This window comes from Eumetopias jubatus, unplaced genomic scaffold (assembly GCF_037043125.1).
Source record: "Eumetopias jubatus isolate StellerSeaLion01/CBP00866 unplaced genomic scaffold, mEumJub1_p1.0 scaffold_5, whole genome shotgun sequence".
NCBI lineage: Eukaryota > Metazoa > Chordata > Mammalia > Carnivora > Otariidae > Eumetopias > Eumetopias jubatus.
Window position 1 is genome coordinate 107,154,356 of NW_028274811.1, and position 72,089 is coordinate 107,226,444.

The window sequence follows — 72,089 nt, forward strand, 5'->3', positions numbered from 1 at the left end:
ACATGAATTATATGCTGACTAAATAATAGCTTCCCTACTCTTAATTATTAAAAAGCATATTTCTTAGAGTTCTAATACTTTTTTAGATAATTTCCCTTACTATACTACCAGTATTCTTAGACACGATTCAGACACTTTGTACACCAAAATGCTGTGCTTCAAGATAACCATTTTGGGTTCCTTTGATGTTATTTCAAGAATGAAGATGGGTTTATTAATGAGCAGGGAAACACATGCCCAATGGAAATCAACAGGAAATAATCACTTCACAGTACATTGTGTTAAACTACTAGAGAAACAAATTGTATTTCTGTGCTGTTCTTACAGAACCACCCAACTGTCAACCCACTCAAGAATACTTCCGGCTTAGAAACTTACCTGCTTAGCCACTTTGATAAAGCTTTGGCAGCAGGTTTAGGTTGTACTGATAACTGGTAGAACTGAAACCCAAATTAAAAGAGGCACAAGACAAAAGGGAATCATGACATTAGCATTTCGAAGTAGGAAAGCAAACAGAAAGACTCATAAAGGAAGACTATAAGAAATACCTTAAGACAGAATTCCTTTGAAGTTTCTTAGTCCCCCAAATAACAGAATGGTTATCTAATGCTACCCATTATGTCCTACTAATTACCTTATAAAATTTACATTGGAAACATGTAGAACATAGTCACGAAAAATAAAAGTTGCCAATAAACTATGTGAGACTACAGAGTGCCTCACAGAAAGAACATAACAGAACTCGCTTACATTTTTTAAGCATTTATGATAAGCTATTCTCTGAACTAGACATTCTAAATAATTTAATTTTCATTACATTTATTCAACTAATATTTATCAAGTGCTTACAATGCATCAGGCACTGTACTTAGAGCAAGAAAGACCTAATCCCTGCCCACACAAAGCATGCAGTCCAGCAAGGGGAAAAACCTGCAGATAGAGGACGGAATTCCCATATATACCCTACCCTGCTTCCCCTAAGACGGGCATCTTCCATAACCATGGTGTCCACATGAAAACCGAGAAATCAACACTGGCATACTTTTCACTACACTACAAACTTCATGTAGATTTCATTCATTTTCCACTAACACTCTTTTTTGTTCCAGGGCCCAATACATGTCATGTCATTGCATTTAGTTGTCATATCTCAGTCTCCTCCAATCAAAGAGGGTTTCTCCATCTTTCCTTATTTCTCATGACCTTGACCCTTAACACATTAAAGAATTTTGTAATGTTTACTGCCTATCTTAGGGTGACCAACACATCCTGGTTTGCCCAGGACTTGGCTGGTTTTAGCACCGAAATTTTTGCATCCCCCAAATACTCCCTCAGATGTGGGCAAAGGGGAACAGTTGGTCACCTAGCAAAGTGACAGAGGATGTAACTAAATACAGTAAGCACTATTATTAAAAAGTTCAGCATTAAAAAAAAAAGTTCAGAGTTATACAAACTATGTATGATTAGCCCTCTTTGACAGATGAAGAAACCAAGCTTTAATAAAGTTAACACGCCCACGTCTGTATTTGGTAAAGTAGGGATCTGAAACCCAGATGTTCTGACTCCAAATTACATGACCTGATGCCATGTAAGAGACAATGCAATTTTTTTTGGTAGTTTATACTTAAGGGTACCAGTCTAGACTTGTACTAATTGATGAAATGCTTCCAAAAGGTTTGGGGGAGGGAATGTTCATCAGAACAAGGAAAGAAAGAGTTTAGAGCAAACCCTTTGGGTCTGGATTATGCATACATTTCTATCCCTGCTGGAAATGCGTGAAAAAAGAAACACCTGCATATTCTCTGCCATCCCCATCTTTCAGCTGTGGGTCGCTCATGGACAAACAAAAGAAAGCATTTTTCAGCCTGACTGCAGTCTTTTGTGAGAAACAAATTATGTTTCTTCAAGTGTGAGCAGTTGGGTAGGAGAAAAGGACTGTTAAAAATTGGTAGGGCATACCTAAATACCTTTGGGCGGTGGATGAAAAATGCCCCAGAAGGGGGTGTTTCGGCAGACTACCACCAGCTCGTTTTGGTGAGAAAGATGCAGCTTTCCCTTGGTGGAAATTCAGTGAGGAAAAGATCATGTCTAGCATTGAGCAGCTTTATTTAGCTGGCATCCTTGATACGAGATAGGAAACCAAGCTGTCTTGAAAACTGGCAATATTTGCCAATAAAAAAGAGACTGGGTTAGCAATACCCCTCCCCCCACCCCCCATCATATCAGCTCCAATGCTGGAAGGGTCTTTGGTCTGTTTTGGTCACTGCTGTATTCGCCTTACACAGGATAGTGCCTTGCACATACTAGACAGTCATTAATATTTACTGGGTGGTGGATGGATGGATGGATGGATGGATGGATGGATGGATGGACAGACAGATGGATGGATAGATGGCAGGCAAGATAACAGTTCTTGTTCTAACTTGTGAATGTAGGAAAGCTACTTAACATCCCTGGGCCTTAGCTTTCTCATCTATTAAATGGGAGAATTCAAATGCATGACTTTTATCCCTTCCAAAAAAATTCAGAGTTCTTTGTTCCAAGGTGTACACTTCAGGCTAAGAATCCATTCATAGAATGAGTCTCAGTGTCAGAACAGATTTCCAGATGCCTATCTAGTGAAAACAGCTAAATAAATTATGGCATAAAAAATAAATTGTCATTAACATTGACATTATAGGAGTATATTTATTGACAAAGAAATTGCTCAGGGTGCTGCTAATTTTTAAGAGTTATAAAACAGCATACACAGTATAGTGTCATCCATACATGTATAAATATGCAGGCTTAGAGAGAGATCTGAAAAGATATACACTAACATGTTAGCAGGGCCTATTACTGGGTAGTAGATTTATGGATGAATTTATTATTATTATTATTATTATTATTCCTATTATAATATCATCTAATTTTCCTCTGTGACTATGTATTATCATATAATACAAATAGATATAATGACCCAGCATCTATTAGGCACCTAGCTCTTCACTAATGAGGTGCCATAATGTATGGGTTAGTACATGGACTCTGGAATCAGATAGCCTGGTCCAAATCCTGGTTGAGCCCCTTATTTCTTCTGTGACCTCAGGTAAGTTACTCAACTTGTCTTAGCTTCAGGTTCCTCCTATATAAAACAAAGAGCAATTCCCAACTGATTGATTGGTGGTAAAGTTTAAAATAGGAAATCTATGCAAAGTGTCTGACATACATTATATATTTGATAAAAGTTATTATTATACCCAATATAAAGGGTTGTTTTTATGTGTGTGTTTGTGCATGTGTGTGTGTGCGTGTGTGTGTGTGTGTGTGTGTGTTTTATAAACCTGCCAAAATGACAGAGTCATTATCCTCAGGAAGCTTTTAATTTGGTGAGAATAATAAAACTAACACACAAGAAACAAAAAGCATTAAAATAACTTCCCAGAGTCAAGGATTTAGAACAACGATTGCCTTCTGTCTCCTTGAACCTTTATATTCAATGAGATGCCTCAGACCCACCTGCTAGAAATCTCTTGCCTCATCTTCATGCCTACTGACACTCCTCCAGCTCATGTTTATCTTTTGTCTGCTCATTACATTGAGGTCCAAAGGGCTTCTTGGCCTCATGTCTCTTCAAATTCCCATTTCTCTATACCAGTGGTCCTCAAAGGGTGGTTCCTGGACTGGTAGTATCAAGATTACCTGAGAACTTGTTAGAAATGCAAATGTTTGGGCCCAGCCCAGAGCTGCTGGATCAGAAACTCTAAGGATGGAGCCCTATAATCTGTGTTACAACAAGTTCTCCAGGGGTCATGATGCACACTCAAGCTTTACTGTCAGATCTGTCTTCCCAAAGCATACATACATCTGTCACTCTCTGCTCTATAATTCTCTCTAGCTACTAAGTAAATAGTGATACATCTTCATATACTGCCCCTGATGCTCTTCCCTCTGTGGTCTAAGCTCAGTCTCCTTTGCCAGGTTCATCAGCCACTACCTCCACTACTCACAAAATGCTCTAACAAAACTAAAAGAACCTAATTCTCTCTGAATGCAATCCATGTTATGATTCTATTAATATGTTTCTATGCCTTTACTCCTACTAATTCCTACAAGTGTAATATAATTTCAACTTTTTCCTATCTTAGATGTTCACACCCTACTGAACCTCAAGATCCAGGGCCCACCCATGAAACGTCACTCAATATACCACCAACCTCCTACAGAGATGATTGCTTTCTCCTCTGAATATCCAAAGCATTAAAGTAGCCCATTTTTCCCTCATGTCCTTCCTTGGTATCACCATGGTGTATATTAGTGACTATTAGTTTCCTAAGGTTGCCATAACAAACTACCACAAACTGAGTGGCTTAAAACCACACACCTTTAGTCCCTCACAGTTCTATAGACGAGATGTCTGAAATCAAGGTGTTGTCAGGGCCATATTTTTTCTCTTAGTATCTGGTGTTGCCAGCAAGTCTTGGCATTCCACCACATCACTCCAATCTTTGTCTCCATAGTAACATGGCATTTCCTTAATGTTTCTGCAACCAATTCTCCTTTTCTAAGAACACCAGTCATATATGATTGGGCCCACTCTAATCCAATACAACCTCATCTCAACTTGTTTACATCTGCAAAGACCCTATTTAAAAATAAGGTCACATTCTTTTATAGTAAAGGTTGGAACTTCAACCTATCTTTTGGGGGAACACAATTCAACCCATAGTAATTTACATATATGATATATGGCCCCTAATCAGTAGCAAGCTCCTTGTAGACAGGTACTCTAGCTCATTTCTATTTTCCTTTCTCTGTGCATCTCGCCTAACGGCCCACCCAATCTCCCCAGAGGACCTAATTAAGAAAAAGAACTCTTTTAGCATATTCTAGTTTAATGAATGGAAAACTAAAAATATGTGGCAGAATGTAATTAAGCACTAGTTACATTAACTAGTAACTAAACATTAAATTGTGTGAATGTTCTATTCAATTGTGGGGCATTGGGAGGTCAAAAGAGAGGTCAATGAGGGTGGGAGTGCTTAGCTATGGCTTCATGGGGGCAGAGGAGCTTCTTAATGAATGGACAGGATTTGGGACAGAAAGAAAACAAAGCGTAACATTCCAGGTAGGGAAACAGTATGAAGAAAAGATTGTGAAAAATGTAATTGTGTGTGTGAGTGTGTGTGTGTGTGTGTGTGTGTAAAATGTAATTAAAAAAAAAAATTCTGTGTTACTAGAACCAGAGCCCTAGCAAATGGATCTGGAATGGAAGGTGGATAGTGGACAGAAATGGGAAATAATCCATCCCTTGTTCTTCTTGTTAGTTCAATGATCATTGTTCTCTTTTCTATTTTTCCCACTTGTTTATTATTCCCTAGCTGGCTTCTAAATTCATTTTTGGGAGAAGATACTTGAGTTGGCAGCTAAATGTGCCCATAGAACCCTGGACTTCATTCTCCTAACACTGATCATCTTCCCGTGCTTGAAGGCAAGCTAGAGAGTAGGATAAAAAACACATCTGCTTTGGTTACTACAGTATCTCCAATGCTTGCCATGCAGAAGAGGCCCAGTGAATACATCTTAAATGGACGAACACATGACAAAGGACAACTATAAGAATGTATGTATGTATGTCTGTATGTATGCATGCATGTATGTGTATATGCTTGTATTTATCAGTGGTTATTCCATTCCATCAACTAGAGCTTCCTGATCACTGGAAAATAACCATTCGACTGGGTCCCTAAATAGTGTTCATTCCTTACTTAACTCGACTTTTTCCTGCATCATCCCCATCTTGTTTATATTAGTTCATTGGACAGGACTTGTGCTTATTTCTGTTTCATATTCATTGTAGCACAGTGCTTTACTTAACCAACACAAAATATACCAGACAATACGAATCTGCTTGTGTTCAAATTCACAGCAGATGATGAGGTTGAAAATGGTGGCCTTAATAAATTCATTCTTAAATTTTGGTATAAATAAACATCAGGACAGCCTAAAAGCTATGTGGAAAATGTGTGATTTTTTTCATAGCTTCCCTCCAAATTCCCTACAGTGTACACATAGTAAAGTAAATCAAACAAGCAGTATACACAGCTTGCGCTTTTGTGCTGAGTGGTGTGTCCTTCTGATGGGTGGCATTAACACGGACAGTCTTTCTTTGACAAGCAAAAGTAGGTTTGGGACAGCATCATGCTTTATTCTCTTCCTTGTGAAGGAGGATTATTAAATTTTTATCCCGTGATTCAGATGAAATATTAAATCTCTTTCAAGGAAAAAAAAATCTCCATAACTTTCTCAGATCTTATAATATGTAGTATGTACATTTTAATGACTCATCTAGTACCAGTGCCTTCATTATGTACAGAAGCTTAAGAAAGTAAAAAATAATATTCTGATTGATAGAACTCACCATCATTATCATCATAGCAAATATTTGTTGGGCAATTACTACATTCTAGGCAGAATTACTACATTCTTAGCGCTCATTAAGGCAAAGCATCAAGTTCTCTAATTTAAACATCATAATAATGTTATGAGCTAAAAATTCTGATTACTATCATTTCACACATGAAAAAACCAGAGATGTTCGAGGAAAAATAACGTGCCCAAGGTCACACAGCCAGCAATTTGAAGAATCAGATTTTAATACAATTGTGGCTGACTCTAGAATGCATGTGCTATTTACTAAGTTATTTTGTACTCATTTTTTTTAACAGAAAAAGGTAAACCATAAAAAATCAGCTAATTTTGGAAAAAGAAAACAATCACAGAGCAATGTTCACGGGCTATTTCTGGGCTGAGTGCACATTCCACACCATATTTCCTACTGTTGTCATGGCCATCAACAATAGTCACTGAACCCAGAAATTACAGCAGATCCAGAAGGAACTGAAGTAAAAATACACTTTCTAGACAGCCAAGTTTATCTGTTATCAAATATATACTTATATGTAGATATATATATAAATGAGTCAGCAAGTACAACTATTCCTTTTCACCTGAATTGCGAATAGTGACTGATATTGACAAAAAAAAAAAAAAAGTAGCACAGCCTTTGCCCTTATCTGTTCATTCTTTCATTTATTAATTTTTAAAATATATATTCAGCATATTGAGTACCTACCATGAGTGAGGCTTTATGGAGAATGCATAGCAATTTGAAATGTGATTCTCCCCATCTAAGAGGAAGCTGAAATAACTATAATCATAGTTATTTGCTATTTAACTGTCATCGGATTCTAGTAAAATAGGTGTCAAACCCATAAAAGCTGTGGGGTAGGAGCCATACTCCTACTGGGAACATTCCATTTCATCTCACCCAGAGTGGACAGGTCTTCAGAGAGCCTTTCCATTCATTCAAGACTCATTCTTAAAGCCTTTCTTCATATCATGGTGTTAAAGCTGAACTATCTTAAAGTATACCTCCCTTTCAGAAAACTTGGGGTCCAGCTTGGATTTGAATACTTAAAAATAGATAATGCATCGGAAGGAGAGTTTGAAACATCGCATGAGAATGAATAAAGATTACTTTTGATGTAAAGCACCCAAATTTTTTCTGATGTTCCTAAAATTGCATTGCATTTGCTGACCTGCTTGAAATACCAAAGGGATGTCACCAAAATACCTTTCTTCATTTCAGGAAAAAAATCCCTGCTGGTTGATAGCAGATAAAATCCTATCTACACGGATCGTGGATTAAGCTACTGGTCTGCAAACTATGACCCATGAGCCAAATCCTGCCTGCCACTTGATTTTATAAATGAAGTTTTATTGGCAGCCATACCAATTCATTTATGTACTGTCTATCACCGTTTTTGCACTACAGTGGCAGAGCTGAGTCATGGCCATGTGACAGGCAAAGTCTAAAATGTTTATTATTTGGCCTTAAAAAAAAAAAAAAAGTTTGCCAACTCTGTTCTAAACCATCAGTCAGATTCTTCCCAAAGAGCCATATTCCACTGTGCATGGACCCTCTTGCAACTGCCCCTTCAGGTAGGTTACCGTGGAAACTCTAATAGAACCCAGGTACTAGGGAGGACATGGTAGCATTATTCTCAGAATTAGCTGTGATTTGGGCTTGATACCATCAAGAGGCCCATGAGTGAACTTAACTGATTTCATTTAGGTCTTTCTAAGGACAAAGTCCTTGAATAGCTTAGGCTCAAAACTCTTTCATATAAAAGGACAGATTTGCATAATTTAAAGTGTATAGTTTCACAAAGTAATAAGTTTAAATTCTGGCCTTGCCACCTCTGAGATTTCTGGCTCCTCCTTATCCTTGGAGCTCAGACTAAATATTGCACTTTAGACTCCATCAGGCTGTTAGGGAATTTCAGACCTTCCTTTCGCCCGGAACATTTATCTCAAGTTATTTTTATACACTCGTGATTATTTGACTAATATGTGTCTCTAAGAAATTGTAACCTTTATGAGAATTACCACCATGTCTATTTCTTGCTCCCTAACATATTCCTAGAGTTGACTACAGTTTGGGGCACAGAGTAGATCCTCAATAAACAGCTGTTGACTGATATTTACTATCCATCTAGCAATAAGTATTCACTGCTGCTTACCACACACAACACTAAGTTATATATTTCTTTGTGCCCTCCTCAGAGCCCAGCGATGGAACTTTGATTTATCAGGAATTCAGCTATTCTTGGATGAATTGAAAGCCCAACCAAATTTGAGCCACCGTCTCCACTATTTACTCTATAGATAATGATGTCACTTAGCAGTTCAAAGAGACTTGGTGACAGCTGTTATTTCACATGAGTGATAATATTTTCATCTCCTATCCTTCTAGAATAAAGGGCCAGTGGGCTGTTAAAACGACATGAACAAAACTACCAGCAGACGGCAATTCTTTCCTTGTCACCCACCCAGTAATCACTTCTGCTATGTTCCATCAGTTTGCTTTGCCTTTCCGAACATGCTTTTGGCAGACATTGAGATTGGGCTAAGAATTTTAGTAGCAAGTAGCACACTTAGAGTAATTTCCATGATAATAAAGCTTTACAAATAAGACTACAAGGGAGATGAGGAGAATTGATGCTCAGAGCAGCAGTGACAAAGGGCCTGTATAAATTATCTATTGCGATGTTGATCAAAGTATGTTCCATGGAAGAACAGTGTTGCAAGGTGTTCCATGAAGGAAGAGTTCTACGTGCAAATGAATTTGGGAAAAACTGCAAAGAATGAACCCATCCTGAAGATGGATAAGGTAGGTTACCATTTCAAAGCTCCAAAAATGAAACAAACCTCCCTGCAGTTATGAAAATATGATACAATTTGACTCAGAAGAGTAGAGATTGATAGCACTCATTCACATGTGGGTTTTCCTACCTTTCCTGGACAAAGAAAGATTCTCAGCCCCTTGCCATGAGGCAAAGTCCTCGAACTGGTTCCAACCAATGAAATTGCCTGGGTGTGCCATCCAAGCTAAGGCAGGGGAAAGCTCTGATGTCACGTTCCAGCTATCTTATTTTCTATGAGGAGATCATGAATACCATGCTATTACAATGTCAGAACCATGAGATGGGAGTGCCATGGACCTCTAAGTCAACACACAGAAGTTAGCTTCCCCAGAAAGCCTCCAGGTACGTCAGACTTTCCATAAGTAAGAAAGAAACATTTTCCAAGTTTAGCTACTGATATGTGGGGATTAACTTGTTACCACTGCATAGCCTATCCTAGCATTTTTTTTCCAAATTCATTTGAACACAGAGTTCCTTATTCTTATAAAAATAATGAATTTCACACAGAAAACTTACAGGGAAACACTTTGGGAATCACTATGCCATCTAACATAGTTTTCCCAGGAACCACGGTTGTAGCATTTTGAGATTCTTTAAATAACAAATATACCTCAATCTGCAAGAAAGATTAAAGGGAGAATCCAGACAGCCAACTCAAAAGTGGAAGAGAGATACTAAAAATCAGCCAAGTAGGTTGGAAACCTCAAATCTCAAGTCTCTTTGCTTCTTTCTCCTCTACTAACTCTCTCAATACCATAGCCCAAATGTCTCTTCCTTCAACAATTCACTTAGCAAACATTTATTGAATGCATCCTGAGGGCACCACATGGCATGAGATGGCAGCTTGTGATTTACACTCTACCCCCTTCTTCCCTGATTGCTCACCCTGGTGGGCTATTTTCTCTACAAGGCATGCACCGCCTGTCTCAGTCTCTTGACATTTAGCTCAAACTACGCTGTGTTGATAGCTATCCATTCACATCTGCAGAAAAAAGCCTGGAAATATCTAGGCTTCCTGTCCCTCCCAATACTCAAGTTGCCATGCTTGGAACCCAGAGCCTCCCACCTCAGCCACAGCTAATTGAATCATGATCACTGGGAAAGCCAAAGTCAGCAGCATCAAACCACAGGGGACCTGTCCTGAGAACCCTTCCTACAGGGATGTTCTACACGGGATTCTAACCCACCAGCCAGCTAGACCTTCTCTTTTGAGAGGCTTCAAAATCAGAAAGATAGCCAGGTAAGTGCTATCAACAAAAGAAGCAATTGCAATCAGAGTGGAAGCTGAGATGAAGACAGAAGACGTGAGTATGGCAAAGCCACCTTGTTAGACAGTTAAAGATACATTGTGCATCCTGAATGACGGTCCAGGTCTCCATGGCCCCTTGCTCTCAGACAGCTGCCTGAACGTTCTCACACTTCCTCTGGGTAACTTGAGTCCATCTCAATCCCTAAAAGAGCCTAGCTAATACCACTCAAACTTGTGTTCCAAGTTGCTTGAGAACAGTGACCGGGTACTAGGCCATTTTATTACATCATCCATAGTGCTAACCACAGAGCCTGATACACAGTAGATGCACAACTCATTGATTTCTGTGGTATTTACTGAGTTACCTACTCAAGTCTCAACTGTAGGCAGCATTTAACAAGGCAGAAAAGTTCTTGGCCTCTTGGAGCTCATATTCTAATTTTAATGGTGATACTTTAATTTTAACTTTAATGTCAATACTTGATTGCTTGGGTAACAGGAATATTAAGCATAATGCTTGGCAACATAGGGACACTATTTTAACAGGGAAGGCAAGACCTAAAACAACTAAAGTACCATTTGTGTCCCGTGGAGTCAAAATCTTCCTTATTTAGTAACAGCCCTTTTGTGAAATCCTATTGTTTGCCAGGCACACGGCTGCTTGCTTCCAGATGCTATCTAATTTAGTTCTTCCAAGAATCCCATGATAGAGACGTCATCATGCCTAATTCACAGGTGAGGAAGTAGAGGCTCAGAGAGCTTAAGCCGCTTGCCCAAAGCCTCACAGTGTGTGGGCAAAGAGTCATAATTCAAATTCTATTTTCCCCTGGCTCTTTCTCAGAAAGGTTTGTGCTCTTCCCACCAGGCTGCACTTAGGGAAAAACAATGAGCTTTTTAGCCACGGAACAAAGAAGTGACAGCTGAGGTGGCAAAGTATACTGTTGTACTATTATTTTTCACTGTGCAATTCATAGTAATCTGACAGCAGAAGCTTATTTTCCAGAGCGAGTTTTTCATATAGCAAGGAAAGAAAAGTAATTACTGTCTGATTCTACCTCTATCATTTTATTTTGGCATGACCAACCCCTCCTCCCAAAATGGAGGAAATTTAAAAAACCTGGCAAGATTACAGTATTATGTTCTAAAACAATTAAAAACATTTACTAGAAGGTAACTTTATTCCACTTATTTCTTCCAATAGGAATAAGTTTCAAATGTTGCCCACAAAAAATTCCCTACAGACTGTCCCTAAAACAAATTTCTATCCATTATTGAGAAAGTAAATCAATACTATGTAAACCCTTGTTCTTTAATTGAAGTTATAAAATGTGTCGTGTTTACATTCTGATAAGACTGCAAATAATTAAGCACTGAAAATGCTTGAGTTATAATTTCTTCAAAGGAGAAAAAATGTATTATCCTATTTTAGAGGTCACAGTTGGCAATTTGCAATAATTCTATTGCATGGTATTTAAATATTTTAAGAATAACAATTAATAACCAGGATATAATTTCACGTTTTGACTGTCTTCAAGGTGAGTTTGTTTTAGGACTTCAGGTCTCTGAGGCATTTTAGAAGCTGCTGAAATCACTATACAACAACAAAGATAAAGCATCACGAACATTTACTCGGCAATAAAATTCAGTAATTATTTGGCAGAAATAAAAAGGGAAGGAGCAGTGCTACAAGCCGTAACATGGGTGGATCCTGAAAACATGAAAACATGATGCTGTGTGAAAGAAGCCAGACACAAAGGTCACATCCTGCATGATTCCATTTATACGAAATGTCCAAAGTTGGCAAAACCATAGAGAAAGAAAGTATATTAGATTAGTGGTGGCAAGGGGATGGGGGAGTGAGTAGGTGGGAATGGGGAATGACAAGCAACGCGTACCGGTTTCCTTCTGGGGTAATGAACGCACTCTGGCATTGACTGAGCTGATGGCTGCACAGCTCTATAAACCATCGAATTGTAAGTTATAAATGGGCAAAACTGTATGATATATGAATTACATGTCAATAAAGCTACTATATTAAAAATCATTGCCTGCAGTGCCCAAAGGCACCCTCTCCTTATACCACTCTTCTCAACCTTAGTACTGAGATCGCACGCCTTCCTCTGGTTCCTGAGATGTGCCCAGACCCCACGCCAGGCCTTTGTACATACGGCTCCTGTTGTTCCCAATGTCCAGCCTCCCCCCCCCACCCTCCACTGCCAGCTCACTCACGTCAGCCAGACCGGGGTCACTCTCAAACCCCTGAACATCAGACTGCCACTCTCGTGTGACCAGAGGAAGTGTCCCCGATGCTCCAGAATGCTCTCTGAAAAGCACTCTTGATCACCTTGTGCATCCACACGTGTATTTAAACTTTTACTTTTTGTTCCAGATGTTTCTATTCCTGCTTGTTCCTCCCGCTGGTAGCACAACACTGGCATATAATAGAAGCTTGGTACCTATTTCAGAAATGAAGGAATGGCTTAGTCAAACTTTTTTTTTTTAATCATAAAAGCCTTCCCTCTCTCTGTTTTTCTATCAAAAAATATAGTTAGAATTGCTCTTAAAAACTTGCAAATAAACTGTTTACACAGAGATATACTCATGGAATCACAGGTATTAACCAAACACAAAACAGATTTTTTTAAGTGATTTCTTCCAGAAGATAAATGCCCTCAAGGAAAATAACCAATACAATTGCTAGAACAGTTTGTGGCTGAAGGCAGAAATGCTTTTTCCTTATATGAACAACGTTTGTTTTCTTTTCTGTGCAAGTCTGCCTTTTGTTCTGTTCTAGGCATAATCACTGATCAAACATGTCACAGTGAGGAGTGCACTGTGGTTCCGAGTGAGTGAGTGAGTTCACCAGCAGCCTCCTGAAGCCAGTCCAGATACAACCTCCTTTTGCAAGTAACTTCACTTCTTGAAGCTTCAGTCTCCTCATCCGTGGAATGAAAATAACAATCGCCAACACCATCGGGTTGTTCTGAGGACTGAATGGCATACATCTATAAAGCAACTCTGCCTAAAGCCTGATCGATAAATGTAGGATGATGACGATTAGCATCATTAGCATGATTCACGCTACAGTCAAGAAGCCAACAGGCCTCTGGGACAGGGGATGGTGGTGAAGAGACACCATCATAAACCATTAATTCAAGATAGAAAATAATCTCACTACCAGGAACTAATCCTACTGATAACCCTTGCAAAAGTTCTCCAATACACACATTTAAGACTATTTACAATAGATGCTATTTTTAATGAATTTTTTGAAAAGACTGCAACTAGGAACAACTAACATATCCATTATGATTGGATCAGTTAATTAAATTATGGCATGCCCATGTGATCTGTTAGAATGTGGCTGTTAAAAATATGAAGTGAGCCCTTTGAAAACTAAGGAACAGTGCAGCCCTCTTCTCAGCTCCTTCAATTTTCTCTAAGGCTTTAGTTTCATCTTTAATTAAGGAGAGAAAAAAGGAATAGCATTCCTCATTTATTCTTGAAAATCATTGAATAAAGATATGCATATTAAAAAATGAGAAAGAGATTTACATGCTCAGTTGATATTTAAATAGTATTAAATGGAAAGAGTAAAGAATAAAGTACTATGTACAACATAAATCCTCATGTCAATGAAATAATATAAAAATAAGCACATAGAGTAGGGCCCATCTAGTCGGAAAAATCAGGGACTATTTTGCAGGGGACTTGGGGGATTGGAGATGGAAAACTTGAGAAGGGAATGAACTGGGGGCTAAGGAGAGAGCAGGCACATGGGCATGGAGGTGGACTGGCAGAAGGAGAGGTAAGAGTTTGCAGGTCCCAGAGGCAAAAAGTCAGAGAAGATGCACGGGTGGCAGGATATGAGATTGCAGACAAGAAACAGGCTGATTGTGTAGGATTGTAAGTGGCAGATCTAGGCATCTGGACTTTGTCTAGTAGGTGTTGGGATGTTATAAAGATCTGGGAAGAAAGGAATGAGAGGATCAGAGATGCACATTAGGGATGGTCATGTGGAGGGGTACGAGGTGAGGAGCGTGGAGGGCGCAAAGCATGAAGTCGGGCAATTAGAATGCTCCAAGTTGCCCAGGCTTTCCCCTGCATTTTACAACTGCCCTGTGGGTACAGCTTCAGCTTTACTCCCTGATAGAATGTTTGTGTTGTTTTCATAAGAAATCAGTCACGTGGGGCACCTGGGTGGCTCAGTCGGTTAAGCGACTGCCTTCGGCTCAGGTCATGATCCTGGAGTCCCGGGATCGAGTCCCGCATCGGGCTCTCTGCTCAGCAGGGAGTCTGCTTCTCCCTCTGACCTTCCCCCCTCTCATGTGCTCTCTCCCTCTCTCATTCTTGCTCTCTCAAATTAATAAATAAATAAAATAGTGTTAAAGAAATTAGTCACGTGAACGGAGTTGGCGATTCCTTTCCCAAATTCCCCAAAGATGTTCCATACATCCCCAAATTACTGATCTCCATTCAATAATCAAATTCTGGGCAGATATCATTTTTCAAAAGAAATGTGATTTTGCCTGTTTAATGAAAGGAAGTGAGATCATTAAAAGAGTTCCCTAAGTAATGCATTTTAAATGAAAGGCTTTTTTTAAGTCTTTGGGAAAAAATATCAAAAGTTAAACTGAAACATCCAGGAAAAGCTCAAATTAGTATGTTAATTCTGTCAACATCCAAGGCTCTGAGTCCAAGCCTGGAAGGAACAGAGCATACGGTGATTTACTGCTCCCGAGCTAAAATTTTAAATATGCTTATTGAAATCACAAAATAAATGTCTCAAGTGAAGTTTTCATCACTCTTTCAACGTGAAATATGCAGGTATTATAACTTCTATGTTTTGTTTTAGAGATTAGTTTATGATACCAGGAGCCATCAGTGATTTTCATTAAATGTGTCAAATGAGAATGAGCTAGGGAAATAGGTGATGGATTAATATCCAGTATTCTGTCTTTACAGTGAAAATTTTAATGTCTCTCTGTGGGCATTATGTATTTCCCGGTCTGACAGATTTTTCTTCCCATAAAAAAGACAATGAACCTTTGAATTATAGGTAAATGAAATTACATGGTTACAACTCGATGAAACTCTTAGAAATATTATGCAGCATCAACTGCTAAGATTTAAGTTTTCTATTTATCTGCCATCAGTGCTTTGGTGACAAAAAAAAAAAAAGCAAATTTCTACATATGAATGCTGAAGTAGGTCCATATAAAGGAAATTTGCTATGAGATGCAAAATTATACATATTCCAGTCTTCCTGAGGTTAAAAAGTTTTAAAATATTTAAATGTTAGCTTTGTGTCCAACATTTACTAGGTGAATGCCAATTAAAACCACAATGAGATACCACCTTACACCTGTCAGAATGGCTAGTATCAAAAAGATAAGAAGTAACAAGTGTCAGAGAGGATGTGGAGGAAAAGTAACTCTCGTGCACTGTTGGTGGGAATGTGAATTGATGCAGCCCCTATGGAAAATATGGAGGTTCCTCAAAAAATCAAAAATAGGAATACTGTAAGATCCAAGAATTCCACTAGTGGGTATTTACCTGAAGGAAACAAAAACATTAATTTGGAAAGATATCTGCACCCCTATGTTTATTGCAGCATTATTTATTGCAGCATTATAGCCAAGATATGGAAACAACCTACATGTACACACATAACACACACACACACACACACACACACACACACACACACACTGGAATATTACTCAACCATAAAAAAATGATGAGATCTTGCCATTTGTGACAACATGGATGGACCTAGAGGGTATAATGCTAAGTGAAATAAGTCAGGCAGAGAAAGACAAATACCATATGATTTCACTTACATGTGGAATCTAAAAAAATGAAACAAATGAACAAACAAAAGGTAGAAACAGACCCATAAACCAGAGAACTGGTTGTACACCTGAACTAATGTAACACTGTGTGTCAATTATACTTCAATAAAAAAAAAAAAAAAAGAGATGGGGCGCCTGGGTGGCTCAGTGGTTAAGTGTCTGCCTTCGGCTCAGGTCATGATGATCCCAGAGTCCTGGGATCGAGCCCCACATCGGGCTCTCTGCTCAGTGGGAAGCCTGCTTCTCCCTCTCCTACTCCCCCTGCTTATGTTCCCTCTCTCGCTGTGTCTCTGTCAAATAAATAAATAAAATCTTTAAAAAAAATAAAAATAAATAAAAAAGATTGGTGCATTTGAGTACACAAAATAAAGTTTTCATGTATCAATTATATCTCAATAAAACTGTGGAAAATTTTTCTCATGCAGAAAAAAAAACATTCTAAGCAAAGTCAGAACACAAATGAAAAATTAGGAGAAAGTATTTGCAATAATACCCCATTACTATTTTTTCAACATTTATAATTTTTAAACACTGAGGAAATATTAATAACTTTATTTACAGTGTCAATGTTAATTTGGGGGAAAAAATCAGAATTTTTTTTACTTCTAAAATTAGATTATTTACCAAATAAACTTCTTATAGAAGAAAAAAATTGAGGAAATGAAAACAAATTTTGTAGAGAACGCAAAAGATATTTTACAAGATTTCAAAATGATTTTTAAACATAAGATGTTCAAGTTCACTTTTAATAAGAGAAATGCAAATTTCTCAACCGTAAGCGTGGCAAAAATTCAGTGTGACAGTATAGTTTACTGGTAAGGCCATGGGAAAAGAGTCACTCTCATATACTGATGGTGCAAATTCAGTTACCACCCCAACAGAGGAGAATATACACATGTATTATAAAACTCTATATGCTTTTGTTATTTGATTCAGCAATCACATATCTGAAAATACACCTGAACAAACATCTCCAACAATACAAAAGCATGTATGTACAAGGTCGTTCACTACAGCATTATGTGTAATTGCAAAATGTTGACAATTATCTTAAGTGCCCATACAGGTGATTAGTTGAATAAACTATCGTACATACACAAATGGGGAACACAGTATCCATAAGGAAGATGAAGGAAGGTTTCCATGAACTGCATGGAGGATAATTATCGAGATATATTTCAGTAAACAGAGCAAACTAAAGAGATTATAAATGATAGAATACTTTTGTGTAAGAAACAAAGGAAAATAAGAAAATGTGTGCATCTGCTTATTTTTCCAAAAAAAAAATAGAGGAAGAACAAATCAGAAGCCAATCAAACTGGTTACCTATCAAGGGCTGGGGGGCGGTGAGCTACAGATAAGAAAGGATAAGGGATGGAGAGACCCTTCAAAATTATTCCTTTTCTGGTAGACTTTTGACTTTTAGAATCATGTTAATAATCTACATATGCAAAAAAATAAAATTAAATCAGCAAGAAGGGAAATAAAACACTAAAACTAAACACAAACAGAAATAAATGAACCCCAACTGCATTTTAAATGAATAATAACACTGAAGAGAGAGCAAAGAAAACAAATCTAGGTAATTTTCAACACAGTACTTTGACATATATCTTCAATCTAGTGAAAAGAAAAAAAAATAACTGCTATCAAATACTGAATTCTTTTTAGAAGGTTTGGTTTTCATAGAGGTATGGTTCTGAAACTACTTTACATGGATTATAGAACTGAGCAAATTAGTCAATATGTTAATGATGGGATCAGGGTTCTCACTGTGAAAGAAGGGAGATTAAAATATGTGAAAAAGAAAGTGTTCTAAGGACCCTCTTTTGTTTCAAAAATCAGTTTGTTGTACTAGAAGACACCAGTGATTTGTCAAAGTAAGAAACCTCTAGAACTGAACTGGTTTTGAATGAGCTTGAAAGCAATCATGCCCTAGTATTAATGAGCCACCCAGAAGCCAGATTTTGTTTGTCAAATAACGTTCCCCAAACCAGGACTCTTTGAAGAAATATCTGACTCCAGAGCTAGAACATCTGGTGCCAGAATGTAGAAAAATATATGCTCTGATTTCAAAAAAATTCATGGAAATAAAGAAATACAACTTAATCAACTTTGTTATCACACACTTATTTGGGGGAATAATAATTAACTAGGTAGGATTATATATCTCTTTCTAGAGTACCAATATCATTAACTACTTCTGTTGCAATGAATATTACCCATACATATTTTTCTTACAAGTGTAGCTACCATCTAACACCACACAATGTTATTATAATACTACTGAATGTATTCCTTAAGCTGTATCCTTTAGCCTCGTAATTTATATGTATCCCCAGACACTTTTAATAAGGTATATTTTATATTTTTTCCAATTTCTGGGGTCAGCCTATAGTAAGAAACTTTATTATAAAGTATTTGATTGAACAGTTATTACAGAAGAGAAGATAAATGCTTTAACCGTTGTAATTTATATTTTTTCCAAAGGTTAAGACATTCATATGACTCAAAATAATTGTGTAAAAAAGATATTGGTATAAAAATTTCACTACCACCTTTGTCTCTAATTGGTTATTTATCTGTCAACTGTGGGTAACCACTTTCTATATTTTTGAGGGCTATCTTTACAGAATTTCCTTGTGAAGAAATAAGGCTATATATATATATATATATTATTTTTCCCCTTTTCTTCATAATGGTAAAATATTATATATATGTATATATATATATATAGTACCTTACTTTCTTTCACTTAGCAATATAACATGAAGCCTTTTCATGATCACCAATACATGTCCACCTTATTAAGAAACAATACGTGCTCAAAGACTGACAGAGACATAACAAAAGAACAGAAGAATCACCTTCAACTGGTTCCAACTGGTTGAGTCTGGGATAAATTTAGCATCAAAATGATTAAGATCACTAAGATATTTTAACCTACTGATTATTCTTATTAAACAAGAATCCATGGGTCCACATTGAAAACAAATGGGTAAATTAACAAATAAAAGTGAGGGCTCATCCTTCTGCTCCAGTACCAGCTAATAAATAATGGAGGGAGTGGGGTTTAGAAAAATCACTGTTTGCAACCATGTGAAGATTGGTTCAGACCAGAATCATCAAAGATAAAGGTCTTGAAGTGTCCCCTTGAAGAATGCTTCCTGGGTGCAAAGGGAAAAGCACTGAATATGTAGTGGAGAAATGGACAATACTCTGACTCATGCCACAATAAATATTATCCATGAAGGGAAGGTACACATCATGTGACCCCAATGTGAAATGCTGAAAGAACACATTACTTACATAGTATTCTCACTAGAAATGTGTAACATGAATCTTTCTTTTTTTTATTTTTTTATTATGTTATGTTAATCACCATACATCACATCATTAGATTTTGCTGTAGTGTTGTGTATAACACCCAGTGCTCCACGCAGAACATACACTCTTTAATACCCATCACCAGGCCCACCCATCCCCCCACCCCCTCCCCTCTAGAACCCTCAGTTTGTTTTTCAGAGTCCATAGTCTCTCATGGTTCATCTCCCCCTCCGATTTCCCCCCTTCATTCTTCCCCTCCTGCTATCTTCTTTTTTTTTTAACATATAATATATTATTTGTTTCAGAGGTACAAGTCTGTGATTCAACAGTCTTGCACAATTCACACGAATCTTTCTTATGAGGGACCATCTTCAAACCCCAAACGCAAACAGAAAATAACCGACCTGTGTTCATCAAAGAAGGTCAATCTCATGAAAGCCAAAGAAAGACCCGAGGAACTGTTCCAGACAGAAGGGGACTAAGCAGACAAGACAAATGTAACAATTCAGACTAGATTCTCTACTAGAGGAAAAAATGCTATAAACGAGGTTATTGGGGCAATATTGGACAAATTGGGACAAATCTGAAAGATGGAGTGCAGATTAGATAAAAAGATCGTGTACGAAATTTCCTGAAGTTGATAAATTATATACTATGATTATAAAAGAGAATATCCTTGTTCTTAGAAAGTAAGCATTGAAATAGTAAGGGGTGTGACATATACAATCTACCTTAAGTGAAAAATACAAATGATAAAAAAATCACATCATTTTCTCAAATGAAAAAAATAATAACACATGCATATGGGTAATAAAGCAAATGGGGAAGTGCTAAAGAAAACTGAATCTAGGTAAAGGGCATACACTTCTTTGTCCTATTCTTGTAACTCTCTAGAGATTTAAAATGATTTCAAATAAAAGAAAAAAAAAGATTACATATTTCACTGGAAGAAATAAATAGTAAGACAAGCCAGGGAAGCTTTGAAAGAATAGAGTAACAAGGTGAGTTATGCTCTACCTATATTGAATTTCATCCTAAAGTTCTAAAATATTAGTCTTGTAAAATATTAGTCTTGTACCACTCCACGGATTGAGGAACAGATCAAAGAAAGAGACCTAAAGGGCCCCCAAAGATGCTATAAACACATATGTTGAAGTTGGAATTTCTATCTCTTGGCAAAGGAGTCATACTTCTGATAAGTAATGCTGGAACAATTTTCCAAACAATTTTCTAAAATTGTTCCAGCATTTAGAAAAACAATTTGAGAAAAAAATCAAAGTGGATCTTTATCTCGTAAAATAACCAAAACATATGTCAGGTACAAACAAGTAAACAGAAACAAATGACAACAGACACACACATAAAATGGAAGAAAAATACTAAAGAACAACGATCTAACTTAAGAATGAACAATGTCTTTTAAAGAATAAGGATAGATGATAAAACCATTAAGGAAAATATTCATCTGACATAGAAATAAGAGATTGCTGTCTGTAAAAGAAATACCACAAATAAAAATAAGGGCAAATAAAAAACTGAGAAAAACCTATCAGTTATGGCTGATAAAAGTTTAACCAATAGTGATACAATTTCTCATCATTAAATTGGCAAAAATAAAAAAAATTAAGATTTTATTTATTTGATAGAAAGAAAGAGAAAGAGAGATCAGAAGCAGAGGGAACAGCAGAAGAAGAGGGAGAAGCAAGCTCTCGACTGAGCAAGGAGCCCACCTCGGGGCTCAGTCCCAGGACTCAGGGATCATGACCTGAGCCAAGGCAGATGCTTAATTGACTGAGCCCCCCAGGTGCCCTAAATTGGCAAAAATTTAAAAGGCAAACAGATAGTGTTCCACTTTTAAACACACTAACATAAGAGTTAGTTGACACAAAGTCTCTTGAATAAAATTTCCTATATGTTAACAGCCTTAAAATTTTCAAATCTCACTTTGATTTTAAATCAAACATGAAGGAAGACAGGAACATGTGAAAAATGCAGAAATGTCCAGTTATTGGGCAATGGAAAAGCACTGCATGGCCATCTCTACGCGGGAATGCTATGAAGCCATTAAGAATCAACTTTCACGTATACCGAATGATATGGAAAATGCTCATGATTGCTCCAGCCCGCCCGGCCCTCGGCCATCCCTCCCCCGTGTCACCATCATGGTGGTCTTGTTTCTGCTGCGGCAAGGACAGTCCAGGATGCTGAAGAATCAGGGAAGAACAAAAAGGGACTGCCACCGCATCCCAAGAAGCAAAGTCCACCAAAAAATGTAGTGGAATCAAAGGAGAGGGGCAAGCTACTAGCCACCCCAACAGCAGCAGAATGGTCTAAAAATTTGTCTTCAGCCAGTTCCTACCCATCAGTTGTGAATCACGGCGAGATGGTAGGGAGCCCTAGTCCCAGTCCCAATGCTAGCATGCTATTCACAGATGAAGGGGTTCCAGAATTTTTGTCAAGAAAGACTTCGCTAGAGGGGCGCCTGGGTGGCTCAGTTGGTTCAGCGACTGCCTTCGGCTCGGGTCATGATCCTGGGGTCCCGGGATCGAGTCCCACATCGGGCTCCCTGCTCAGCAGGGAGTCTGCTTCTCCCTCTGACCCTCTTCCCTCTCATGCTCTCTATCTCTCGTTCTCTCTCTCTCAAATAAATAAATAAAATCTTTAAAAAAACAAAAAAAGAAAGAAAGACTTCGCTAGAGTTTCCTCAAAAAGTTCTGCCTCCATTCAGAAAACAGGGTTTGGATTCAAAAGCTCTCCAGGAGAGCAGGGGAGGGACAGATGACTCATCGTCTTCTTCATCTAGCTCCTCCGATTCAGAGTCTGACCAGGGGGGTAAGGCTCCGAGGTTGATCCTCAGATGATGAGCAGGGGCAAAGGAGGGCTTCCAACACCGCAGGCCTCCCATTCCCTTGAAAATAGAGCCCCCAAAATTGCAACATCAGTAAAAGAGAAGACCTGGTCACAGCAGGGACAGCCAGACCTCGCCCCTCTAGAGAGGGCCCATCAGGCAAAGAAGGGCCCCACTGTGAAGCCAATAGAGGACAGAAAAGACATTAAACCAAGAACCACAACACCCACATTACAAGCAGATAAAGAGTTTATGAAGCAAAATGTAAAGGAAAAACAAATGGAGAAAATATTCAGATCAAGTGAAAAAGATAAAGAAAGCCAAAAGCCACTTGAAGTTAAAAAAATGTTACCTGACCGTGTCTACACAGCCGGATGGCAGCCCAGCGCCTGTGCAATTGTCAGAAAGAACCAGAGCTGCAGGACCCTGCAAGCACCTCCTGAGGCCAGAGAAAGACATTTGGAAAAACAAGTACTGGAAGGTGATGGGAAGGTGGCGTTTCCCCTGTTCGACAAGGAAAACTCGGGGAAGCGGGTAACAGGAGGAATTCTGAAGGCTAAAGAGGAGATTTTGGAAGGTGAGTTAGCAGTACAACGTCTGAAGCCAGTTCCTGTTCGTAACGAAGGCATTTTCGTGGAAAAGACCGCAGGCCTGGACCTTGAGGGAAAGGACAAGATGGCTGAAGACCCAGTGCCTCGCCTGCAAGAGCAGGATGACACACAGGAGCCTGCTCAAGCCACCGGCCCCACCAAGCCCTTCGACAACACCATGTACAGGAACCTTCAGCACCATGACTACACCCCGTACACCTTCTTAGACCTCAACCTGGATCTGTCCAAGTTTAGCATGCGTCAGCCCTCTTCAGGACGGGAGTCACCTCACCACTGAGTTGCCCCTTGAGAGAGTAAACCTTCCAGTGTCTGGGCAGCAGAAATAAAATCTACTCCAGTCATGAGGGAAAAAAGAAAAAGAAAATGCTCATAATCTCTTGTCAACTCTAAGTCCAAAACTCTTTCTCTATAGATAACAGATATAATTTTTACTATGTTATTTGATTTAAAAATGATTATCTGCTAAAAGAGTATATAACACCTGGAGAACCATGGTAAAAGGAGCAAATAGAAATCAGACACACAGATATAAATAAAAGTATGAAATAGATATGGTTTTTATAACATATACAGTTGACAGTGACATCTCTCTCCTCCCTCCAGTTCCTAATGTGGTATTCAGTAAACACTAAATAATTGAGCTCCACCTCCTTGTGAGGTTAAATATATTTGAGAGGGGTATGTTTTTGTATCTACAATAAGAATGGAACCTATCCAGGGGTACAGCTAGAGTTTATTATAAATGGGGGCAATATTTTAAAAGTCATTAATGTGCTTTTGTCTTCTGCCTTCCCATGTATGTGACCTTTGTACTAGCCAGTTCAAAGCAACTGCCTGGTGAGAAGTCCAGATTTACAGGAGAAAAAAAAAAAGACTACAGAGAAGGATTTAAATATTATTCAGATTTTACATTTAAAAATAAAACTATGGAGATGAGTTCTCATTTAGTGTATCAAACACTACATCTAGAGAACTCAGCCTATGCATGCCCCTCATGGTATGGACCAGGGTAAACACTGTTTCTTTAAAGGTCCACGCAGTGAATATTTTGGTTTATGGGACGCAGCCTCTGCCGTAACTATTCGATTCTGCACCTTGAGGTGTGGAGGTATTTTAGCTAAGTTGAGATCTGTGCAGGGTGGTGGGGACGGGGGTTCTGACACTCCACCCAATATGATACACTTGAAAGAGATTCTTTGTAATTTCTCTCTAAAATCCTGAAATGTAGTTACATCAAATTAAACATGTAGCTCACTGTGCTCAGATGACAGGTTTAGTTTACCAACTCAAAGCACCTTCAGTTCTCTAGTGGCATGAACTCTAAGTTGAGAGTCAGTGATAGGGCAAAATGCCTGCTCTTTAAGGCAAGAGTGAGTTCATAGGAGGCAGCATGGAGACCTGGGGGTCTTTAGCAAATAAGAGCCAACATGGGCCCATCCAGCCATAAAGCTTCACGAAATCTTTACCAAGGCAAGGTAGACAAGGATACAAATTACACTAACCAAAGACTCCAATGCCAAGCCCAGGTAAGTGACTCTAACACCATGCCCATCAGAGCAAACTAGTAAATGATGAATTCTGCCTTGGAGACCAAGGGGACAGAGGACTTCTACTTGACCTAACTTGCATTCAGTCAACCTAAGTCATTGCTACTCAATGTGTGGTCCACCGACCTGTAGCATCACCTGGGGGCTTATGAGAAATGCAACATCTCAAGCATGTCTCACACCTACTGATCTATTTAATGCATTTTCACAGGATCCCAGGTGATTTGTAAGCATCTTAAGATTTGAGTACTGAAAGAGGCCACACCCCAAACTCCTACCGCCCAGCACTCTCTGAGAAAGAGAAATGTGGGACAAGGTGATAAGATACAGAACACTATAACCCAGGAGAGATCAGAGCCATTACTGGTTAGCTGGAAAAATTATTAACTAAATGTCCAATTTAATTTAAAGCCTAGGCCATAATTGAAAGAATCTATTCATGCCCATATATCTGTGTGTTCTTCCAGGGTTGGCATATCAGCAAGAAATGCACAGAGTATGGTGGGGCACACACAGGTCAGGTCATCAGCAGAATCAGAGGAGATGAGCAAGATCTTGCACAATACTGATCCTGTGCTCACATCACTGAATCTCCTGGAAAACCCCAGCCTGAGGGCTGAACTGGCTTAGCATCTCAGGGCCACAAGGGCATGGCACTGGAGCAAACTATTACTTCTCCCTTCTGCAACTGGAAGGACTTTTAAAAAAGAGACCATGGCAATCAAATGGAGATTCTCATTTGAACAAGATCTAGGTTCAAATTCTTGCTCCACTGTTGATGAGCCATGTGGCTGAAGCATAAGTCACTGAAGCCAAAGTTGCCTGACCTATGTGTGGAGAATACAAACCCACATTCCATAGTCCACAATTCTGAAATCAAAAGCTCTAAAAAGAAAAGGTTTTCAGAACGTATTTGGTGGCAAACCTGACCTGACATGAACTCGTCTCACTGTAAAACTGACCTGAACCAACAATGGCACCAAGGATAGTCTTTATTTATTCCATTTAGGATATGTTTCCCGTGTTTTGTTGACATCAAAAAAGTTCATGTTGGGATGATAGGGTGCTGCCCAAGATCCCAGTAGGATATGTATATTGTCTTACCTTTCTAAACAACAACAACAACAAATTCTACATTTTGAAACACACGAAGGGTTTGGATAAGAGATCAAAGCTTGCAGGCCATTATAGGCATTTAATATGTGAAGTATCTAGTCCAATGTCTGGAATACAATAGATGCCCCAGATAAATTAATTTCCTTCTCTCTCCTTCTTCATTCCAAATCTCTTACTTAAAAAAAAAAAAAAGCCAACATGGTAAATATGCATAAAGATGGATATTTTTAATCATTATACTTTTAATGTCTTTCTCATAAGATATGCAGGGTAATCATGATTCTGTTTGGTAAAGAAATGAAACACAGCAAAATGAAACTATGTGAATGAGCTATAAACATAAAACCAGCCATAACAATATATATCACAAACAGCATTTTCTGGAAAGGGCAGTAATGAGTAATAGCTAAGAACATGAGATTTGGTATCAGGCAACTCTGGGTTCAAGTCCAGACTTTGTTTTAGACCATCTGCATGAAAGCTGCAAGCTACTTAGATAATTAAATTAACTTCACAGAGCCTCAGTTTTCTAAACTGTAAAATAGGTATTAAATTTGTACCTCCATCCCAAGTTTGTGCCAAAGATTAAATGATATGATGTATGTACAGCACTTAGCACAATGCTTGTCAAATCCCTACATGGTAATAGTAAAAACTTAACAATTGAAGTAATTATTATAGTTTAGAGCTACAGTTGACTAGATACTAAATCACCTAGGTTCATTAGACATCAACAGTCTGAAAAATTCTTTCAGTTCCACATTTGATTATACACTCAATAAAAATATATTTAATTTATACACTAATTGGGTTTTAACACTAACAAACAGGTTGTAAGAACAGCCTAACATGTTTTGACATGCTAACGACAGGCTATATTCTCACACTAAATTACAATTCTGTAAATATTTAGCTTGTCAAAAGCCACAAAATAATTACTGTATTAGATTTCCAACTGTTATATCTTAACCTGAAGATAAATATAGTATGTAATAAACAGAGAATCTAATTGCTACTTTATGTAGAATTTCTACAACACCACCAAAGTTATGGTAAGTACCAGTAATTCATTCCATCTAAACTTGGGAAAAATTAAGAAATCATTGGTGCACATTTGATTTTACACATTAGCACATTCTAATTAAATCTCTCAGAGTCTATAATATATGTGGTTCTAATTAACTAACTCATCAAGCTTCTAAGTGGACCAAAGAGTAAAATATTTGAACTTAAGCAAAACAAAATCATTAAAGAGGAGAATTTGCCAAAGTTTGAATCTATAAGGAAAACTGGCCTTTTAGTCTATGCTGATTCTTGGCTTTCTGCAAATATGCATTCCTAGTTAGAGAATCATGAGGATGTTCATTTCAAAGGTAGTGGATTAACAATTTAGACAGTTGTTAGCCTATGAATACACTGTGATTCCAAAGTTCAAAGAGGTGTCAGAGCCATAACTCAAAGGATAGATTGGGCCAGTTCAGTTCAAGAGAGCAATAAAAGCCTGCCAAGGAGAAACTGGCAATTCTTAAAGATCTATGTCAAAGATAAGAGTCTGAAGAAGCAAGTGGATTATTGGCAGCATCTGGGTCAACCATAACCTGCTTGTTCCTTTATTTTAATAGTTATTGTGTCTCTAATGTGTGCTGAACACTTTACTAGCAATGAATATCCAGCAGGTCTGGGAGCAGGGAATATGAGACCAAGCCATAGAAGCCAAAGAATACAAGGATGAACCTCCCCAAAGAGCAGAGCTAGGAGGCCAAGGACTAAACTCAGTCATGAGAAGTGTAGTCGAGCAGCAGGGAAATAGCCTGGGCCACCCGGCTAAGGTCCTGCATATGTGCAGGTGTGTTGAAGAGCAGAGATCAAGCTAAGTCAGCATCCCCAGCCGTGGAGACTAGAGGCTTGAGAGCCAAGGCAATTTGGTAAGGCATCACATTTTGTGAACTTTATTGGTTTGGAACCCACAAGGTTATTTTCCCTGTGCAAAGTCCACAAACATAAATAGCCTACGATAAAACTCATGTAGTAATCTAGTGATGGTGTTAATGAAACTTCCCTGTTTTTTTAAGGGTTTTATGGGGGGAGGTATATGTGGTATCGGGGAGACACATCTTCTACTTCTTGCTGAGCAGACCAGACAGGGGGGTTGGAGACATCTCTTCCTTCTCTTCAGTCACTGGTCAAGATCCAATATCCACAAGTGTTCCAGGCTGATCTCACACATGCCCTTCATGCCAACATTCTTATTAACCTCCAAAGATGGTCAAGGCACAGTTTCCAAAACGTTCAAGATGCAATTCTCATATAAACACAGAATTAACATATACTAAAGACATCATTTAACTCATTAATGAGAGGACAAGCAAGATGGTTGCTATGGGTTGTTTCCCCTAAAATGATATATTGAAGTCCAAACCCTGAGTACCTCAGGATGTGATCTTCCTGGGAAACAAGGTCATTGCAGGTGTAATTAGTTAAAGTGAGACCATACTGGAGTAGGGGGAGCCCTTCATCCACTGTGACTAATGTCCTTATAAGAAGACAATCCAAAGGCACAGGCAGAATGCCAAGTGACAATGGAGGCAAAGACTGGAGTGATACAGCTCAAGCCAAGGCACACCAAGGGCTGCTGTGCACCCACATGACACAATAAAGTTCTGTTGTGTTAAGCCACCCAAGTTTGGGTACTTTGTTATGGCAGCCCTAGGAAACGATCTACTGGGTAAGCTGGCTCAAAGAGCATTAGAGAAATTGGGTATTTACCACCATTTTGAAAAAAAATCATGCAATAACATTATTAAAGATACAAAATTGGAGGGCACCTGGGTGGCTCAGTCATTTAAGTGTACGATTCTCGATTTCAGCTCAGGTCATGATCTCAGGGTCCCAGGATCAAGCCCGGCATCGGGCTCTGCACTCAGTGGGGAGTCTGCTTGAGATTCTCTCTCTCCCTCTGTCCCTCCCCCTGCTTGTGAGCACATGTTCATTCCCCCCACCTCTCATAAATTAATTAACTTAAGAAAAGGTACAAAACAGGTTTATGTCCTAGAGAGCAGTTAGATCATCACCTTGGGGGAGAGAAACCATCTCTCCTGGACAAATGTCTACAAATTATCACCATAACTTCACCAAACCTGAGCTTTTAATCAAATGTGCATGGCAAGTCAAACAAAAGGACCATTCCCTTAGATAATTCAAAAACCCACGGGTGGCCCATTAAATAATGTTCCAACATGACATATTAAAAGGGCTTATTCCCCACTCTTCCCTTTTGCACGATCCCCAAGATTTGTACCATTTTTTTTTTTTTTTTTGGCAAGTCCCTTCCTCACATGCCTGCCCACTTGAATTTGCAGGTTTACTAGCATGCTCCCCTGGCCACGCCCCACCTACTTGCTGACCGTTTGCACATGAAGTTTGTCATCCCGTCCACCACCTCTAGAACTCTATTCTTGTTCCAGTTCTGACAATAATCAAGCTCCTCCCATTTTTATACACCAGTGCTTTAATGATTCTGTTCCACTACTCCAGCAGCCTGGAGGCTTAGTGAGATGCAGCCCACTTCTGTAGAAAACAAACAAGTTCCTCCGACAGAATCTTGAAGGAGGTTCAGACAACTTTAATCTGAAAAGTTAACTGCTTTGTTCTATGATGCACTAGAAAGGAGAAATGAAATCTTTTCCCTCGCCTCCTGGGAGGGTTTGAAGATTAAGCCCACCCTGCTTTCTAAGAAAGGAGACATAGATCCTATCTTGCTAAGAATTTGGACTCAAGGCTTAATAGGCCAGAATGGTCTTCACGAAAGAAAAAGAAACTGGGGTGGAGTATCATCCACCTATGTGCCACCCAGTGTGGTGAGAGAACTTACCAAGAATGGAGCTGCTGCTGCAGAACAGAAGCAAGGACTGGAGGTCTCCTGCCATCCCAGGGTCAACATTTTAGTTAAAGGATTGGTGGGGGGAGGGCAGGGGCTTCTGGGAAAGAGATCAGGGCAGGTAGTGGAGGGGCACTTGAAGGGGGTGGGTTCTTAGAAGAGGGGCTATTGATAACCACTGTGAAACTATTACAATAGATCTAAAAATGCATAGCTGGATCAGCATGCACCTGCAAAGTATCAGCCCTGAAAGAGACAAAGGTCAAGCAGAAATAGAAAAAAAAAAAAAAATGACTTGGTGTAACAAGAAGAAAAAACGCCAGCCTTCCTGGATTCCCCCAGGACAGCCAAGAATCCAAGAGAGGTCTTAGAACACTTCACTTTTGCGGGGAAGGTATCAGAACTACCTCCCCTGCCCCCCCATCCATGTATTTCTGGTGGTTGAACAGTGTGAGCTGGAGAACCCCTCGGCAAGAAGAATGTTAAATGACACCCTAGTAAGTAGTACAGATTTCCATTTTAAAGCTTAAAATAAAATAGAATCCATTCATTTGTCTTCCCCTTCCTCCCCCACCAAGCAACGCAACTCACATCGAAGGGTGAAAATCTAGGAATACCTCTTTATATTTTATCTCAGGGTGGCAGAAATTAGGGAGAATGATTTCCCCTTTCTAGCATCAAGTGAACAGAACCAAATTTTTCCTGGCTCTCAGCTATGGTAAATGATTAGATACATAGCCTGGCTCAGTAAAGTGGAAGTGGTGCAGTTTCATTTCCTGAGAGGAAGAGAGGTTTAAATCCACCAGACAACTTGTTTGTAACAAGCTTGCAAGGGCCCATCAGAATGCAGTAACTATCCACCCTGCTCGAACAAGTTAGTGAATGAAAGAAAGGCTTTTGACCTCCAATGAAAAAAAATTAAAGGGATTTGTCACTTTGATTTTGGTTCCAAATTCAAAATCAATGCCAAGACAGAAAATGCCATAATGCATAGAAATGCTGCCAGTGACCTTCTTTAGAAAATGGGGTGAAATATTAGCAGTCACCAGTGAACTTGGGTCCTATACACAATCAATAGCGATCCTTCATTCCAACAACAACAACAACAACAATATAATAATAGCATCTCACATTGATTGACTGTTCGGTCTGTGCTAGAGATGTGCTAAGGGATAAATCTGTACTCTCTGAAATGATCTTCCCAACAGCCACCCGGAATACTTATCATTCCTACCCTGGTTTACAGAGGAGGAAAGGCAACTGTAAGAGCTTACATAATTTGCCATCAATAAATGAAGAAGCTGGAATTCAAACCCAGGCCCACCTGACACCAGAGCCCATGACCTGAAACACTATCATATCAATTAATACCCATCATCACTTAATAGCCATTAAGTACCATCATATATCACTTAGCGCAGAAAAAGAGTGGGGGGAGGGGCATCCAATAATGTATCCTGGACTCTGAGTCCAAGAGACTTTGTGAACCAGAGAAGCTGCCCCTGGGCATTAAAAAAAAAAACAAAAAAAAAAACCAACAACCTCCCCCTCCCCCAAAAAATAAAATAGCAACAAGAAAGAACAAGACTATTCTTGAAAGCTATCTAATTTTTATTTTAGTGTGATTTGATTTCCTTTCTGGAGAGCTTTCTTAATTCTGTTAGAATACCCCAGTGAAATAGAGACTAGGCCGAACTGTCCTAATGCAAGCTGGAAAGCAAGATCAATCAGGAGGCCCTTAGAAGAAGGATGAAGGGCAAGTGGCAGAACGCAGCCAATGCCAAGAGTATCGGGATCCTTCTCAAGTGTCTCAGATGTCTTCAGTGTCAGTTGCTTCCTGAAATGCTGTAACTGTGGACTCAATTTCCTATTATCCACCTGTGAATTCCCCACTCTGCAGATTTAGCCTGAGGTCTTTGAAGCTTTATGCCTAAAGCAGCTCCGATATCTCCGCAGCCGACTTCAGAACCGCTGCTCCCACCTGCGGGGATGGCTCACCCCTGGACGGAACACCTGCTAACTAGGCTTTGGTCCCCCAAATGCTCGTTACCCCCCAACTGCAAGCAATGGCCTCTCTTTTATCTCTGTTTAGGTGTGAGCCATGAGTGCTCCCAGAACCAGGAGTGGGAATGCGCACAATCTGGGGACCGGGATTAATTCAGTTCGGCTGGGGCCAAGAATGTATGTATTTTAGCTTCAGAGGTGGGTTCATTCACCCAGCTTATAGAGCATAAAATGGTCCAAATCCTTTGAAAAGTTATATGTGGTATATATGACAGAAAAGGATAAAAGAAGACCAAACATCAAACTTTGCTTTATGTAAGTGTTGTTATCTGTCTTTCCTTTTAAAGACGGCATGCAGGACTTGAAGGAGCTCGAGCTTTCTACTGAAGCTGATCTGGGCATGAGGTGGGGTTCCACCACTCACTGGCTGGGTGACCTGAGGCAAATTACTACTTCTTTCTGCCACTTTCTTAGTCTGCAGCAGGAAGAGTGATAGTACTGACCTTATGGGTTGTTGTGATTGTACAAACACCTCAGGTAAGACTAGGAACACTGTAGTTTACAAGTAAATGCAGGATCATTCTCATGATCATTAATAGTAGTAATAGCACCAGGATTACTAGTAGTAGAAGCGGTGGTGGTGGTAGTACTAGTAGTAACAGAAGTATTAACAGAGTAACAGCAGTGCTGTTACAGAAAGGAGCAAGTTACAAGGGTTGGATACATTTTGAATAAGAGTTACCCCCGCAAAACATAAATATTATGTTTAAGAACTATACATATTTGTATATTTTTAAAATATGCTTTGCCTCTAGCTATGAATATCAAATAGCATCTTACCCTGAAATAAGGACTGGCATAACTAATTAAGATGCTTTCCATTTATTTATTCTTTGAAGATATTAATTCAAGAGAATTGCTTAATATTCCTCTTTCTTAATCTACTTAAGCATGCAAAACATGAATGGACTTCCCTGAGACCCTAATAACATGAAGTATAAGATAAGGCCACTTGCTTTCAAATTAAAACAAAATCTATGTTTCTATCTTTGTTTCTAATGTAGTGACTAATGGAGCCCTAACGCTTTGATCTTCCACTTGAAAAATATCAAAACATGTTTAATAGGCAAATCGAGGTAGGAGCTTGTGGGGTCATCCCCAGCAGGTTTTTTCCCCCCTTATAATAGTAATTGGAAAAATCTATGGGGCCCTGAGGATCCTTATTTTAAAAATAATTCTACCTCTAACAAAAATCCACTAGCTTATCCTTAGTCACATTTCAAAATGAAATTTAGATATTAAATAGTATTGATTACAATTCAAAAGCTGCTTTGACCATCTCTGTATCAATCCCACTGACTTGGAAAGAGAATCCGCGGAAATCATTAAGTCATTTATCTTGTCAAAAATCTCGGCAATGTGCCTAGATGTATCAAACCCTGGACAAGGCTACTTTCAGTTCCCATTTCCTCCCAGTAAGTGACTTCCCGTAAGCCCTTCGGCCAGCTTCTGCCCAGGTCAGATAGCTCAGAGGAGGAGGGAAAGGGAATTTGAAAATACACATCATCAGAACTGATGAGAAGGACCTTTCAAGATGGGGATGAGGTGGGAGTCACATTTCCTCCCAAGCGATGCCAAGACCTCCAAAACCCTTGCTCATGCTCCCTGGAGTTTTCAACACATACTCCTTCCTGTTTCCATTCAGCAGACACTCATGTAGCTTTTCTTTCGTGCCAGGCACACTACAAGGTGCTGGATGGCAACGATGAACCCACACACAAGAAAACCCTGTCTACAGTCTACTGGGGGAGGCAGGAAGGAAATGATCAATTGCACAAATAAGTACACGAGTGTAAGTTATGACATCTACTATGGAGGGAAATAATAATAGATGTTGTGTGAAGGAAGAATAAGGGGGAATGATTAGATGGGAGGAAGGGATATTTAAGCTAAACCAAGGCAGAAGTGGAATTTGGCTGGGAAGGGAAAGCATTCTTGGCAGAGGGAACCTATATGGCAAAAGATTAGAAGTCAGGAGAGGGTTGCTTCAGTGACTCCACAGGGATGACATCATCCCATGACGAGGGTGTTTGGGGGACAGACTTGTCTGCAGAGCTTCCTTGGTCATGGCAAAGACTGTGGAGTTTATTCTAAGTGCAATGGAATGATTTTACGCAGGGAGGTAACATAAGTGAAATAATAAAAATCTAATAAAGGTGTACAAGTGTGCCCCACTTGGTTTTGGTTTTGTTTTTCTGGAAAAGCTCCAGGATTCCACTTTTCTCTTGCTGGATGGTCGAAGGCAGTTTTTAATCAAGAATAGTTCTCCTGGATCTCCTGCAGAATCAGCCGAGGGGGTTGCTAAAAAGGCAGAACCTCATTGAAGACTTACTGAATCTGAATCTTGGGATTCTGCAGATTCCTAGGAATCTGCTTCCTAAAGTCTCATTCCCATTCCAGTGCACTCTGCACTGGCATGGGCCTGGCCGGGACCCCATGGGGTGGGAAGAGAAGAGTCAGAAGAGTCTGTGGGAAGCAGGGCGTATTTAGGGCAGGCTGGCTTCCCAGGGAGGAGATGAAGGGCGCCAGAAGGGCATAAGCAAGCAGACAAGAACTGTAGAAGGGGCCTGAACGGGAGATGTGCCTCTCTCCTCAGTGAGCAAGGAAGGAGCACAGGACATTTCATCCCCAAAACACAACCTCTAGGCTACCCATCTCTCTGAGTTTGCTGGGGCTGCCATAACCAAGTGCTGTATGACTGACTGGCTTGAACATCAGAAAATTACTTTCTCGCAGCTTTGGAGACTAGAAGTCCAAGATAAAGGTGTCCGCAGGGTTGGTTTCTCCTGAGGGCTTTCTCTTTGGCTTGTTGATGCCACCTTCTCCCCACATCTTCACATGGTCTTCCCTCTGTGTGTGTCTGTGTCCTAATCTCTTCTTCTAATAAAGGTACCACTCCTACTGGGTTAGAACCCAACCTAATTCACCTCATTTTAATTCCATTACCTCTTTAAAGACCCTGTCTCCAAATGCAGTCACGTTCTGAAGGACTGGGTTAGGACTTCAACAGAGGAATGTGGGGTGGGGTCAGTGGGGCATAATTTTGCCCACAAGACCATCTGACTCCTCTTTCCCTTTATTCCAAGTTTAGACCCTGTCCAGCAAGAGAATCTTCCTCTTTCAGTTTGGGGTCTTAATGTCAGGGAAACCAGTCATTTCTTCTCATTCAACTTAGGCTCCTCAGAAGCACAGAGCTGTAGAGGGCCTGACAGGCTGCCTGGGGGTGCTTTTTGACCAGTAACTTCATCCTCAATGGGCCTTCTGGGTCAGCCATGAGGATGCAGCTCTGCCTTTGTCCTAGCACACGATATTTATGTGTTTTTATTTTTATTCAAATAAACCAGTTGCTTCTGCTCTTCCTTTACTAATAATCATCTATTCCTCAACTCGATATATTGCACTTAAAAAATGTAATTGCTGGCCAAAACAATACATTTATCTGATAGAAAAATAATACTCAATTGAAGCAAATTAAATGTTCAGTAATACCTCCTACAGAACGTAGTATTTGGAAATTGGGTTGTTAATTAACAAGAATATTGTTTAAATGAAAAACATTAACAGTTCAAAATTGAGACTATGAGCTAGAGATACACTATTCGGACCCCAAGTTGTTCTCAACAGTATGAAAGTAAAATATAATGATAACATTTTTCAATGAATTGATGGAATATAAAACACATTTTTCTAACTAAAAATAAAATTTTCCTGAATCATTGACAAGATTTTGAAATTCAGCCAGTTCCCCATAAAACAAATTAGTCTCTATTTCTTGACTTAAAAAGTAGTGATAAAAACTTCTTTCCCTGTTCAAGTGCATTTCATTTTGAAGGGTTTTTTTTTTTCCAATCTCAAAATAATTTACTTAAACAGCTGTTTCAGATGTTTTATTCTAAATATTGATGGTAGTGGCCTTCCCCAAATGCCACATGGAACCGTTTATACATCAGCTCCTACTCTCTGTCATGGGCATCCAAAAACAAGATGATGAGAAGAACATCATGTCAAATGCCAACTATATAACAGATACTGCAGTTTGCCTAACAGAGCCCTTTCCTTTCCACAGGGCACTTAAATGATAGGCATGATTTGGATGGGGCCGGTGAAAGACGACAAGCTCTGAAAGTTCACATGAGAAGTAGCACTAGCTGGATTCTGAGTCATCATCTCTGACCCAGTGGTCCTCAAAGTCAGGTCTCTGGATCAGCAGCCCCAACCCTGCTTGGGAATTTATTAGAAATGCAAATTCTCAGGCTCCATCCCAGACTTTCTGAAATGAAACTCAAGGGGTGGGGAGGGTAGCCATCTGTGTTTTAATAAGCCCTCCAGTAGATTCTGATTCCTGCTCAAGTTGCAGAACCACTGGTCTAGTCCAAAGTCAGAGCCCTAATGTTCAGCAAAGATACATCTAGCATTGAGTAGGGGGATCGGGTTTGAGTAAGGAGAGTGGGGAAAGACCCAGGAAGGAAAAAGGGAAGGCAGAATGTGAACCCAGTGAAGAAAACCAATCAGGGCTCATTTTAAGCTTCTGGTACTGATATCAGTAGGAGTACCTTTCTCTTATCTGTTTCATATATTAGAGCCTCGTATATGGTTTTGTTGAAAATATCAGTTTTCTGCTAATTTTTAAATTTAAATTTAACCACTGTTATAGGTAGACTTCCCTTAGAACAGAGAAAGAGGTGCTTGATGCTTCAGAGGTCCTCTGCTGAGCCCTCCTTCAAGAACATTCCTTTTCCCAAGGACAAATGAAAGTGCCCACCTGAGGCCCAAGACCTTCCAGGCTCTGCTCTATCTTTGGGGTCCCAGAACTGCCTGCCCAAATATGCCCAAGTCCCTTGCCCAGGCCTGAGCTGCTGGTCTCTTGTCCAGGACCATCTTCTGGAAGGAGGACTGTGCCACCCATGTGCACTCTAGGCCCAAGACAACATGCGTTGTAAGTCATTTATTTTTTATTTTTTAATTTTTAAATATTCTGTACAATATGGATATTTTGACATCTTAAAAAATAGCTTCTGGCTGGAGAGAGACTATCTCTCCTGAGGCTAGCCAGTTCCTAGAGCTAACAAAGGTCCCAGCCAGGAGCATGCCTTTGACACGCAAACCAACCAATCCTGAGTCCATACTCCAAATGCCTCCTTATCTAACTCCTACACACTATGCCCTAAATCAGCCCAGGGTCGGGTGCCAGGTGACTAGAGACTATTTCAATTAGCAATTATTTCTATCTATAGCTTAGAGCCCTCGGAAATTATTCAAACTAGCCAATTCCAAGCTGTTTACTCAGTCCTGCCTTGCCTTTCCTGAGAAAACTCCAGTAAAGGCCATGGTTAGTCTCAGCTCTCCCTCTCGCTCCTGTATTCTGCTTCCTGACCACCCTGGTGTGTTCCCCCGTGGCCCTACAGAGCATGTGGTGACTCCCTCTCTGGGCTCTGAGAACATAATAAATCTTGCAAGCCTCTCTCTCGTATTCTCCTGTGGCCTCACCAACTCTACCTTGCAATAGCCAACATGTGCATTCTTAAAACAGGGCACCAAACAGCAGCTGTGTAGAGGGAAGAGGGGGGCAGCGCTAGCAGAACCTAGAAGCATGATGGACTGGGGTGTTCACACATGGGCATACAAAGTCCCTTATAGTGTGGGGATGTGCCCAAGCTGGAAAGAGCAGCCTGTGGACCCAGGCTGAAGCAACATGCACCTCCATGGTCCAGGCTCAAAAACTCCAAAGAGTCCAAGAACCCTAAATTTAGACCTGGTCCTTCAAGTCATAATGAAGATGTATTTGTCAAGGTGGAAAGATAAAACCAACTCTAATGAACAGTTTGTTCACCTGACTTACAACTTTGAACCTTTATACACTTAGCGGGTGGGCCTCCATTTGTCCTTTGCTGCAAGTACCCAAATGTTAGGAGAGAGCCTCGTTACAGGGTAGGAAAAGTCAATGTGGTTTTGGTTGGTTGCTCATGATGCCATTTTATTTTATTTATTTTATTTCATTTTATGCAGTAGCAGAAAAGTTTTCCCATCTATCTTGAGGAAGAGTGAATAGCTAGAAGAAATTAAAACATTTCTGATTTCCACCTGTGCCATTTTACTTCTAAGGAAGAGTAAAAGTACTTTTGTGTTGTCAAGGATTTAAAGTCAAGCTCTACTGAGTTAATCAGTTCTTCAGAGGACCCGTGAATTCTATTACTGGGGCAGGGATTCTGTCTTGTTTATCACTATATCCTCAGCATCTAGCTAAGAGCCTAGCACAGAACAGGTTCTTTTTCTTTCCCCTCCTAATCCATTACTATTATTTTTTAAAATCACTTTTGAGATATAATTGACATGTAAAAACCTGTATGTATACAACTCATGAACTTGTGAATATGTATATACCCTACACAACCAAAACTATCACCACCAATACACCTAACACCTCCAAAAGTTTCCTCCCACCTCCTTAGATTATCATTATTTATGTGTATGTGGTAAGAACATTTAACCTAAGATCTGCTGTCTTTGCAGATTTTAAGGTTACAATACAGTACTGTTCCCTAGGCACTATGCTGTCTAGTGGATCTCCGGGATTTTTATCTTGTATAACTGAAAATCTGTATCCTTTGGCCATCACCTTCCCATTTGACTCCTCCCCCCAGGCCCTGGCAACCAACATTCTATTCTCTGTTTCTATGACTTTGATTATTTTAGATTCCACACATTAGTGAGATCATACAGTATTTTGTTTTTCTGTGTCTGGCTTATTTCACGTAGCATAGTGTTCTTCAGGTCCATGCATATTGCTGCAAATGGCAGGATTTCCTTCTTTTTTAAGGCTGAATAATATTCCAATATACGTATATACCATAGTTTCTTTATCTATTCAACCACTGATGGACACCTAGGTTGTTTTCATATCTTGACTACTGTGAATAATATTGCAGGTATATCTTTGAGATCCTGACTTCAATTCCTTTGGATATATGTCCAAAAGTGGCACTGCTGAATCATATAGTAGTTCTTTTTTTTTTTTTAAAAGATTTTATTTATTTGTGAGAGAAAGAGAGAGAGAGTGAGAGTGAGCACAAGCAGGGGGAGTGGCAGGCAGAGGGAGAAGCAGATACCCCACGGAGCAGGGAGCCCAACGCGGGGCTTGAACCTAGGACACTGGGATCATGACCTGAGCCAAAGCAGACACTTAACCGACTGAGCCACTCAGGCGTCCCTCATATAGTAGTTCTATTTTTAATTTTTTGAGGACCCTCCATGCTGTTTTTCATAATAGCTGTATCAATTTACATTCCTACCAGCAGCGCACAGCATTCCCTTTTCTCCACATCCTTGCCAACATTTGTTACCTCATTTGGGTTTCTTTTCTTTTTTTTTTTATAATAGTCACCCTAACAGGTGTGAAATGATAGCTCATTGTCATTTTGATTTGCATTTCCCAGATCATTAGTTATGTTCTCAATAAATGTTTGTTGAATAAATGAAAGAAAAACAAATCATTGAAGGAATCAGTTTAAAAAAAATCAAATTTCCCAAATTACATTAAGTCACCTTAACAATCATTTATTGACCCCCTGCTGTATGCCGGGCAGGAGACACCCAGATAGAGAGGGCACCAAGCCCGTCCTTGCAGAATTTACAGTTTAGAGGGGGGACAAACACACAAAATGATCATTTCCACAGGAGCTGGTGAAGGCATAGCTGTTTATTTCGTCTTTCCAAGGCAACTGCTTATCAGAATTTTTGTATTTAAAATTTACCGAAAACCCCAGGGTAATATTTCCAAAGGGACTAAGTGGGCAGGGCTCCGAAATGTTGGCAAACCAGTCACAGCCACTATGGTTTCTCTTTATCCAGCAGAAATCTCAGTTCATTTGCTCATTTGAGGTATGGGATGAGAGTGTTAGTTGCAGGGGAAGTCATGAAAACAGAGACACATTTCTATGTGTAAGACTTATTTCACATTATTCACTTACTTCGGAAGTATGAGCCTACAGCTGAACATAAGACATGGTCACTGCTCAGATTTTACTTCTAATGAGATCATCAAAGAAAAACTAACAAAGAATGTCTGCACTTTGTCCACTGTGCAGCCATCTTCCATTGTACGCCCTGTCATTAGGGGATCCCAGCAAGTAAGTTGTGAACAGTGTGAGCTGGTGTTTTTACTAGGCTTTCTGCAAAATTCCAGGACTTCACAAGACTGATAGGGTAGAAAGTCATGTTATACACATGGGCTTGTACACCACAGGTGCTTTCCAGCATGAAGCCCTTCAAGGTGCAGTCATCTGAAAGGCCAGACCTGCAATTTAAGGTCCATAAGATGGATCAACACCACAGAGGAAGATGTGCCACCAAGAGGTAATGAAATAAGTGGATCATGTTTTGTGGCAATGCCATCAATGAAAATCCTTCACATTTTTCTGATTATAATGTAAGCCAATAGAAGACCCCAGCACACAGAGGGAACTTGTACTAGTCAGCAATTTTCTCAGGAAACACGCACATGGAATTTTAAATAAGCTTTGAATTCAATGAAAAATTGCCTTTTCCTAAGTTATTTCCTTGCTGACAATAAAAGACATTCTAAAAATTATTTTTAAAATCAGACTATGTGTAGGTAACAATGACCAGATTTGTCACCACAGAGGACATAGCTGATTAGCTGACATTAGAATCTACATTTAGCCAACCCTTCTTGATTTTTTAAAATGGAGGAAATTATTTTCATGAAATTTGCTTATTATGTAAAACTGCAATAATTTTGTCACTTTGTAAAATTATTATGCTACACAGATCTTCGTATTTATGAAAAGCACCCAGCATCTTCAATGCCTGAGGCAACGACTGTCATCGTTAACACATAAGACAATCTAGTCCTACCTAGAGGCAGCCCCTGACACATGCACAATCAGCGCTTTTAAGTTTCCTTCCAAACCATATATCCTCAGATTTTGCATTTTTAAGTGGTCTATACTGTGCATGGATAACAGGAAAGTTCAAATTCAATGTAAGACCCTGCAATGATTGACACAATGGGGGGAGGGCTCTCTGTAATGGAACTGTAAAGAGTCAACAAGTTGGATGTTTGAAGACCACTCCTCCATCATGTCTCCAGATGCTACTAGGGGAGGTAGATGCATTCTTGGTATCCCTGATTAGAAATTATAATATTCTCCCCGTGAGGAAATGTCTTCTAAGATTCAAACAAATGACGTATATTTTGGAACACTGTGTATTTGTATGTAGGCTGAAGACAAGCTCCAGTAACATTAAGACTTCTTCATGAAGTATATACAATGGCTTTTCTGGCAGAAAGAGTAAATTCTCTGCTAAGAGCTGAGAGGGCCCATTTAAAATGAAGACAGGAACAAATTCCCATACTGTCTACTTTCTGTTGTTGTTAAGTGTACTCCATGTTGAATGCTGCGCTCCATGATGAAAAATTCACTTCCAGGAACATTGTTCTAACTCCTGTATCCCCAAACAGGCTGATGATAAAAATCTGAGGGATACTGAAGTCACTCATGCAAGTCTCCCAAACTTAGCAACCCAATGCATACTATCCCCAACTCTCACAGTACGATGGATGAAATACTCTGGCTCTTTCACTATACTGGCAGTCGGCACAGAATAGTGAAAATGAACAGAGACTCTAGGCTCCACCCATTATTACCTGTGTGGCCTTCTGCTTTCTTGCTGTGAAGTGGGATTAATAACAGTATTCATCTCCTTGGATTGTTTCAAGAAGTAAATTAGTTGTTACTTGCTTTGTGCTTAGTGTAGTACCCGGCACATAGTCAACACTCAATAATGGCTCAACAATTATTATATTTAGTAGGATTATTTCCCCATATAATCACTCTCCTAATAATCTCTCAACCATAAAGACTGACAAGTCATAAATTTTAACTCCTCCCAAAATCATGGATAAAATAACTTTACTTGCTATTAAAAATATGGAAACATAACACTAAGGCAAATTTGTACATATATCTATACCTCACATTTACATTTTGGCAACCCTTACTTTTCCAATGCCCAATAAATAAAATTAAAACAAACCCATCCATTAAGGAAGAGGACAGGACACATTGCTGGCTCTGAACCCATTTTATCATTGAATGCTAATAGAGAGAGACAGACCATGGCTTGCTATCACTCAAATAAAGCTCCTTAAGAACTCAGCAGACCCCACACCCTTGTCAGGCTGCAGTAAAAGAATGTGCTGCTGACTTCCTCCGGTAAAGCACAGGGGGCTTTCTCAAGTTTTTTCTTTATGAAGGAGGCATTTTCACTCCTCAGGTGCAGCCAGATAGCTTTTAGGTAACAGGTATGGACTACATCCACGATGCCTAACTCTCCCCAACGCATGCTCCTGTAAGAAGACTGGCTGAGGCTCAGGGTCAGTGTGGCTTTTCAGGACCAGAGGCTCTGGTGTGGAGGATGAAGTTTGGGCTGTAGGGTCAGCGGGCTTGAATTCAAATCCAGGCTCTATCCCCCAATGGCTGTGTGGCCTTCAATAAGTTACTCTCCATGCCCCAACTCTCCCATCTAAAATATGACTGTGAATGAGAATGGCACCCACAGTCAACCTGAATCCAGTGATGTGTTCATCACAGCTCCTGATGCCAAGTCAGTGTCGAGAGAAGTTCTTTAGCCTTACTGACACTGTTGTACCAAGATTCCCATGACGGGCTGCATTAGCATAATTATAAAACAGTTATAGAACCATTTATGAATTATATCCAGATTCAAAGTTCATTTGAGGATAGAAGGGCAGGGAAGTGATTATTGATTATGTCTTACAAATAAAGACACCAGGTGGTTGGCTGGTTAATAGTGGGGCTAGAACTTGATTCCAAGCATTGTGAACAGAACTTTTTTCACTCAAAATAAAACCTATAACTTATCATATCATCACCAAATATGACCTTGCTTCCTGCCATTGGTGTTGAGAGTGGTGTCTCATTGTCTTTCAAAGCTCAAGTCCTAGAAGACGTAAAATACAGATACAGTATCAACCAGCACAATAAGAATAGCGTTCAGGGGGCGACTGGGTGGCTCAGTCATTAAGTGTCTGCCTTCAGCTCTGGTCATGATCCCAGGGTCTTGGGATCAAGCCCCGCATCGGGCTCCCTGCTCAGTGGGGAGCCTGCTTCTCCCTCTCCCTCTGCCTCTCCCCCTGTTTGTGCATGCTCTCTCTCTCTGTTAAATAAATAAATAAAATCTTAAAAAAAAATAGCGTTCACTTGCATATATTAGGTGTTACTCAGTGCTCTACATAGGCTGCCTCATTTCATCTTTACAACATCCCAGTGAGATGCTAATTGGCCCATTTTCTAGATGAGAACACTAAGGCTCAGAGAGGCTAATGAGTTCCCCGGTGGCAAACATTCAGAAGAGCCAGAATTTAAATCCAAGTCTTCCTGGACTCCAGAGTTCTTAACCAAAATATATTAGGTCTCGCCATGCCTCTAGCGTATGGTAGTCCTTTCTATTCTCCCACTAGTATGGTCTCCATTACTTCTCGGGAAAAATACATGGAGTGAAAACCCTGGGGCAGATTGTATTTTCCAAAGATGGATCACTCTCCTGTCTCTCTTGCCACATTTTCCTTTTTCACTATGACCTGATAACTTTTCTCATTTTGTGGTGGAACCTATGTTCCCTGCATCGAACTACTCCACCCAGGTGGACCTTGGGTCTCGTTCAACCAGTAGGGTCAGCACTACAGAGGTGACACTGTGTTACTTCCATGGCTAGATCATCAAATGTCTGTGCTTCTGCCTTATTCTCTGAAGAAGCTTCCTCTAGGTACTCAACCACCATGCCACGAGAAAATCCAAACTAGCACATGCATTACAACCACAGAGGGTCCACGGGCAAGATATTCTGACCCACAGCCAACATCAACCACTAGACTTGAAAAGCGAAGCCACACTCAGATTGCTTTAAACTGTACGAGGATTTGTTTTAACCAACTATGTTAAGACACACAGACAGGGAAATGACTGTCACCAAGGAAGAATCTTATACTCATAAATCACTAGAAACAGGGGGTACAGTCACACCATGCTAGAGGACCACTTGGGGAAGCACCAGCGTTGCTCAGGTGGCAGAGGCAGTGAGCAAGAACTTCTATTGTGGTTGCTGCAGAAGGAAGAGGCAAGACAGGCTAAGCAGGATATTGGCCAGTTTGAACAATTTCAGTGGGCTCAGGGGTGCAAGGACTGCCTCCAACTGTCAGATACCCTTGCCTGAGGGGAGCGCTTGATGAACCCGGTGGTTGGGGTGTGGCCTCTGGATTGGTTAGTTTGCATACGAAAGGGGCACTCTTGGGTGGGGCAGGTGTCTGCGATCTCTGGTACTGAGCTCAGTATCAGGAAGGCCTAAGATGCCTAAGCTTCACAACTGTAGAAGTTAAAAAGGCATGATTCCACCTGTATTCTAGCCCCAGCCATCAATTCAACCCCTGGCTTACAATCCTTCCAGGTGAGGCTCCAGAGAAAACGAATCCTCGCTTTGCTCTGTCTGAACTCAGAACCACAAGTATAGTCAACTGGTGGTTTTATGCCACTATGTTTTAGAGTGGTTGGTTATGCAGCAGTAGGCGACCAATACAAAGCGTTGGCTTGTGTGATAATTCCAATCAACTCTAGTTCATTTTACCTTGTAGAAGGGGGAATTCCTGATTATTCTTTGTCTCTTGGCATTACATTTGCACCAATGAGTGCTTAGGAATGATATGAAAATGTGTTTAGGTTACTTTTCCCTCTGTCTAAAGGAAGGATTCTCAGGGATTAGTGATGCTAATTTTCCAGGGTTCTCATGGAATTTTCCCTTATTAAGAGCCAAGCTCCATTCCTAAATCTGCACCACCCGAAGCTGCCCTCATGAAAAGCACGCATCCTGCCCTTCCTTGGCGAAAAGGACAGAGTTGCCGTCTTTGTATAGTAACTTGTACCAAATCAGGAGGATCAATTCTTCAGAGTGCACACAGAACGGTAAGAAAGAGATGAGCAAAGTTTCAAGAGCTCTATTTGTACCTAATTCAGTTTGCTTTTTATAATGACAGAACTCTGGTCTTAATTTGAAAGTAGCATCCGACCCAGAAGAGGGGGCAAAAAAAAATCATGTATTTTGTGGGAAGACGATCAAAATTAAAATTCAAAGGCATATGCCAATTTGAAAGGAGACTCTGAGGGCTCTGAAGATTCAACCACAAGGGAGGTGGAAAGGTGACACAACAGTGTCCATGTTCACAGAGAGACAGAAATGAGGCAAGGCAGAAGACTAAGAGAGAAAGTTGGAATTCTTATCCCCCAAAGCATGTCTCTGGAGAGATCAGAATACTACCCCTTATGAAAGAGCAACTTAGCATGATAGGAAGAAAACCTCCTTCTGGAGTGACTGTAAGTGACGACAGCCACAGGGTATCCAGGCCCCAGCGAGAAAGCAATGACAGGTATATACAAATGGGTAACTTCTATTTTATTTCAATAGTATGTTAGTTTATGTTTAGCAATATTTTTGATCATGAAATCCATACACTGTTTTGGGGTTCAGAACAAAGAAGTGTGAGTCAAAGATGACTGCAAGGTGTCTGTGACTTTATTCAAATTTACGATAGTCACTCAATGAATTTTTATTGAGCACCTAGTATGTACAGGGCACTGTGATATGATGGGCACTTCACTTATAGGCAATCTTCCCAGAGAATATGCTGCTCCTGGGAACTAAAGTGAGGACTGATCCATCCAAAAACAATCCATCAGTTTGTTCATTCATAAACTTGAACTGTGACTCTGTTATGTGCCAAAACTGTTCAGGTTCAGCGATTCTCAAATGTTGGTGGGTCATCTGGATCATCAAGAAATCTTATTGAAAGGGATCTATAAAAAGATATTGGTTCCCCCTTAGTATAGATGAGACAAGCTATAATTTTCAGAACAATGTTCTTCTACATCAAGAGGAAACCAAATCATTATTATTAATAATAATGACAGTAGTAGTAGCAAAGTCTACATTAAAAAATAGAACTTCTTAGCATGGTGATTATAGATAATAATATTGCACTATACACTGGAATGTTGCTAAGAGAGTAGATCTCGAATGTTCTCACTACAAAAAAGAAACGGTAATTATGTGATGAGATGGAGGTGTTAGCTAGTGATACAATGGTAATCATTTTGCTATAAATATTTTATATATATATAAAATCAACATGTGGTACACCTTAAACCTGCACAATGCTATATGGCCATTATATCTCAATAAAGCTGAAAAATAAATATATACAAAATAGAACTTTTAGATTATCCCATACCTAAAAGGCCCCTGAGGACTGCTGACCGCATTTACTCTTTATCCTCCTTAAAATCTGCATCTCGCTTTATTTGGCTCCCATACCCATTTGGACCCTGCCTGCCTTTCAGCCTCATTCCCCTCTTCCTCTAGCAACACAGGCCTCCTTCTGCTTCCTCTGAAGCACTAAACTCCCCAAGTCTTAAGGCTTTGTTCATTCTGGAACCTTTTCTCTTACCCATGATCTAGCCATGATCTAGTCCCCCCTCTCCTTAGGTCTCAGCTTGAGCCAGAATCTTTCTGACCCCAGAATTAGGTCACCCTCTTACAGTGCTATGTTGTCATGGGGCCCTGTATTTCCTTGATACTTTTGTCTATCTTGTATTATGATGGGAATAGAGTAATTACTTGTGGAGTTTTGTTTCTTTGTTTGTTTTTGAGAGAGAGCGAGAGAGCACTAGCAGGGAGGGGCAGAGGAGGGAGAGAGAGAATCCCAAGCAGTCTCCATGCTCTGCACAGAGCCCAACATGGGACTCGACCTCATGATCCTGAGAGCATGACCCAAGCCAAAATAAAGTCAGGTGCTTAATTGACTGAACCACCCAGGCACCCCATTTGTGGAATTTTTTGTCCAACGTTGGTCTCCTTCAACAAACTCCAAACTCCAAAATGGCAGATACCACAGCTTATAACCTACTTATCCCAGAATTGGAAATAGCACCTAGCCTCCTATTAGAAGCTCAATAAATACCTCTGGAATGGATGGATGGAAAACAAACACCAAAAACCCTGCTTCTTGTGCCTCATCAACTTTCACTTATTTTAGAGATTCAGTTCAAATTCTGTCCTCTCTGGAATGCTGTTATTAACAATCCTCTATATAAAACCTCAAGTCCTCTAGGGTGAGACCCTGAGTACAGGAACAGAATCTAAAATATCTATTTAAGGGCAGTGCCTGCCACAATCCCTGACATTTTGGTAAGAGCTCAATAAATGTTTGATACACTTAAGACAATAGTTAAGATAGGGGGGCGGAGCAAGATACTCTCCAAGTAGGAGACCTGGATTTCATCTGGTCCCAGGAATTCAGCTGGATAGGGATCAAACCATTCTGAACACCTATGAACTCAACAGGAGATCAAAGAAAGGAATAGCAACAACTCTCTGAACAGAAAAGCGACCACTTTCTGGAAGGTAGGACGTGCGGAGAAGTGAATCCCAGGAGATATTTGGGAGGATAGATGGTGGGGGAGGAGGGCTCCGTCGGCCACTTCTGGCAAGTGATAGAGCACAGAGCACAAAATCGGAACTTTTAGAAGTCGGCTCGCCTGAGGGACGTCGCTCCAGTGGCTAAGCGGGGGGTGGAACCCTCGCTGGGACAGTGTGGTCTCAGGACCCTCGGGGTCACAGAAAGACCAGAGGTGCCTGAGTGCGGCAGAGCTCCCAGGTATCAGAGCGAGAAAGCCAGCTGCAGAGACGGAGCCAAGGCATGGGCTCTCAGCTCGGGGTTGCCATACACTGTGATCCGCCGCACAGTTGGGCCACTGCTCTTCCAGCAGGGACCCAACAAGCGGCACTACTGGGGAGACTCCTCTTCCTCCCCCGGGAGGAGCGGTGCAGGAGCGCACCGTAGGGATCTGCTGGGTTTGGAGACTCCACAGAGGGTCATGTGCCAGAGATAGAAATATTCGGTCACAGGCCGGGTGAGCACGGAGTGCGGTGGCAGACCAGGGAGACAGGAGTGACTGACTGCTTTTCTCTGGGGGCTCACTGAGGAGCAGGGCCCTGAGTTCTCGGCTCCTCCGGGGTGGAGATTGGGAGGCCACCATTTTCACTCTTGTCCTCCAAAGCTGTACAGAAAGCTTGCAGGGAACAAAAGCTTCTGAGAGCAAACCCTTGCAGATTACTTAACCCAGACCCAGCAAGGGCAAGGCAATTCCGCCTCCAGGAAAGATATTTGGGAACCAGGGCAACAGGCCCCTCCCCCAGAAGATACTCAAGAACAGCCAGCCAAGACCAAGTTTACCAACCAATGCGAATGGCAGAACTCCAGCGCTAGGGGAATACTGCACATAGAATTCATGGCTTTTTTCCCATGATTCTTTAGTCTTTCAAAGTTAACTTTTTTAACTTTCTTTTTCTTTCTTTTTTTTTGAATTTTTCTTTTTCCCTTTTTCAACCAACATCTTATCAATCCCTTTTTTAAAAATATTTTTTATTTTTCCTTTTTAGAGTCATATTCTATCCCTTCTAATAGATACCCTTATTTTTGGTGTGTGTGTGTGTGTATATATATATGTTCTATCTTTAAAAATTTTGAGACAAAGTTTCTTCTAACAGATCAAATTATACACTAAATTTCTAGTGTATGGCTTTGTTCTAGTCTCCTGCCTGATCATATTCTCTCCCCCTCTTTTTTTTTTAAATCCTCTTCTTTCTTTTTTCAACCAACTTATTATCTTATCAATTCCTTTTATAAAATCTTTTATAACTTTCATCTTTACAGTCATATTTCATCCCTTCATCATATTAACATTTATTTTTGTACATATATAATTTTTTTTCCTTAAAATTTTGGGAGACAGTTTCTAACAGACTAAAATATGCCCAAAATCTAGTGTGGAGCACTGATCTATGCACCAGCCTGATCATATTTGATCATATTCTGCTTTGTTTTTCTTTGTTTTTATCTTTTTCATTCTTTTTTTTTTTTTTACTTTCTTTCCCTTTCTTTTCCCCCGGTTTCAGGTCTTTTCTGATATGTTTAGTGTATATTTTCTGGGGACGTTGTTACCCTGTTAGCATTTTGTTCTCTCATTCATCTATTCTCCTCTGGACAAAAATGACAAGATGGAAAAAATCACCTCAACAAAAAGAACAAGAGGCAGTACCAACAGCCAGGGACCTAATCAATACGGACAAGAGTACAATGTCAGAACTAGAGTTCAGAATGATGATTCTAAAGATACTAGCTGGGCTTGAGAAAAGCATGGAAGTTATTAGAGAAATGCTTTCTGGAGAAATAAAAGAAATAAAATCTAACCAAGTCGAAATCAAAAAGGCTATTAGTGAGGTGCAATCAAAAATGGGGGCTCTAACTGCTAGGATAAATGAGGCAGAAGAGAGAATTAGTGATATAGAAGTCCAAATGATGGAAAATAAAGAGGCTGAGAAAAAGAGAGATAAACAACTACTGGATCACGAGGGCAGAATTTGAGAGATAAGCAATACCATAAGATGAAACAACATTAGAATAATTGGGATCCCAGAAGAAGAAGAAAGAGAGAGGGGCAGAAGATATAGTGGGGCAAATTATAACAGAGAACTTCCCCAATGTGGGGAAGGAAACAGGCATCAAAATCCAGGAGGCACAGAGAACCCCTCTCAAAATCAATAAAAATAGGTCAACACCCCAACATCTAATAGTAAAACTTATGAGTCTCAGAGACAAAGAGAAAATCCTGAAAGCAGCTAGGGACAAGAGGTCCGTAACCTACAACGATAGAATCATTAGATTGGTAACAGACCTATCCACAGAGACCTGGCAGACTAGAAAGAGCTGGCATGATATATTCAGAGTACTAAATGAGAAAAATATGTATCCAAGAATATCCAGCTAGGCTGTCATTGAAAATAGAAGGAGAGATAAAAATCTTCCAGGACAAACAACAACGAAAGGAATTTGCAAACGCAAAACTAGCCCTACAAGAAATATTGAAAGGGGTCCTCTAAGCAAAGAGAGAGCCTAAAAGCAACATAGACCAGAAAGGAACACAGACAATATACAGTAACAGTCACCTTACAGGCAATACAATGGCACTAAATGCATATCTTTCAATAGTTACCCTGAATGTAAATGGGCTAAATACCCCAATCAAAAGACACAGGGTATCAGACTGGATAAAAAAACAAGACCCATCGATATGCTGTCTGCAACAGACTCATTTTAGATCCAAAGACACCCCCAGATTGAATGTGAGGGGGTGGAAAACCTTTTACCAGGCTAATGGACACCAAAAGAAAGCTGGGCTGGCAATCCTTATATCAGACAAATTACATTTTAAACCAAAGACTGTAATAAGAGATGAGGAAGGACACTATATCCTACTTAAAGGGTCTATCCAACAAGAAGATCTACAATTGTAAATATCTATGCCCCTAACGTGGGAGCAGCCAATTATATAAGGCAATTAATAACAAAAGCAAAGAAACACATCAACAACAATGCAATAATAGTGGGGAACTTTGACACGCCACTCACTGAAATGGACAGATCATCTAAGCAAAAGATCAACAAGGAAATAAAGACTTCAAATGACACACTGGACCAAATGGACTTCACAGATATATTCAGAACATTCCATCCCAAAGCAACAGAATACACATTCTTCTCTAGTGCCCATGGAACATTCTCCAGAATAGATCACATCCTAGGTCACAAATCAGGTCTCAACCGGTACCAAAAGATTGGGATCATTCCCTGCATATTTTCAGACCACAATGCTTTGAAAATAGAACTCAATCACAAGAGGAAAGTCGGAAAGAACTCAAAATACATGGAGGCTAAAGAGCATCCTACTAAAGAATGAATGGGTCAACCAGGAAATTAAAGAGGAATTTAAAAAATTCATTGAAATAAACGAAAATGAAAACACAACTGTTCAAAATCTTTGGGATGCAGCAAAGGCAGTCCTGAGAGGAAAGTATATAGCAATACAAGCCTTTCTCAAGAAACAAGAAAGGTCTTAAAAACACAACCTAACCCTACACCTAAAGGAGCTGGAAAAAGAACAGCAAATAAAGCCTAAACCCGGCAGGAGAAGAGAAATAATAAAGATCAGAGCAGAAATCAATCAAATAGAAACCAAAAGAACAGTAGAACAGATCAAGGAAACAAGGAGCCGGTTCTTTGAATGAATTAACAAGACTGATAAACCCCTGGCCAGACTTATCAAAAAGAAAAGAGAAATGACCCAAATCAACAAAATCATGAATGAAAGAGGAGAGATCACAACCGAACCAAAGAAATACAAACAATTGTAAGAACATATTATAAGCAACTCTATGCCAGCAAATTAGATAACCTGGAAGAAATGGATGCATTCCTAGAGATGTATCAACTACCAAAATTGAACCAGGAAGAAACAGAAAATCTGAACAGACCTATAACCACTAAGGAAATTAAAGCATTCATCAAAAATCTCCCAACAAACAAAAGCCCAGAGCCAGATGGTTTCCCAGGGGAATTCTACCAAACATTTAAAGAAGAATTAATACCTATTCTTCTAAAACTGTTCCAAAAAATAGAAATGGAAGGATAACTTCCAAATTCGTTTTATGAGGCCACCATCACCTTGATCCCCAAACCAACCAAAGACCCCATCAAAAAGGAGACCAATATCCTTGATGAACATGGATGCAAAAATTCTCACCAAAATACTAGCCAATAGGATCTGACAGTGCATTAAAAGGATTATTTAGCACGACCAAGTGGGATTTATCCCGGGGCTGCAGGGTTAGTTCAACAACTGCAAATCATCAATGTGATACAATACATTAATAAAAGAAAGAACAAGAAGCATATGATCCTCTCTATTAAAAACCCACAGCGAATATCATTCTCAATGGGGAAAAACTGAGGTCCCCCTAAGGTCAGGAATGCGGCAGGGATGTCCACTATCACCACTGCTACTCAACATAGTATTAGAAGTCCTAGCCACAGCAATCAGACAACAAAAAGAAATCAAAGGCATCCAAATCGTCAAAGAAGAAGTCAAACTCTCACTCTTTGCAGATGATATGATACTTTATGTGGAAAATCCAAAAGACTCCACCCCAAAATTGCTAGAACTCATACAGGAATTCAGTAAAGTAGAAGGATATAAAATCAATGCACAGAAATCAGTGGCATTCCTATACACCAACAACAAGACAGAAGAGAGAGAAATCAAGGAGTCGATCCCATTTACAATTGCACCCAAACCCATAAGATACCTAGGAATAAATTTAACCAAAGAGGCAAAGGATCTGTACTCAGAAAACTATAAAATACTCATGAAAGAAACTGAGGAAGACACAAAGAAATGGAAAAACGTTCCATGCTCATGGATTGGAAGAACAAATATTGTGAAGATGCCAATGCAACCTAGAGCAATCTACACATTCAATGCAATCCTCATCAAAATACCAACCACTTTTTTCAAAGAAATGGAACAAATAATCCTAAAATTTGTATGGAACCAGAAAAGACTCTGAATAGCCAGAGGAATATTAAAAAAGAAAAGCAAAGCTGGTGGCCTCACAATTCCAGACTTCAAGCTCTATACAAAAGCTGTCATCATCAAGACAGTATGGTACTGGCATAAAAACAGACACATCAATCATTGGAACAGAATAGAGAGCCTGGAAATGGACCCTCAACTCTATGGTCAACTAATCTTCGACAAAGCAGGGAAGAATTTCTAATGGAAAAAAGACAGTCTCTTCAACAAATGATGTTGGGAAATTTGGACAGCACATGCAGAAGAATGAAACTGGACCGCTTCCTTACACCACACACAAAAATAGACTCAAAATGGTTGAAAGACCTAAACATGAGACAGGATTCCATCAAAATCCTAAAGGAGAACACAGGCAGCAACCTCTTCGACCTCAGCCGCAGCAACTTCTTCCTAGAAACATCGCCAAAGGCAAGGGAAGCAAGGGCAAAAATGAACTACTGGGACTTCATCAAGATAAAAAACTTCTGCACAGCAAAGGAAACAGTCAACAAAACCAAAAGACAAACGACAGAATGGGAGAAGATATTTGCAAATGACATATCAGATAAAGGGCCAGTATCCAAAATCTATAAAGTACTTCTTAAACTCAACACCCAAAGAACAAATGATCCAATCAAGAAATGGGCAAAAGACATGAACAGACATTTTTCCAAAGAAGACATCCAAATGGCCAATAGACACATGAAAAAGTGCTCAACATCATTCAGCATCAAGGAAATCCAAATCAAAACCTCAATGAGATATCACCACACACCAGTCAGAATGGCTAAAATTAACAAGTCAGGAAATGACAGATGTTGGCGGGGATGTGGAGAAAGGGGAACCCTCCTACGCTGTTGGTGGGAATGCAAGCTGGTGCAACCACTCTGGAAAACAGTATGGAGGTTCCTCAAACAGTTGAAAATAGAGCTACCATATGATCCAGCAATTGCACTACTGGGTATTTACCCCAAAGATACAAATGTAAGGATCTGAAGGGGTACGTGCACCCCAACGTTTATAGCAGCAATGTCCACAATAGCCAAACTGTAGAAAGAACCAAGATGCCCATCGACAGATGAATGGATAAAGAAGAAGTGGTATATATACACAATGGAATATTATGCAGCCATCAAAAGGAACGAGATCTTGCCATATGCAATGATGTGGCTGGAACTGGAGGGTGTTATGCTGAGTGAAATAAGTCAATCAGAGAAAGACATGTATCATATGACCTCACTGATATGAGGAATTCTTAATCTCAGGAAACAAACTGAGGGTTGCTGGAGTGGTGGGGGGTGGGAGGGATGGGGTGGCTGGGTGATAGACATTGGGGAGGGTATGTGCTATGGTGAGCTCTGTGAATTGTGTAAGACTGTTGAATCACAGATCTGTACCTCTGAAACAAATGATACAATATATGTTAAAAAAAAAAAAAGAAGAAGAAGATAGCAGGAGAGGAATAATGAAGGGGGGAAGTTGGAGGGGGATACGAACCATGAGAGACAATGGACTCTGAAAAACAAAGTGAGGGTTCTAGAGGGGAGGAGGGTGGGGGATGGGTTAGCCTTTTGATGGGTATTAAAGAGGGCACGCTCTGCATGGAGCACTGGGTCTTATACGCAAACAATGAATCATGGAACACTACATCAAAAACTAATGATGTAATGTATGGTGATTAACATAATAATAATTTAAAAAAGCTAAAAAAAGACAACAGTTTAGATGTTTTCAATTGAAGAACAATTGACATACAATATTGTGTTAGTTTCAGGTGTACAACACAGTGATTCAATATTTATGTTCATTATGAAATGCTCACCACAATAATATAGGTGCTATCTGTCACCATACAAAGTTGTTACAATTCTCTTAACTACATTCTCTATGCTGTAGACAATGAGGGACCAAGGCTGATGTTTTGACATAGACATAGGAAGTGTCAATATTCAAAATCATCAAACTAAAAAGCTTTTGCACAGCAAAGGAAACCATCAACAAAATGAAAAGGCAACCTACAAAATGGGAGAAGATATTTAATAATGATGTATCCGATAAGGGGTTAATATCCAAAATATATAAAGAACTCACACAACTCAACACCAAAAACCCCCCAAATAATCTGATTTAAAAATGAGATAAGGACTCAATAGGCAGTTTTCCAAAGAAGACATACAGAGGGACAACAGACACATGAAAAGACTCAACATCAACCAGAGAGGGAGACAAATCATAAGAGACTCTTAATCTCAGGAAACAAACTGAGGGTTGCTGGAGTGGTGGGGGGTGGGAGGGATGGGGTGCCTGGGTGATAGACACTGGGGAAGGTATGTGCTATGGTGAGCGCTGTAAATTGTGTACGACTGATGAATCACAAACCTGTACCTCTGAAACAAATAATACATTATATGTTAATAAAAAAATAAGTAAAATCATCTGTATAAAAAAAAGAAGAAAAGACTCAACATCACTCATCATCAGGGAAATGCTTTTCAGAACTGCAATCAGATACCACCTCACAACTGTTAAATGGCTAGTATTGAAAAAAAATTAAAAAATAACAAGTAGTGGCAAGTATGTGAAAAGAAAGAAAGGAATCTTCTTATACAGCTGGTGGGAATATAAAATGGTACAGCCCCTGTGGAAAACAGTATGGAGATTCCTCAAAAAATTAAAAATAGAAATACCGTATGATCCAATAAATGCACTATTGGGTATTTACCCAGGGAAAACAAAAACACTAACTCGAAGAGATATATGCACCCCTGTTTGTCGCAGCATTATTTACAACAGCCAGAACATGGGTGCAACCTAAGGGTCCATCAACAGATGACAGATAAAGAAGATATGGTGTACACACACACACACACACACACACACACACACACACACACACACACACACAATAGAACATTATTCAGCCATAAAAAAGAATGAGATCTTATTATTTGTAACAACATGGATGGACCTAGAAGGAATTATGCTAAGTGAAATAAGTCAGACAAAGACCAATACCATATCATTTCCCCTACATGTGGAATCCAAAAAAACAAAACAAATAAACAAAAAACAGAGAACTGATGTTTTCCAGAGGGGAGGGGATTGGGAAACGGGAGAAATAGTTGAAGGGGATGAAGAGGTACAAACTTGCAGTTATAAAAATAAGTCATGGGGATGTAATGTACAGCACAGGGAATATCGTCAATAATACTACAATAACTTTGTGTGCTGACAGATGGCAACTATACTTATCGTGGTAAACACTACATAATGCACAGAATTGTGGAGTCACTGTGTTGTATAACTGAAACTGATACAATATTGTATGTCAAGTATACCACATAAATAAATAAATGAAAATAAATTTATTTATTTATTTTAAAGATTTTATTTATTTATTCATAAGAGACAGAGAGAGAGAGAGAGGCAGAGGGAGAAGCAGGCTCCCGCTGAGCAGGGAGTCCGATGCGGGACTCGATCCCAGGACCCTGGGATCATGACCTGAGCCGAAGGCAGACGCTTAACCATCTGAGCCACCCAGGCGCCCGAAAATAAATTTAAAAAGTCAAAATATTTGTCTATCTTGGCTGACACTTAACAGTTTCAGTGTATGCAGCAAGAATGAAAAGCAATGAAGCATATAACCATCTTTTTTTTTTTTAACCACTTCAGAGGTATTTCCAGTATTCTATAACTGAATATAAAGAAAAGTTTCTGAAGGAAAGGTAGGGAATGGTTATAGATGAACAGAGAGTCTAAAAGAATGCTTATCATCACACGTTGGGCACCACCTGTGAAAAATAATCTTTATTCAAAAGAGTTTCTATCTAGGCACTGTTTTTTTTTCCCCCTTTAGCAAATCACGTAATCTTTTTTAAGCATCTTGAACACACTTCCTGCTCCCTCCTGAGCTCAGGTTCCACCTGTGAGACAGCAATCTTCCCTGGCAGCCCCCCGCTGCTGGCTGTGAACCCCCTTCAGTGTGATCCCTTTGAGTCTGAATTCACACTCAGGGCCATGCGCCTCCCTGTGCTGTTTCCAAAAAACAGCTTGGTCCTTAAGAGATTAACCTGCCAATTCCAGGAAGACGCCTCATACTCTCTTGGCACAGGTAAGCTGTACAAAGCAGTGAAAGCCTTAAAATGGAACTCTGAAGTATCAAACCATTTATACGTGGGTGTGTATGTGTGTGTGTGTGTGTGTGTCTCTCTCTATATAGTGCATTCCCATGAAATGGCACCTTCTTGGCTCAGATAATGCTCTAAAGAACATAGTGCTTTTTTTACATTTGGGTAGAATGTTATACCTTCAAAGCCTTTGCACATATACTAAACAAAGACAAAGAGAATAACATCATCGACCTGAGAGGTGACTTGTACTGTGGTTCTAAATGTGTGGGCCTAGAAGCAGAAACATCAGCATCACCCAGGGAATGTACTAGAAATGCAGATCCCTGGGTTCTAGGCCCAAACTACTAAATCACAACCTTTGGAGATGGGTTTTCCAAATCCTCCATGTGATTCTGAGACATTCTCAAGTTTGAGAACTGCTGTCTTGAGACAGAAACACAGAAGATTTAGTGCAGTGGTGGTTAAGAGCACAAAAAAGGGTCACTAAGTGCTGGGATTGAAACCTGGCTCCTTTATTTACTCCAGTACATTATTCACTGATAATGTCTCAATTCCCCCAACTTAAAAATGAGAATAATAGTAAAATAATAGTAATTATCACAAAGGGTTATTGCAAGAATTAACTGGTAAGATGCACCGTGTTTGGTATAGCATTCAATAAATGTTAGCAAGTCCATTAAACATGGAGGCTGGAAATTGGGTAAGGCCTTATGGCTAAGAGCGTAGAAAATGTCTAAAACTATGACTAAAAAAGGATAGAAGTCAACAAGTAAGTAAAATGATAATGCATGCATTCATTGCCATTTATTTAAAAATGAGATAAGGACTCAATAGGCAGTTTTCCAAAGTCTTATTTTCATACTTGATTCATGTGGAAATCCCACTCTACCCCAGAAACATCAAATTACCTATTATAATACCACATAAGACACACGTGTACTTTCCTTCCCTAATACAGATGGATGAATAAGCAAAATTGATATATCTTTACATCTTTACGAAAGCACTGCTATTTTTCAAATCTTTTTATGTCAAATTCAGAAATTCTGTGGCTGCCTTGTTTCAGCACCACAATTCATATTAAACACACTGTCGTAGCTGCAGGAAAAAAATAAACCAGGTATGTTTTTGAGCAAAACAGCTTAGGGGAAAGCAATATTATCTTGGAGCTGCTTAGAACCCTTAGTTGAAGAAATGGTGAATCCTCTCAATTGTACACCTTGCAAGCACGCCCTTTTTTTTTTTTTTTTTTTTTTTTTTGCTACATGAAAACAAGTCAAAGGCATCAAATGCTGGCTCTGACACCTATTGTCTCTCATTTTCAACCTGACATAATGAGTTTCAAGACTTCAAGGTTGTTGCCCAGAAGGGATGGCCGGGCCTGAGTAATTGGTTTGGAAGAGTGGAGAAATTGAACAAAAGGAAGGAACAAACATGGTCTCATTTTTATTCTCGAGCTATCAGTCTGGCATTTATTTACTCCCAGTGGAATTCTCCAGGTCAAACCACGATTCTTCATGTTGCAAAATATGCAAGGGTACTTTAGTCCTGCATTATATAGGCCCAGCCTAACCACACAAGAGATGAGGTGGACACATAGGGGTGGCTAATCAGACAAATCTCGCTCACCACCTGTTGAGGGTGTGATAGTATTTCTTGCTTCCTCATAAACTGAGAACATTCTAATTATATTGTTATGTTTATTTAAAGCTGCACCATCTAGTTACAGAATGTGAAAATAAATTTCATTGCTTTTGAATCCTGTGCTATCATTCCAATAATAGGAGTTAGTAATTTGTGCATTAAAATTCCACTTGGCAATATTAAAATCCACAGTATTTAATTAGGAAGTAGGTTTCAAGGTGACAGAGTGAATGATAACTTTAACTTAGTATGAAAGAAAATATGGCAATGACATTAAGTAAAACCAGGGCTTGGTGAAAAATGGCTCATAGCCCAAATCGAGCCAGCCAAGGATTTTCAGATGGCCCATGAGCTAAGAGTGGTTTTCACATTTTTAAATGGTTAAAAAAAAAATCTAAGAATAATATTTCATAGCTCAGGAAAATTACATGAAATTCACATTTCATTGTCCATAAAGTTTTATCAGAATGTATACATACTGTCTATGGCTACTTTGATGTTATAATGAGAGAGACAGTACAGCCTATAAAACCTAGAATATTCACTATTTGGCTCTTTATAGAAAAAGTTTGCCAACCCTGAGTTAAATGAATAGCAACTGACTTCATTGGGCTGGACTCTTACTACAAGTCCCTAGATGGATATTTTGTTTAGGATTAGGGAATCAACAAAACTGACAAAGCCTCAAAATCCCACTAGAAGAAAGAAAGGAGCATCTTGGCAGACAGTCAATAAGTAAATAACTCAAGATTCTTACATATTTAACAATGGGAAGAAAGGGATAGGTCCACTGGTTCTATCCTTCACTAGTAAACTTCTGTCAATTGGAGAAAAAAATGCACTCTTCAAAAACTATAAAAATTACAGTAACATCGACAGCTAAGATCATTGAATGCTTCCGGTGTTCTGAGTGAATGTGCATTATTTCTCTGAATCCTGACATTAATCTTGTGATGTCATCATTATCATTCCCATTTTATGGAGGAGGAAACGGGAGCTTGAAGAATTTATATAACCTGCCTGCTTAATAATTAGGGCTCATTCTTACCCTACAGCCATTATAGAATCTTCAAAATACTGCTCACTCCATCTCTTATGATTTTGAGTATCTCCTTTCTTGGACAACAGAAAATGTGGAAGTACAACAGGATGGCAACTGAGACATGAAGTCAGTGTGACCACTTGAGAAAAGCAGCAGACATCCTATAGCTGGCACAATTAGTAGTCTACTTATTATGTAGCTCCTCTCATTTTCTGTTTATAGAACTTGACCTCATTCAAGGTGGATCTGTACCTAGTCCCTGGTGAGATACATTTTCCAGATCTCCCTGACAGCCAGGGTGACTCCAGGACATGATTCTGACCAGTGAAATGTGGCTAGGGGTTTGATGGGGACTCTTATAAAACACTTTTTTTCAAATGAAAGGCAAAGATGTAGTTGGAACCACTCCTGTTTCCTCCTTCTCCATGCTTTAAAAGCAGAATGTGATGTCTGGAGTTACAGCAGCCATCTTGTGATCATGAGACAACATGCACAGGGGCAAAACAAAGAACTGTAGAGATGCTGTTCCTCAACCAAGGACAGCAACTGCCATCTCCACATTTCTCCATGTAGTTGTTACTTGTAGCCATTCCTAACTGATAGAGATACACAACAAAGCAATATAAATTGAGCTAATCTCTGCATTCAGTCCTTCCTGTTTCCTGGATGGATTGATTGTTTCCAGCACAAAAAAAATTCAAACTCATGATATTTTATAACAATACATATATAAACTCTGTATTTAACCCAACCAAGCTTTTATTAAATTCTAACAGTCATGCATTTGTTCTTTCATTCTCTCAAGAATCTAGTTAAGAATCTATTACTTAAGATTCTTATAATTTGAACTTTCATTTATTAACACACTTCCTGAATGTTCCTATCTCTGGTAATAGCATTTAATAGGCCCTCAGCCCCACAATCAAAACAATTCAGAGTCCATTTTGAGTTTTTAATTTTCTTACCCTCCTGAAGCTCACTGGTCCTTTTTCTCCCTCCACAATGTCTCTAAAACCTGCCCTCCTCCACATGCTCTGGCATCACTGTCCTGGTTTGGTTCCTCATTATCCAGCAGCTGGTTTATAGAAATAACCTCTAATGGTTCTTGTTACTTACACTTTCTACCAACTCCAGCCCCTTAAGAATCTATTACTATGGACCAGGCACTGTGACAGAAGCTTGAGGAAAGGAAAGTGTCAGACCTCAGAGAGGGAGAGAGGCATTTGCACCAGAAAGTCTAATTGCCCGGGATCATTTCTGCTCTCATCCATTGTGGAAGGCCGCTGGAGACAGCAGCACTGTGGTGCCCAGTCCAGCTGGACACAAGGGCAATTAACAGAAGTTGCCATTATTTTTATTGCCATCATCCCACCAGGATACTAACAACATATATTTAAATATTGATGAGGGAAGGAGGCGTGCCTGGGGAAGGCAGACATGAACCAGAGAAGGCCGTCTGGGAAGATGATTAGGAGTTTGCTGGAGAAGAAATGAGAGGGAGAATGGAACATTTTGAGCATAGATAACTGCCTTAGGGGGAGTGTTTGGCAGAGGTGGCAGATGGAGTAGAGACTGGGGTGAGCCGTGAGCCCTGGCAGGCATTGGAAATGAAAGACCGGGCTGGGGCCAGATCGTGAAGGGCCTCATAAATACCAGGCTGAGTCTGGTGCTTGATCCCACAAGCAAGAAGTCCCCAAAGGGTTGTAAGCCAGGAAGTGACAGAAGCAGGTCTCCGTTTCAGGTGGATAATTGGCAGCAGAATGTGAGAGGGGCTGGAGCTGGTAGAAAGTGTAAGTAACAAGAACCATTAGAGGTTATTTCTATAAACCAGCCGCTGGATAATGAGGAACCAATCCAGGACAGTGATGCCAGAGCACGTGGAGGAGGGCAGTTTTTAGGGACATTGTGGAGGGAGAAAAAGGACCAGTGAGCTTCGGAAGGGTAAAAAAAAATTGAAGACTCAAAATGGACTCTGAATTGTTTTGATTGCGGGGCTGAGGGCCTATTAAATGCTATTACCAGAGATAGGAACATTCAGGAAGTGTTAATAAATGAAAGTTCAAATTATAAGAATCTGGTCTTTCTGGAAGTTAGCTGTTTCTGTCAAGTCCCTACTGAAGTCTCACCTAATTCCCCTTCGGTGCACTCAAGCCTGCTTTCTCTTGTTGTGACACCAGTGCGCGGGAATAAGGAGCAGCCGTGTTCTGTTCTTAACAAGTCATTATAAATAGCCACGAATGCACCTTTCCAAGAAATAGGACTTCCAGACTTTTTACCAACAATTCCATTAAGATTTTGCAGTCAGGATGCATGGTTCAATCTTACTATATTATCCACCCCACCTTCCCACTGCTGCCATGCTCTGTGTAGGGCCTTGCAAATGTAAGTGCTCAAAAAATGGTTGTTCCCTTGATCTGATGTGAAATCATACTTCTTAAGGGTCAACTTTAAAGTCTTTGATGATCAATGTGGAAGCTCCAAGGAGACCTCTGTGGAAGGAGTCTCAGAAGGCAAGGGCATGGAGTTACTTGCATAAATCTAGGCTCTTGGTGATTTGGCTACTCCATCATAGAGATAAAATATGGCATTCTGTAGCCTGAGCCCCATACTTTTTCAATGTCTCTCTATCCATGGTCAGTTCTCAACCTTTGACCCAGTTCTGCTTGCTCTTCACAATTTGTATCCTTGCCATCCCTCAAAATGGTGCATTAGTGTTGCATGTTGTTCTAGGGCAGTCCTAGCAGGTTTGATGCCGTGCTCATTCCAGGCCTCCAGGAATCCTCCCGTACTTTTTGGCATCCTTAACCCCACCTGTTCTGTGTTCTCACCCACCATGTTCCATAGGCTGCCTAGAACCCTGGTCCCATGAATGTTAATTAGCATCACATAGCGGAGTGTGGTCATAGTGAAGTAAGTTTAGTATATAGTCAGTCCCTTTAATACACTAACATACACTGAAAATAATCAGAAACAGAAGAACCTTTATAATATTTCCCACACTGACCTTATAATGGTATTTTAAGTGAATGCACCATCTCCAGAGTAGATAAACAAAAGAGTAAAACAAAGAGTATTTTCCAATCTTTGATCATCAGATTTCCATACAGGAAATGAATGAAAGAATGAATGAACGAATGAATGAAATTAACAAAATCAATGGAACGAACAAATTATCTATATGTTTTCTCTGAAATAATTACCTCCCTATGGTGCCTTCATACTCTACTCCTGACTGCAAGAAAAGAAGAAGAACATCAGAGGTTTGAGAACACAAGGAGGAAATTCTGAAGTGTCCAAAGTAAGGAGATTCTTTTTTAAGAGAAAGAGTATTGCCTTGGGCAAACACCCGAGGAAGTATTCATGTGAAAGAGGGAAAGCATTTATAAGTAAGTAAGGGACAACTCCAAAGGGACAACTGTCTATTCAGGCTGGCAGCCGTCGGCCACGAAACACACTTTTCTCCTTTGTCCATTTTGTGAATCCGATTCAATCAGCACTCCTGCTCCACAAGGAATGAGTGCGTTAATGTGAACTGCTACCACTCAAAAGTAATGGGGTGAGAATACCATTATTTTAAATTGTTTGAAGCCATGAAGTCCCCAATTTCATTAGCTCCATTTCTAGGGAACCCATCTACCAAATTTCTATGGCGTCCGCAGAGGTGGGGGGAAATCCACACAAATGTCTTTCTACCTCAAATGCCTTTCTCTTCATTACGATGAATCATACAAATTTATAGGCACTTGGGATTTGTGGTAGGCAGAAAAATGGTTCCCCAAATATGTCTATGTCCTAATTCCTGGGACAGATCAATGTGATGAAGTTATCCTAGAGTGTCCTGGTAGGTGCGCTGTAGTCACATGAGCTCTGAGAAGCAGAAAAGGAGGAAAGAAGAGGAAGTCAGAGAGATGAGGCAGCCGGGGAAAGCAAGAGATAACAAGCACAAAGAAAAATCTCATCCTGGGCGGAGGCCTGTGGAGCTGAGAGTGGCCTCTGGCCAACAGCTGGCAGCCACACAGAACTGAATTCTACCAACAACCTGAACAAGCCTAGAAGCAGATCCTCCCCCAGATAATAGCCCAGGCCTGCCAACACCTTGAGACCCTAAGCGGAGAACCCAACTGAGTTACCCTGTGCCTGGGCTTCTTGACCCATAGAAACAGTGGGACAGTAAATGGGTGATGTTTGAGGCCGTGAAATTTATGCTAATTTGTTACTGCAGCATTAGAAAAATAATACAGGATGTGTTCACTTAACCTCATTTTACATTAAAGTTTACATTGAAGTTCCAACATTGGTGAGCATTGTTTTGATTCAACCACCCAAATATCTGTTTTTGGAGCAACTCACCTACTCTGATCAGATACATGGTGGTAACCTTTACAAGAGCTAAGCTCACAGTGATGAGCAAAAACAGGCATCTCCTCCAGGGTTTTCATGCCAACTGGGGACTTAAATATTAGACAATATTATTCACATAAATACATATGTAATATTAGACTATGATCCATAAAATGGAGAGGAGGTGCTTGGTCCCAGGAGAGCCTGTATCAGAGATTCTGGTGGGCGTGTGCTAATGAAGACCTCTCTCCGGTCTTGAGAATGAGACTGAGATCTGCAGTATAGGCAGGCAGGATGTGAAGGTGCAGGGATTTGGGGGCAGAAAGACCAGCAAAAGCATTGAAGCAAGAGGGAACATAGGAGTGTGAGACAGTGAAAATGCTGGGGTAGTAGTGTTGAGCTGAAGAGGCAGGCAATGGCTAGATTCTGGGTGCTTTGTGGCTCATTCTAAGGATTTTCCATAAAGAAAATAAAAACATGCATAATGCTTTAAAAAAAAAAGAACTGTTGTTTAATGCAACAGAACTGCTTGATGATTAATGATTACAGAAACTGCTACATACATGAAATGATACTCAAGCTGTCCCTGTGAGCTGCAGGCTTTTAAGATTGTAATCCATAGCTTCGGAAATTGAGTTCAGGGCATGCCTTTCAAACTTCAGATCACTGACAGGTTTAGAAAAAGCCCTAGACTTGGCATTATAAGACTGAGAGACCTATAGAAAGTGATTTATTCTCTCTGAGACTCAATTTACTCACTTGCAGAATGGAAATGATACTTTAATGCAAATAGGAGACACACAGTAAATACTTGCTGAGTAAATAGGTAAATAAATTCCTGCCCTGCTTGACTCAGGATCAAATGAAAACCAAGTATGTGAATGTGCTCTATAAAACGAGTATGTTTTACAAATGTGAATAATGACTGTTACTATTAAACCAACAGTATCTTCAGACAAGGAGAGATGGCTTATATTTCTAAAGAGAAATAAGAGTAGTGCTAATGATACTGACAAATGGACAGGTCAGTGAAGAAGGTCATGGAAATTTTACCTACTTATACCTGGAATAGCAGTCACCATCCATCAACAGATTAGGGGGATCTCAGCAGAGGGAACAGGAATTAGACCAGACGAGGAATCCTGAGCCCTAGGTTTCTATGGAAAGCTGCTCTAACTAGAACAGTATAAGGGCCCAGTGACTCTGGGGGCTATTAATGCAACATGTGGTTATCATTACAGTCAAATCTGCCAAAAATTGCAATCAGCACAAATTTGACATTCTTTTAAAACATAATGTTTTTATGTCTGCCAGAACCATTCCTTCCTTGGAAATCTGAGAAAATTTTGTTTCTATGGGGACTCTCTTTCTGAGATCCTAATTCTGGCCGAGAATGAGCACCTATGTCATTCCATATCACAGAGAGAACACCACAGTGCTGAAAGCATGAGCTTTGAAGTCCAAGAGAACTGTGTTTGAGTCACAGCCCTGGCTGATAGTAGGGAAGTTGCTTACCCACAAAGACTCAGTTTTCTCATCAGCAAAATAGGAACAGTAAGATGACCTAACACCCATGGTTGCGCTTTGTGCAGTTCCCAGTGTATTAAAATATTTGGCACATACTGTTATCCCTGTTGATCCATATTTCCTGTGAGAATCTGAAAGTTTGAATCCCTTTAAGGCAAAAAAGAAACAATGTTTCAGAAACGCAAGCAGAATCTCACTAATTGTTCAGCAGCCTATTTCTTTTCTCCCTACTACTACCAAAGGAAAAGCAAAATGAACTGAAATCTGCCTACAGATTTCCTAACTGAGCTATCAGACTTCACTGGGAGGTCACAGGGGGTGTCTGTTCAAGGCAGAAAGGAAACAGCAAAACTCAGGGTTGTGCTAAGTACGGAAAGCAGAACATCCTTACTTGAGAAACCAATCTCAATTGCTGGCATTTGAAATACTGTGGAGACTGGAGTCATCATAATTTCAAAAAAGACTTACCCTGACAAAGCAGAGCGGACCAAGTCATTCATCTGCAGTATCATAGATGTGGCCTCAAAGTAAAGCCCAGAGTTCAGGCATGTGGTAATTAGGTCTCTAAATTTACTCAAATGGCTGGGAAACCTGTCAAAGAAATTCTTACCATGGGCCGTGTTAATTACACACAAAACGGCAGCGCAGACACACAGTGGGACAAGTGGTAACCTGGAGAGAGATGGCCAGAGGAAGGGCAGCGAGAAGCCACGTCCACAGCTGGTCTCTGTGCACCCCAAACCCTATGATCCCACAAGTGCAAACGAGTCTGGCAGGGTCAGAAAAGAGTGTTTTCAGTGTCCAAGTAGATGTAGGTTGGGTTCACTCACAGAAAGCTGAAATATACTACAAAACCAGCAACTGAGAACTTTCTAAGGTTTGATTTACTTACTCATCATGGCAAGAAGTTCTTTACGGTCCACTTTCATTTCATTCATTCTTTTAAACATTTACTGAAAAAGGACATGCATCAGACACAAAACCTGGTATGGAGAAACAGACTAAACCCTGCCTTCACGCCACTGAGAGTCTGAAGAAAAACAGAAAACCAAGAGAGAAACACACAAAACAAAAGGTCATGTAAATTGTGATAGGTGCCTTAAAGAAAAAGGACAAGGCACTGTGAGAGACAAACAGGTCTGGGGCAGAGGACATCATTTGGGCTGGGAGAGAAAGTGAAAGGAGGTGCTATTACAGTTTCAGACTAAAGCAAAATAGACATTCAGTATATCAAGAAAGATTGGAGGAGCATTCCAGGAGAAGGAAGGGTTTCAGGGTCCCCCATTTCCTTTAGTTCCCTTTTTCCTGTCTTTCTTTCATTCCAGCCAGCCAGCCACGCAGTCCAATATTGGTTGAGAATAACCCATGATCTCTTCTATGTATCAAGAGGATGTAAAGGAAGTGAAACCTTGTCCTTGCTTTCTAATAAAAATTGTTTTTTAAATCTCTGTGGCAGTAAAGCCTATGAGCACGTGAAATAAATGATAAGTAGTGCTGAAGAGTATATGACAGCACAGCAAACCAAGAAGCAGGTTTCCACTGACGATGAGCCCAGCCTCTAGCTGGCTCCACCTGGCAGAGGCCACACAGCCCCTCTCCGGCTCTGACCAATCTCCTTACTCAGGTCCAACCCTCTCCCCAGCGGGCTGGAGCTTTCTCCAACTGGATTCCCTCTCCTCCATCTGCTGGGCTATGGGGATCCCTCCTCCTCTTGCCACATCTCCCTGGTGAGCCAGACAGAATCCTCTAGAGATGGACAAGGATCCAAACTGCGTTTGAGTTTGCTCTGCCCCTTTGGATTTTGTGAGTTGGACCGCTGGTTTCCCGTACAGTGCCATCCTTAACGTCTGGTTCCCTGCAGCTGACCATTCTTCGTTCTCAGCTTAGAGACCATCTATATCCCAGGGTACCCAACACGTGGTACTGATATCTTCTGGGGAAATAATTTTATCCGTTTCTGTGTTTCTTTGGAGAATTATTTTTGCATCCTCCAACCAAATATAATAAAGTTTTTTTTTTTCCCAAATCTGAGTAAGTTTTATATAGGCCAAAAGGAATTATGGAAACAGTGATTGCACTTGCAGTCCATGCACTAAGCCCATGCCCTTGAGAGGTGTCTGTGCAGTTGATAAGAATCTTGAGAGATCCAAATCAGTCATGATCACCAGCAGTACATGTTCTGGTCATAATCACTCTCAACTGAGCCAGCCCCAGGGTGATCCCAGCACCAGCACAGAGCATACCTCAATGGGTGCGACCAGATCCCCTTTTAGGAAGGAAGGATTTATTCCTTAAGCTGCCAGGAGTGATGCCAGCAGACAGCCCTCAGCTGTAAACCCTCTCTAAGAATTGTCCTTGTGAGCCAGCCTACATCCAATGGCTGGTCCAGGCAGGGCGATAAAGGCTCAGTTTCCACATCTCAACTAGGGATAACTGTAGAGAAGCATCCCAGCTTTGCAGCTCCCCATGGGATCAGCAGAGGCTTCTTGAAAACTGTACTGCATCCCAAATGCTCCTTGCCATCCTTTCAATGTTGAACACTTTCTTTCCTCTTCTACAGGTATTGATTCTGCAGCCCTACTTAGGAAAATCCCAACATACTAATTTCCCGCCTCAGAGTCTGCTTCCTAGAAAACCTGAGCTGTCCTAACCAGAGACTGTTGGAACAGTAACGTGGACACCCTAACCCTAACCCTCCCACTGAATTCATCATACACCTCGGGCATTTAGTGAGCACTGCCGTGTGCCGAGCCTTGTGTCGCCTTAAGAAGCGTACAGCTCCACTCCAGAACGCAGTTTTTTTCACAGGTGTACGTCCATTAGACACTGGTCTACAAAGCCTAATGCGCTAATTGTTATTCCAAAGAGTTTGATCTTTAATATCCAAGGTAGTTGCAATGATTCAACGTGGACCATCTGTTGTTGTGTCAATCTGTTCAGGCAAGAGAGTTAAAATCCTGAGAGAGTCTGGAATCACAAGTTTCCTGCCTTCAAAAATAATGTGGCAGCATTTTCAGCCCAGCTGTGAAGCACTGCCTGCCTAAGAAAATACAAGTCCCCGAGGAGACACCCTGTGCAACATGCTCATGAAATCAGGAAGAGGCCAGCTTTATGATCTAATTGGTCATCTGAGAGGCTGGGTTTTTTTTTGTTTGTTTGTTTGTTTTTGAACCGGGTCTTTAGTGATTATCTTGCTGTAAATACACTCTTTTTTAAGGCAGCTGTGGAGCTCTATCATTTTTTACCTTAACTCTGTTTTTCTAACTCCATTTTTTTCCCTCCTGTTATCTCCAAAGAAACAGTTCTGCTCCTGAAGATTAACTTGGAAAAATAACATAAAATGCTTACATTTCTACAGGCTTGAGGATTAACAGTAACTCTTGTTTGAGAGGTTCATTAAGAAGGAGTCAGCAATGCGAGGCCAGGGGTGCTGTGGAGCCCACATGAGGGCTGAGTCAGACCAGGGGAGTAGAACCAACATTAATCCTGGCTGTGTGTGAGTTACAAGCAGGAGCCACCATGCACGACAGGCTACCGCATGTCACTGGTGTAGTAACTGTGCGTCATCCTTCCTGCTTAAAGGGGGGCCACCAACACAACGGCCACCACATCACTGAGACGTTTGCCATGACGTGGTCTGCTAGAGATGCTCAAGAAGCTGCATTTTTAGCAAGCACAATGTGATTGTTACGCACAACAATGTGTGGAACTAATTTTTCTGACAAGTGAAACCACAGTTGGAACCCCCAAATGCAATCGCACTATACCACCTTCTGGTCTTCTCATAGATGTGTGCATTCTGACCCCTTTATAGGGGGCGGCCCCACCCATGAAGACATCCACCTTCACCTGGAACTCTTCACTGTTTACTTCCTTGGTTTCCTGGCCCACTGGACTCCACATCTTGATTCCTCAATAGCAACCTGACACTCCCTTTCCTGGTAGCCATTCTGGACTAGCTTCTCATCCCTCAGATCCACACACCATGGCACCGGTAAGAGACAAACTCAGGCCACAGATAACCGAAGAGCTGAGTCCTGCTCTAGCGCCGTCACCATATCAATAGAGAAAAATGCAGTCACTCACTCACTTATTCAATTACTCCTTCACTTATTGAAAATATATTAACTGAACACCAATTACGCACCAGGAACTGAGCTAGGCCCTGAGGATACAGCGATTAAAAAAAAAAAAAAAGGCTTGGAACTCGTGGTACGGTGTTATATTTGAGCAAACTTTAAAGTGATTATGTAATGAGTTGTTTATTTAAAGTTGTGAGTGTGCTGAATGATTATGACGTCCTATGGGGGCATACAGCAGTGGATCTGCCTAGATTTGGAAGAGACAGCAAAGTCCCTAAGGAAATAACACTTGACCTGAACACTCAACAGTGGGCACAAATCAACAACTTGGCCAAAGGCAGGAGATGTGAACAGCGTGGGGCCAGAGGCCGCGTCGAGATGGTTCGCTGCAGAGAAAGCAGTGTGTGTTAAGCCCCTGAGGTGAGAAGGTGCTCAGCCCTGCGGCTGGAAAGCTCAGGGAAGAAAGGCAAGAACGGGGCTGAGAGCCCAGGATCATGCTTCATCTTTCAGTCCACAAGAGATTGTCTTCTTACTCTGGGAACCATGTGAAGCCCTGAGTAGGGCAGCTAGGAAATCCAACCCACCTTTCAAATCACCCTGCTTGGATGTAGGAGGCGAACAGGAGGGGCCACGGGGAGAGCCGGCAAAAAGTACGTGAGGGACAACAGTAACTGAGACAGGTGGAGGTGGGAGGAGGCCTCGGGGAGATTTGGTGGTTGATGAAAATACTAGAGAAGGGTGAAGGCAGTGCTGAGCATGACGCCCACAGAATGGACGTAGTACTCTTCCCTGGGGCCTCGTGAATCCTGATTCAAGGTGTCTCCTCTGCAGAAGAGGAGGAGACAATGACACTAAGTGCACCTATTCTAAATGGCATGTGCTCTGCCTGTGTCTCCATGCCTTCATGCCTGTGTCTCCATGCCTTCATCGACAACAAGAAGAAAACAAGAGTACAGATATTCCGGGACTTAGAGGCGGTGATGTCCCGTAAGCCCAACACACGGTGAAAATATCGTAAGTCAAAAATGCACTTAATACATGTCACCTACTAAACATCAGAGCTGAGTCCAGCCCACCTTACACATGCGCAGGACACGTGTGAAGTTAGATGAGCCCACGGGTGCGCAACATCCTCTAACACAAAGCTTATTTTATAATAAAGTGTTGGATGTCAGGCGCCTGGGTGGCTCAGTCAGTTAAGCATCTGCCTTGGGCTCAGGTCGTGATCCCGGGGTCCTAAGATCGAGTCTGGCATCGGACTCCTTGCTCAGCAAGGAGTCTGCCTCTCCCTCTCCCTGCTGCTCCCCCTGCTTGTGCCCCCCCATCTCTGACAAATAAATAAATAAAATCTTTAAAAAAATTCACAACTTAAAGCGTGGTATCTACAGAATGCCTATCCTTTTCCCACTGTCACAAAGTCGAAAAATCCTAGGTTGAAACATCAGAAGTTGGCGACAGTCTGTACTTACAGTGTGAGATTTGGGGGAGCGGGGAATGAAATGAGTTAATACATCAGCTACTGAATACAGTGTCCAGCAGACCATGAGCTCCTGTTCCTTTGACCTCGTTCTGCCTTGGCTCCCGTGGTAGAAGCAGCATGATATGGTAATCCCAAGCGTGGGCTCTAGAGACACTTACATCTAACTCTGAATCCGATCTGGTATTTAGTTACTATTCACTATTTAGCCATTTATATAATTTTAGCTCTACTTTTTGAAAAAAAATTTTTAGCTCTAGGTTTTTTATTTCTTTTTTCAAATATAAAATATTGCTAACATCCAAAGATATAGAAAATAATGTTTCAGGCACCCCTTGCTCACTTCCAGATTTAACAACTGTTTACATGGTGCTTCAGATGTATTTTTAAAGAAATAAAATGGTATAAGATCCTGTTAAAGAACTCTGTCCATTAATTTCCATTTCCTTCTTTCACAGAAGTGACCATTATTCTGAGATCGGCACATATCTCTCTCCCACAGGTTTTTTAAATACTTTTACTACATATGCAAATGTCCATAAAATATACATAGCATTTTCTTTTTGCATGCTTAAAATTTTCATATAAATGGCATCAAAATGGACTAAGTAGAATTTATCCCAGGAATGAAAGAATGGTTTTAACATTTAAAATTCTATTGCTGGGATTTATTACATAAACAGACTAGTAAGGAAATAACACATGATTATCTGGATATAGTGCAAGGATTTGATAAATATTTACCACCCATTCATAATAAAAGTCTCTTCAACTTACAAATGTATCATATTAGGCCAGAGTTTCTTAACCTGGGCATTACTGATATTTTGGGCTAGAAGATTCCTCGTTGGAGGGGCTATGTGTATACTGAAGAATGTCTACCCTGGGGCACCCTCCCATTTCTTACAATCAAAAATGTCCCTAGACATTGCCAAATGTCCCCAAGGAATAAAATATCCCTTGATTGAGAACCACTGTGTTAGGCAAGTTATTAATCCCTATAAGATTCCATTTTCTCACTTTCAAAATGGAGAAAACAATAGGACCAACACTACAGGGAATCTGCAATAATATGATATAATGTATTTATCATATTTGCTGGCAATTTCACGGTAAGCTCTCAAGACATGTACTTGCTTGACAGTGGTTGTGGTGATGGTGAGGATGTCAATGTTGATGAGGACAGAGGGGTATTGTTAAAATACACATAAATGTGTTTTTGTTCTCAGGACTCTCCTCCTTCTCTGGGGCCCTCTTCATTTGTCACTGAGGCCTTCCACAGTCATTTTCTCCAGGAGGGATGACACAGCAGAAATGCCCAGGGACCATGAAGAGGAGTCAACTGCCAGCCCCAGGGAATGGGTGGTGTCTCATGGACACAGAAAATAGATTTAGGGGAGGTTGTGCTCAATTAGAGAAAAATTCTGCACTGTGGTCTAAAACTGACATCCTGAGCTGAAAAGGACAGAATGAGTGTTCCTAGGAAGATAGGAAGCCAGAGAGGTCCTAAATAGGAGGATCAGACCTGGAAGGGCCATACCAAAGG

At 40.3% G+C, this 72,089-nt stretch overlaps 1 protein-coding gene across 1 annotated transcript; it reads left to right on the plus strand.

The window, feature by feature from the left end:
- Positions 1 to 9,139: 9,139 nt before the first annotated feature.
- On the plus strand, positions 9,140 to 23,415 carry LOC114211880 (uncharacterized). Its single transcript, XM_088023186.1, is given in 4 exon segments — positions 9,140 to 9,214; positions 21,802 to 22,165; positions 22,377 to 22,514; positions 22,517 to 23,415. Coding segments are annotated over 4 exon segments (1,476 nt in total).
- The last annotated feature ends 48,674 nt before the right edge of the window (positions 23,416 to 72,089 follow it).